The sequence below is a fragment of the Pleurodeles waltl genome, chromosome 4_1, assembly GCF_031143425.1.
Source record: "Pleurodeles waltl isolate 20211129_DDA chromosome 4_1, aPleWal1.hap1.20221129, whole genome shotgun sequence".
NCBI lineage: Eukaryota > Metazoa > Chordata > Amphibia > Caudata > Salamandridae > Pleurodeles > Pleurodeles waltl.
Window position 1 is genome coordinate 846,557,401 of NC_090442.1, and position 72,089 is coordinate 846,629,489.

Here is a 72,089-nt window from a genome sequence, read left to right on the forward strand (position 1 = left end):
ACTTCATTGTTCTTTAATATTTGGGGTGTTTTATCTCACCCCTTTGGTTCCTTTGTGCAGTAGGAACTTTGTTGGTAGTGCACACTATACTCTATTGTATTATGTGTCATCTATGTACATTGTGAACACTCAGAAACTACTAGGGATTGATGCGTTCCTCTTTTGGGCTTACTGCACTTGGTTTTGATTGAGATATTCTTAAGGCCCATACGCACTCCCTATTCAATTTCAACATGTCACGATTCAAGGATAACTGTGAGGAACTGGCAAGGGATCTTTTCACACATCCAACAGGCTCAAGCACAACCAACACAACTTCATGGCAGACTGACAGTCTAAAAGTTAAATTTCAAAAACTAGAAAAATTGAAAAAACAGGAACTGTCAAGATGGTGGGATGGGATAGTTACGCGACCCCCAGCTTACAATTTACGTTCTTTGAACCTTCGTTCGCGTTTTACACTTATTTCACAAACGACCCTTGACCCTATATTGGAACTTACTACTCACCCTGAAGAAGCCCAAGTGTATAGGGCGAAACGCGTTGGCTGCTGGGTTGGTTCTCTCCATAAATCTATTGTGACATCAAGTGTCTCTGACCACATACATTTTCTGGAAGAAATCTACGAAAATCTACGTTATTATATTTTCAACAAACTGGGACTCTTCTGAATTATTATTTATATTTTTATTGATGGTGGTGCACAACCGACTTCATTGTTCTTTAATATTTGGGGTGTTTTATCTCACCCCTTTGGTTCGTTTGTGCAGTAGGAACTTTGTTGGTAGTGCACACTATACTCTATTGTATTATGTGTCATCTATGTACATTGTGAACACTCAGAAACTACTAGGGATTGATGCGTTCCTCTTTTGGGCTTACTGCACTTGGTTTTGATTGAGATATTCTTAAGGCCCATACGCACTCCCTATTCAATTTCAACATGGCACGATTCAAGGATAACCGTGAGGAACTGGCAAGGGATCTTTTCACACATCCAACAGGCTCAAGCACAACCAACACAACTTCACGGCAGACTGACAGTCTAAAAGTTAAATTTCAAAAACTAGCAAAATTGAAAAAACAGGAACTGTCAAGATGGTGGGATGGGATAGTTACGCGACCCCCAGCTTACAATTTACGTTCTTTGAACCTTCGTTCGCGTTTTACACTTATTTCACAAACGACCCTTGACCCTATATTGGAACATACTACTCGCCCTGAAGAAGCCCAAGTGTATAGGGCGAAACGCGTTGGCTGCTGGGTTGGTTCTCTCCATAAATCTATTATGACATCAAGTATCTCTGACTAAATAAATTTTCTGGAAGAAATCTACGAAAATCTACGTTCTTATATTTTCAACAAACTGGGACTCTTCTGAATTTTTATTTATATTTTTATTGATGGTGGTGCACAACCGACTTCATTGTTCTTTAATATTTGGGGTGTTTTATCTCACCCCTTTGGTTCCTTTGTGCAGTAGGAACTTTGTTGGTAGTGCACACTATACTCTATTGTATTATGTGTCATCTATGTACATTGTGAACACTCAGAAACTACTAGGGATTGATGCGTTCCTCTTTTGGGCTTACTGCACTTGGTTTTGATTGAGATATTCTTAAGGCCCATACGCACTCCCTATTCAATTTCAACATGGCACGATTCAAGGATAACCGTGAGGAACTGGCAAGGGATCTTTTCACACATCCAACAGGCTCAAGCACAACCAAAACAACTTCACGGCAGACTGACAGTCTAAAAGTTAAATTTCAAAAACTAGAAAAATTGAAAAAACAGGAACTGTCAAGATGGTGGGATGGGATAGTTACGCGACCCCCAGCTTACAATTTACGTTCTTTGAACCTTCGTTCGCGTTTTACACTTATTTCACAAACGACCCTTGACCCTATATTGGAACTTACTACTCGCCCTGAAGAAGCCCAAGTGTATAGGGCGAAACGTGTTGGCTGCTGAGTTGGTTCTCTCCATAAATCTATTGTGACATCAAGTATCTCTGACCAAATAAATTTTCTGGAAGAAATCTACGAAAATCTACGTTATTATATTTTCAACAAACTGGGACTCTTCTGAATTATTATTTATATTTTTATTGATGGTGGTGCACAACCGACTTCATTGTTCTTTAATATTTGGGGTGTTTTATCTCACCCCTTTGGTTCGTTTGTGCAGTAGGAACTTTGTTGGTAGTGCACACTATACTCTATTGTATTATGTGTCATCTATGTACATTGTGAACACTCAGAAACTACTAGGGATTGATGCGTTCCTCTTTTGGGCTTACTGCACTTGGTTTTGATTGAGATATTCTTAAGGCCCATACGCACTCCCTATTCAATTTCAACATGGCACGATTCAAGGATAACCGTGAGGAACTGGCAAGGGATCTTTTCACACATCCAACAGGCTCAAGCACAACCAACACAACTTCACGGCAGACTGACAGTCTAAAAGTTAAATTTCAAAAACTAGCAAAATTGAAAAAACAGGAACTGTCAAGATGGTGGGATGGGATAGTTACGCGACCCCCAGCTTACAATTTACGTTCTTTGAACCTTCGTTCGCGTTTTACACTTATTTCACAAACGACCCTTGACCCTATATTGGAACATACTACTCGCCCTGAAGAAGCCCAAGTGTATAGGGCGAAACGCGTTGGCTGCTGGGTTGGTTCTCTCCATAAATCTATTATGACATCAAGTATCTCTGACCAAATAAATTTTCTGGAAGAAATCTACGAAAATCTACGTTCTTATATTTTCAACAAACTGGGACTCTTCTGAATTTTTATTTATATTTTTATTGATGGTGGTGCACAACCGACTTCATTGTTCTTTAATATTTGGGGTGTTTTATCTCACCCCTTTGGTTCCTTTGTGCAGTAGGAACTTTGTTGGTAGTGCACACTATACTCTATTGTATTATGTGTCATCTATGTACATTGTGAACACTCAGAAACTACTAGGGATTGATGCGTTCCTCTTTTGGGCTTACTGCACTTGGTTTTGATTGAGATATTCTTAAGGCCCATACGCACTCCCTATTCAATTTCAACATGTCACGATTCAAGGATAACCGTGAGGAACTGGCAAGGGATCTTTTCACACATCCAACAGGCTCAAGCACAACCAACACAACTTCACGGCAGACTGACAGTCTAAAAGTAAAATTTCAAAAACTAGAAAAATTGAAAAAACAGGAACTGTCAAGATGGTGGGATGGGATAGTTACGCGACCCCCAGCTTACAATTTACGTTCTTTGAACCTTCGTTCGCGTTTTACACTTATTTCACAAACGACCCTTGACCCTATATTGGAACTTACTACTCACCCTGAAGAAGCCCAAGTGTACAGGGCGAAACGCGTTGGCTGCTGGGTTGGTTCTCTCCATAAATCTATTGTGACATCAAGTATCTCTGACCACATAAATTTTCTGGAAGAAATCTACGAAAATCTACGTTATTATATTTTCAACAAACTGGGACTCTTCTGAATTATTATTTATATTTTTATTGATGGTGGTGCACAACCGACTTCATTGTTCTTTAATATTTGGGGTGTTTTATCTCACCCCTTTGGTTCCTTTGTGCAGTAGGAACTTTGTTGGTAATGCACACTATACTCTATTGTATTATGTGTCATCTATGTACATTGTGAACACTCAGAAACTACTAGGGATTGATGCGTTCCTCTTTTGGGCTTACTGCACTTGGTTTTGATTGAGATATTCTTAAGGCCCATACGCACTCCCTATTCAATTTCAACATGTCACGATTCAAGGATAACTGTGAGGAACTGGCAAGGGATCTTTTCACACATCCAACAGGCTCAAGCACAACCAACACAACTTCATGGCAGACTGACAGTCTAAAAGTTAAATTTCAAAAACTAGAAAAATTGAAAAAACAGGAACTGTCAAGATGGTGGGATGGGATAGTTACGCGACCACCAGCTTACAATTTACGTTCTTTGAACCTTCGTTCGCGTTTTACACTTATTTCACAAACGACCCTTGACCCTATATTGGAACTTACTACTCACCCTGAAGAAGCCCAAGTGTATAGGGCGAAACACGTTGGCTGCTGGGTTGGTTCTCTCCATAAATCTATTGTGACATCAAGTATCTCTGACCACATAAATTTTCTGGAAGAAATCTACGAAAATCTACGTTATTATATTTTCAACAAACTGGGACTCTTCTGAATTATTATTTATATTTTTATTGATGGTGGTGCACAACCGACTTCATTGTTCTTTAATATTTGGGGTGTTTTATCTCACCCCTTTGGTTCGTTTGTGCAGTAGGAACTTTGTTGGTAGTGCACACTATACTCTATTGTATTATGTGTCATCTATGTACATTGTGAACACTCAGAAACTACTAGGGATTGATGCGTTCCTCTTTTGGGCTTACTGCACTTGGTTTTGATTGAGATATTCTTAAGGCCCATACGCACTCCCTATTCAATTTCAACATGGCACGATTCAAGGATAACCGTGAGGAACTGGCAAGGGATCTTTTCACACATCCAACAGGCTCAAGCACAACCAACACAACTGCACGGCAGACTGACAGTCTAAAAGTTAAATTTCAAAAACTAGAAAAATGTAAAAAACAGGAACTGTCAAGATGGTGGGATGGGATAGTTACGCGACCCCCAGCTTACAATTTACGTTCTTTGAACCTTCGTTCGCGTTTTACACTTATTTCACAAACGACCCTTGACCCTATATTGGAACTTACTACTCGCCCTGAAGAAGCCCAAGTGTATAGGGCGAAACGCGTTGGCTGCTGAGTTGGTTCTCTCCATAAATCTATTGTGACATCAAGTATCTCTGACCAAATAAATTTTCTGGAAGAAATCTACGAAAATCTACGTTATTATATTTTCAACAAACTGGGACTCTTCTGAATTATCATTTATATTTTTATTGATGGTGGTGCACAACCGACTTCATTGTTCTTTAATATTTGGGGTGTTTTATCTCACCCCTTTGGTTCCCTTGTGCAGTAGGAACTTTGTTGGTAGTGCACACTATACTCTATTGTATTATGTGTCATCTATGTACATTGTGAACACTCAGAAACTACTAGGGATTGATGCGTTCCTCTTTTGGGCTTACTGCACTTGGTTTTGATTGAGATATTCTTAAGGCCCACACGCACTCCCTATTCAATTTCAACATGTCACGATTCAAGGATAACCGTGAGGAACTGGCAAGGGATCTTTTCACACATCCAACAGGCTCAAGCACAACCAACACAACTTCACGGCAGACTGACAGTCTAAAAGTTAAATTTCAAAAACTAGAAAAATTAAAAAACAGGAACTGTCAAGATGGTGGGATGGGATAGTTACGCGACCCCCAGCTTACAATTTACGTTCTTTGAACCTTCGTTCGCGTTTTACACTTATTTCACAAACGACCCTTGACCCTATATTGGAACTTACTACTCGCCCTGAAGAAGCCCAAGTGTATAGGGCGAAACGCGTTGGCTGCTGGGTTGGTTCTCTCCATAAATCTATTGTGACATCAAGTATCTCTGACCAAATACATTTTCTGGAAGAAATCTACGAAAATCTACGTTATTATATTTTCAACAAACTGGGACTCTTCTGAATTATTATTTATATTTTTATTGATGGTGGTGCACAACCGACTTCATTGTTCTTTAATATTTGGGGTGTTTTATCTCACCCCTTTGGTTCCTTTGTGCAGTAGGAACTTTGTTGGTAGTGCACACTATACTCTATTGTATTATGTGTCATCTATGTACATTGTGAACACTCAGAAACTACTAGGGATTGATGCGTTCCTCTTTTGGGCTTACTGCACTTGGTTTTGATTGAGATATTCTTAAGGCCCATACGCACTCCCTATTCAATTTCAACATGGCACGATTCAAGGATAACCGTGAGGAACTGGCAAGGGATCTTTTCACACATCCAACAGGCTCAAGCACAACCAACACAACTTCACGGCAGACTGACAGTCTAAAAGTTAAATTTCAAAAACTAGAAAAATTGAAAAAACAGGAACTGTCAAGATGGTGGGATGGGATAGTTACGCGACCCCCAGCTTACAATTTACGTTCTTTGAACCTTCGTTCGCGTTTTACACTTATTTCACAAACGACCCTTGACCCTATATTGGAACTTACTACTCGCCCTGAAGAAGCCCAAGTGTATAGGGCGAAACGCGTTGGCTGCTGGGTTGGTTCTCTCCATAAATCTATTGTGACATCAAGTATCTCTGACCAAATAAATTTTCTGGAAGAAATCTACGAAAATCTACGTTATTATATTTTCAACAAACTGGGACTCTTCTGAATTATTATTTATATTTTTATTGATGGTGGTGCACAACCGACTTCATTGTTCTTTAATATTTGGGGTGTTTTATCTCACCCCTTTGGTTCCGTTGTGCAGTAGGAACTTTGTTGGTAGTGCACACTATACTCTATTGTATTATGTGTCATCTATGTACATTGTGAACACTCAGAAACTACTAGGGATTGATGCGTTACTCTTTTGGGCTTACTGCACTTGGTTTTGATTGAGATATTCTTAAGGCCCATACGCACTCCCTATTCAATTTCAACATGTCACGATTCAAGGATAACCGTGAGGAACTGGCAAGGGATCTTTTCACACATCCAACAGGCTCAAGCACAACCAACACAACTTCACGGCAGACTGACAGTCTAAAAGTTAAATTTCAAAAACTAGAAAAATTGAAAAAACAGGAACTGTCAAGATGGTGGGATGGGATAGTTACGCGACCCCCAGCTTACAATTTACGTTCTTTGAACCTTCGTTCGCGTTTTACACTTATTTCACAAACGACCCTTGACCCTATATTGGAACTTACTACTCGCCCTGAAGAAGCCCAAGTGTATAGGGCGAAACTCGTTGGCTGCTGGGTTGGTTCTCTCCATAAATCTATTGTGACATCAAGTATCTCTGACCAAATACATTTTCTGGAAGAAATCTACGAAAATCTACGTTCTTATATTTTCAACAAACTGGGACTCTTCTGAATTATTATTTATATTTTTATTGATGGTTGTGCACAACCGACTTCATTGTTCTTTAATATTTGGGGTGTTTTATCTCACCCCTTTGGTTCCTTTGTGCAGTAGGAACTTTGTTGGTAGTGCACACTATACTTTATTGTATTATGTGTCATCTATGTACATTGTGAACACTCAGAAACTACTAGGGATTGATGCATTCCTCTTTTGGGCTTTCTGCACTTGATTTTGATTGAGATATTCTTAAGGCCCATACGCACTCCCTATTCAATTTCAACATGTCACGATTCAAGGATAACCGTGAGGAACTGGCAAGGGATCTTTTCACACATCCAACAGGCTCAAGCACAACCAACACAACTTCACGGCAGACTGACAGTCTAAAAGTTAAATTTCAAAAACTAGAAAAATGGAAAAAACAGGAACTGTCAAGATGGTGGGATGGGATAGTTACGCGACCCCCAGCTTACAATTTACGTTCTTTGAACCTTCGTTCGCGTTTTACACTTATTTCACAAACGACCCTTGACCCTTTATTGGAACTTACTACTCGCCCTGAAGAAGCCCAAGTGTATAGGGCGAAACGCGTTGGCTGCTGGGTTGGTTCTCTCCATAAATCTATTGTGACATCAAGTATCTCTGACCAAATAAATTTTCTGGAAGAAATCTACGAAAATCTACGTTATTATATTTTCAACAAACTGGGACTCTTCTGAATTATTATTTATATTTTTATTGATGGTGGTGCACAACCGACTTCATTGTTCGTTAATATTTGGGGTGTTTTATCTCACCCCTTTGGTTCCTTTGTGCAGTAGGAACTTTGTTGGTAGTGCACACTATACTGTATTGTATTATGTGTCATCTATGTACATTGTGAACACTCAGAAACTACTAGGGATTGATGCGTTCCTCTTTTGGGCTTACTGCACTTGGTTTTGATTGAGATATTCTTAAGGCCCATACGCACTCCCTATTCAATTTCAACATGTCACGATTCAAGGATAACCGTGAGGAACTCTCAAGGGATCTTTTCACACATCCAACAGGCTCAAGCACAACCAACACAACTTCACGGCAGTCTGACAGTCTAAAAGTTACATTTCAAAAACTAGAAAAATTGAAAAAACAGGAACTGTCAAGATGGTGGGATGGGATAGTTACGCGACCCCCAGCTTACAATTTACGTTCTTTGAACCTTCGTTCGCGTTTTACACTTATTTCACAAACGACCCTTGACCCTATATTGGAACTTACTACTCACCCTGAAGAAGCCCAAGTGTATAGGGCGAAACGCGTTGGCTGCTGGGTTGGTTCTCTCCATAAATCTATTGTGACATCAAGTATCTCTGACCACATACATTTTCTGGAAGAAATCTACGAAAATCTACGTTATTATATTTTCAACAAACTGGGACTCTTCTGAATTATTATTTATATTTTTATTGATGGTGGTGCACAACCGACTTCATTGTTCTTTAATATTTGGGGTGTTTTATCTCACCCCTTTGGTTCGTTTGTGCAGTAGGAACTTTGTTGGTAGTGCACACTATACTCTATTGTATTATGTGTCATCTATGTACATTGTGAACACTCAGAAACTACTAGGGATTGATGCGTTCCTCTTTTGGGCTTACTGCACTTGGTTTTGATTGAGATATTCTTAAGGCCCATACGCACTCCCTATTCAATTTCAACATGGCACGATTCAAGGATAACCGTGAGGAACTGGCAAGGGATCTTTTCACACATCCAACAGGCTCAAGCACAACCAACACAACTTCACGGCAGACTGACAGTCTAAAAGTTAAATTTCAAAAACTAGAAAAATTGAAAAAACAGGAACTGTCAAGATGGTGTGATGGGATAGTTACGCGACCCCCAGCTTACAATTTACGTTCTTTGAACCTTCGTTCGCGTTTTACACTTATTTCACAAACGACCCTTGACCCTATATTGGAACTTACTACTCGCCCTGAAGAAGCCCAAGTGTATAGGGCGAAACGCGTTGGCTGCTGGGTTGGTTCTCTCCATAAATCTATTGTGACATCAAGTATCTCTGACCAAATAAATTTTCTGGAAGAAATCTACGAAAATCTACGTTCTTATATTTTCAACAATCTGGGACTCTTCTGAATTATTATTTATATTTTTATTGATGGTGGTGCACAACCGACTTCATTGTTCTTTAATATTTGGGGTGTTTTATCTCACCCCTTTGGTTCCGTTGTGCAGTAGGAACTTTGTTGGTAGTGCACTATACTCTATTGTATTATGTGTCATCTATGTACATTGTGAACACTCAGAAACTACTAGGGATTGATGCGTTACTCTTTTGGGCTTACTGCACTTGGTTTTGATTGAGATATTCTTAAGGCCCATACGCACTCCCTATTCAATTTCAACATGTCACGATTCAAGGATAACCGTGAGGAACTGGCAAGGGATCTTTTCACACATCCAACAGGCTCAAGCACAACCAACACAACTTCACGGCAGACTGACAGTCTAAAAGTTAAATTTCAAAAACTAGAAAAATTGAAAAAACAGGAACTGTCAAGATGGTGGGATGGGATAGTTACGCGACCCCCAGCTTACAATTTACGTTCTTTGAACCTTCGTTCGCGTTTTACACTTATTTCACAAACGACCCTTGACCCTATATTGGAACTTACTACTCGCCCTGAAGAAGCCCAAGTGTATAGGGCGAAACTCGTTGGCTGCTGGGTTGGTTCTCTCCATAAATCTATTGTGACATCAAGTATCTCTGACCAAATACATTTTCTGGAAGAAATCTACGAAAATCTACGTTCTTATATTTTCAACAAACTGGGACTCTTCTGAATTATTATTTATATTTTTATTGATGGTTGTGCACAACCGACTTCATTGTTCTTTAATATTTGGGGTGTTTTATCTCACCCCTTTGGTTCCTTTGTGCAGTAGGAACTTTGTTGGTAGTGCACACTATACTCTATTGTATTATGTGTCATCTATGTACATTGTGAACACTCAGAAACTACTAGGGATTGATGCATTCCTCTTTTGGGCTTACTGCACTTGGTTTTGATTGAGATATTCTTAAGGCCCATACGCACTCCCTATTCAATTTCAACATGTCACGATTCAAGGATAACCGTGAGGAACTGGCAAGGGATCTTTTCACACATCCAACAGGCTCAAGCACAACCAACACAACTTCACGGCAGACTGACAATCTAAAAGTTAAATTTCAAAAACTAGAAAAATTGAAAAAACAGGAACTGTCAAGATGGTGGGATGGGATAGTTACGCGACCCCCAGCTTACAATTTACGTTCTTTGAACCTTCGTTCGCGTTTTACACTTATTTCACAAAGGACCCTTGACCCTTTGTTGGAACTTACTACTCGCCCTGAAGAAGCCCAAGTGTATAGGGCGAAACTCGTTGGCTGCTGGGTTGGTTCTCTCCATAAATCTATTGTGACATCAAGTATCTCTGACCAAATACATTTTCTGGAAGAAATCTACGAAAATCTACGTTATTATATTTTCAACAAACTGGGACTCTTCTGAATTATTATTTATATTTTTATTGATGGTGGTGCACAACCGACTTCATTGTTCTTTAATATTTGGGGTGTTTTATCTCACCCCTTTGGTTCCTTTGTGCAGTAGGAACTTTGTTGGTAGTGCACACTATACTCTATTGTATTATGTGTCATCTATGTACATTGTGAACACTCAGAAACTACTAGGGATTGATGCGTTCCTCTTTTGGGCTTACTGCACTTGGTTTTGATTGAGATATTCTTAAGGCCCATACGCACTCCCTATTCAATTTCAACATGTCACGATTCAAGGATAACCGTGAGGAACTGGCAAGGGATCTTTTCACACATCCAACAGGCTCAAGCACAACCAACACAACTTCACGGCAGACTGACAGTCTAAAAGTAAAATTTCAAAAACTAGAAAAATTGAAAAAACAGGAACTGTCAAGATGGTGGGATGGGATAGTTACGCGACCCCCAGCTTACAATTTACGTTCTTTGAACCTTCGTTCGCGTTTTACACTTATTTCACAAACGACCCTTGACCCTATATTGGAACTTACTACTCACCCTGAAGAAGCCCAAGTGCATAGGGCGAAACGCGTTGGCTGCTGGGTTGGTTCTCTCCATAAATCTATTGTGACATCAAGTATCTCTGACCACATAAATTTTCTGGAAGAAATCTACGAAAATCTACGTTATTATATTTTCAACAAACTGGGACTCTTCTGAATTATTATTTATATTTTTATTGATGGTGGTGCACAACCGACTTCATTGTTCTTTAATATTTGGGGTGTTTTATCTCACCCCTTTGGTTCCTTTGTGCAGTAGGAACTTTGTTGGTAGTGCACACTATACTCTATTGTATTATGTGTCATCTATGTACATTGTGAACACTCAGAAACTACTAGGGATTGATGCGTTCCTCTTTTGGGCTTACTGCACTTGGTTTTGATTGAGATATTCTTAAGGCCCATACGCACTCCCTATTCAATTTCAACATGTCACGATTCAAGGATAACTGTGAGGGACTGGCAAGGGATCTTTTCACACATCCAACAGGCTCAAGCACAACCAACACAACTTCATGGCAGACTGACAGTCTAAAAGTTAAATTTCAAAAACTAGAAAAATTGAAAAAACAGGAACTGTCAAGATGGTGGGATGGGATAGTTACGCGACCCCCAGCTTACAATTTACGTTCTTTGAACCTTCGTTCGCGTTTTACACTTATTTCACAAACGACCCTTGACCCTATATTGGAACTTACTACTCACCCTGAAGAAGCCCAAGTGTATAGGGCGAAACGCGTTGGCTGCTGGGTTGGTTCTCTCCATAAATCTATTGTGACATCAAGTGTCTCTGACCACATAAATTTTCTGGAAGAAATCTACGAAAATCTACGTTATTATATTTTCAACAAACTGGGACTCTTCTGAATTATTATTTATATTTTTATTGATGGTGGTGCACAACCGACTTCATTGTTCTTTAATATTTGGGGTGTTTTATCTCACCCCTTTGGTTCGTTTGTGCAGTAGGAACTTTGTTGGTAGTGCACACTATACTCTATTGTATTATGTGTCATCTATGTACATTGTGAACACTCAGGAACTACTAGGGATTGATGCGTTCCTCTTTTGGGCTTACTGCACTTGGTTTTGATTGAGATATTCTTAAGGCCCATACGCACTCCCTATTCAATTTCAACATGGCACGATTCAAGGATAACCGTGAGGAACTGGCAAGGGATCTTTTCACACATCCAACAGGCTCAAGCACAACCAACACAACTTCACGGCAGACTGACAGTCTAAAAGTTAAATTTCAAAAACTAGCAAAATTGAAAAAACAGGAACTGTCAAGATGGTGGGATGGGATAGTTACGCGACCCCCAGCTTACAATTTACGTTCTTTGAACCTTCGTTCGCGTTTTACACTTATTTCACAAACGACCCTTGACCCTATATTGGAACATACTACTCGCCCTGAAGAAGCCCAAGTGTATAGGGCGAAACGCGTTGGCTGCTGGGTTGGTTCTCTCCATAAATCTATTATGACATCAAGTATCTCTGACCAAATAAATTTTCTGGAAGAAATCTACGAAAATCTACGTTCTTATATTTTCAACAAACTGGGACTCTTCTGAATTATTATTTATATTTTTATTGATGGTGGTGCACAACCGACTTCATTGTTCTTTAATATTTGGGGTGTTTTATCTCACCCCTTTGGTTCCTTTGTGCAGTAGGAACTTTGTTGGTAGTGCACACTATACTCTATTGTATTATGTGTCATCTATGTACATTGTGAACACTCAGAAACTACTAGGGATTGATGCGTTCCTCTTTTGGGCTTACTGCACTTGGTTTTGATTGAGATATTCTTAAGGCCCATACGCACTCCCTATTCAATTTCAACATGTCACGATTCAAGGATAACTGTGAGGAACTGGCAAGGGATCTTTTCACACATCCAACAGGCTCAAGCACAACCAACACAACTTCATGGCAGACTGACAGTCTAAAAGTTAAATTTCAAAAACTAGAAAAATTGAAAAAACAGGAACTGTCAAGATGGTGGGATGGGATAGTTACGCGACCCCCAGCTTACAATTTACGTTCTTTGAACCTTCGTTCGCGTTTTACACTTATTTCACAAACGACCCTTGACCCTATATTGGAACTTACTACTCACCCTGAAGAAGCCCAAGTGTATAGGGCGAAACGCGTTGGCTGCTGGGTTGGTTCTCTCCATAAATCTATTGTGACATCAAGTATCTCTGACCACATAAATTTTCTGGAAGAAATCTACGAAAATCTACGTTATTATATTTTCAACAAACTGGGACTCTTCTGAATTATTATTTATATTTTTATTGATGGTGGTGCACAACCGACTTCATTGTTCTTTAATATTTGGGGTGTTTTATCTCACCCCTTTGGTTCGTTTGTGCAGTAGGAACTTTGTTGGTAGTGCACACTATACTCTATTGTATTATGTGTCATCTATGTACATTGTGAACACTCAGAAACTACTAGGGATTGATGCGTTCCTCTTTTGGGCTTACTGCACTTGGTTTTGATTGAGATATTCTTAAGGCCCATACGCACTCCCTATTCAATTTCAACATGGCACGATTCAAGGATAACCGTGAAGAACTGGCAAGGGATCTTTTCACACATCCAACAGGCTCAAGCACAACCAACACAACTGCACGGCAGACTGACAGTCTAAAAGTTAAATTTCAAAAACTAGAAAAATTGAAAAAACAGGAACTGTCAAGATGGTGGGATGGGATAGTTACGCGACCCCCAGCTTACAATTTACGTTCTTTGAACCTTCGTTCGCGTTTTACACTTATTTCACAAACGACCCTTGACCCTATATTGGAACTTACTACTCGCCCTGAAGAAGCCCAAGTGTATAGGGCGAAACGCGTTGGCTGCTGAGTTGGTTCTCTCCATAAATCTATTGTGACATCAAGTATCTCTGACCAAATAAATTTTCTGGAAGAAATCTACGAAAATCTACGTTATTATATTTTCAACAAACTGGGACTCTTCTGAATTATCATTTATATTTTTATTGATGGTGGTGCACAACCGACTTCATTGTTCTTTAATATTTGGGGTGTTTTATCTCACCCCTTTGGTTCCTTTGTGCAGTAGGAACTTTGTTGGTAGTGCACACTATACTCTATTGTATTATGTGTCATCTATGTACATTGTGAACACTCAGAAACTACTAGGGATTGATGCGTTCCTCTTTTGGGCTTACTGCACTTGGTTTTGATTGAGATATTCTTAAGGCCCACACGCACTCCCTATTCAATTTCAACATGTCACGATTCAAGGATAACCGTGAGGAACTGGCAAGGGATCTTTTCACACATCTAACAGGCTCAAGCACAACCAACACAACTTCACGGCAGACTGACAGTCTAAAAGTTAAATTTCAAAAACTAGAAAAATTAAAAAACAGGAACTGTCAAGATGGTGGGATGGGATAGTTACGCGACCCCCAGCTTACAATTTACGTTCTTTGAACCTTCGTTCGCGTTTTACACTTATTTCACAAACGACCCTTGACCCTATATTGGAACTTACTACTCGCCCTGAAGAAGCCCAAGTGTATAGGGCGAAACGGGTTGGCTGCTGGGTTGGTTCTCTCCATAAATCTATTGTGACATCAAGTATCTCTGACCAAATACATTTTCTGGAAGAAATCTACGAAAATCTACGTTATTATACTTTCAACAAACTGGGACTCTTCTGAATTATTATTTATATTTTTATTGATGGTGGTGCACAACCGACTTCATTGTTCTTTAATATTTGGGGTGTTTTATCTCACCCCTTTGGTTCCTTTGTGCAGTAGGAACTTTGTTGGTAGTGCACACTATACTCTATTGTATTATGTGTCATCTATGTACATTGTGAACACTCAGAAACTACTAGGGATTGATGCGTTCCTCTTTTGGGCTTACTGCACTTGGTTTTGATTGAGATATTCTTAAGGCCCATACGCACTCCCTATTCAATTTCAACATGGCACGATTCAAGGATAACCGTGAGGAACTGGCAAGGGATCTTTTCACACATCCAACAGGCTCAAGCACAACCAACACAACTTCACGGCAGACTGACAGTCTAAAAGTTAAATTTCAAAAACTAGAAAAATTGAAAAAACAGGAACTGTCAAGATGGTGGGATGGGATAGTTACGCGACCCCCAGCTTACAATTTACGTTCTTTGAACCTTCGTTCGCGTTTTACACTTATTTCACAAACGACCCTTGACCCTATATTGGAACTTACTACTCGCCCTGAAGAAGCCCAAGTGTATAGGGCGAAACTCGTTGGCTGCTGGGTTGGTTCTCTCCATAAATCTATTGTGACATCAAGTATCTCTGACCAAATACATTTTCTGGAAGAAATCTACGAAAATCTACGTTCTTATATTTTCAACAAACTGGGACTCTTCTGAATTATTATTTATATTTTTATTGATGGTTGTGCACAACCGACTTCATTGTTCTTTAATATTTGGGGTGTTTTATCTCACCCCTTTGGTTCCTTTGTGCAGTAGGAACTTTGTTGGTAGTGCACACTATACTTTATTGTATTATGTGTCATCTATGTACATTGTGAACACTCAGAAACTACTAGGGATTGATGCATTCCTCTTTTGGGCTTACTGCACTTGGTTTTGATTGAGATATTCTTAAGGCCCATACGCACTCCCTATTCAATTTCAACATGTCACGATTCAAGGATAACCGTGAGGAACTGGCAAGGGATCTTTTCACACATCCAACAGGCTCAAGCACAACCAACACAACTTCACGGCAGACTGACAGTCTAAAAGTTAAATTTCAAAAACTAGAAAAATGGAAAAAACAGGAACTGTCAAGATGGTGGGATGGGATAGTTACGCGACCCCCAGCTTACAATTTACGTTCTTTGAACCTTCGTTCGCGTTTTACACTTATTTCACAAACGACCCTTGACCCTATATTGGAACTTACTACTCGCCCTGAAGAAGCCCAAGTGTATAGGGCGAAACGCGTTGGCTGCTGGGTTGGTTCTCTCCATAAATCTATTGTGACATCAAGTATCTCTGACCAAATACATTTTCTGGAAGAAATCTACGAAAATCTACGTTATTATATTTTCAACAAACTGGGACTCTTCTGAATTATTATTTATATTTTTATTGATGGTGGTGCACAACCGACTTCATTGTTCTTTAATATTTGGGGTGTTTTATCTCACCCCTTTGGTTCCTTTGTGCAGTAGGAACTTTGTTGGTAGTGCACACTATACTCTATTGTATTATGTGTCATCTATGTACATTGTGAACACTCAGAAACTACTAGGGATTGATGCGTTCCTCTTTTGGGCTTACTGCACTTGGTTTTGATTGAGATATTCTTAAGGCCCATACGCACTCCCTATTCAATTTCAACATGGCACGATTCAAGGATAACCGTGAGGAACTGGCAAGGGATCTTTTCACACATCCAACAGGCTCAAGCACAACCAACACAACTTCACGGCAGACTGACAGTCTAAAAGTTAAATTTCAAAAACTAGAAAAATTGAAAAAACAGGAACTGTCAAGATGGTGGGATGGGATAGTTACGCGACCCCCAGCTTACAATTTACGTTCTTTGAACCTTCGTTCGCGTTTTACACTTATTTCACAAACGACCCTTGACCCTATATTGGAACTTACTACTCGCCCTGAAGAAGCCCAAGTGTATAGGGCGAAACGCGTTGGCTGCTGGGTTGGTTCTCTCCATAAATCTATTGTGACATCAAGTATCTCTGACCAAATAAATTTTCTGGAAGAAATCTACGAAAATCTACGTTATTATATTTTCAACAAACTGGGACTCTTCTGAATTATTATTTATATTTTTATTGATGGTGGTGCACAACCGACTTCATTGTTCTTTAATATTTGGGGTGTTTTATCTCACCCCTTTGGTTCCGTTGTGCAGTAGGAACTTTGTTGGTAGTGCACACTATACTCTATTGTATTATGTGTCATCTATGTACATTGTGAACACTCAGAAACTACTAGGGATTGATGCGTTACTCTTTTGGGCTTACTGCACTTGGTTTTGATTGAGATATTCTTAAGGCCCATACGCACTCCCTATTCAATTTCAACATGTCACGATTCAAGGATAACCGTGAGGAACTGGCAAGGGATCTTTTCACACATCCAACAGGCTCAAGCACAACCAACACAACTTCACGGCAGACTGACAGTCTAAAAGTTAAATTTCAAAAACTAGAAAAATTGAAAAAACAGGAACTGTCAAGATGGTGGGATGGGATAGTTACGCGACCCCCAGCTTACAATTTACGTTCTTTGAACCTTCGTTCGCGTTTTACACTTATTTCACAAACGACCCTTGACCCTATATTGGAACTTACTACTCGCCCTGAAGAAGCCCAAGTGTATAGGGCGAAACTCGTTGGCTGCTGGGTTGGTTCTCTCCATAAATCTATTGTGACATCAAGTATCTCTGACCAAATACATTTTCTGGAAGAAATCTACGAAAATCTACGTTCTTATATTTTCAACAAACTGGGACTCTTCTGAATTATTATTTATATTTTTATTGATGGTTGTGCACAACCGACTTCATTGTTCTTTAATATTTGGGGTGTTTTATCTCACCCCTTTGGTTCCTTTGTGCAGTAGGAACTTTGTTGGTAGTGCACACTATACTTTATTGTATTATGTGTCATCTATGTACATTGTGAACACTCAGAAACTACTAGGGATTGATGCATTCCTCTTTTGGGCTTTCTGCACTTGATTTTGATTGAGATATTCTTAAGGCCCATACGCACTCCCTATTCAATTTCAACATGTCACGATTCAAGGATAACCGTGAGGAACTGGCAAGGGATCTTTTCACACATCCAACAGGCTCAAGCACAACCAACACAACTTCACGGCAGACTGACAGTCTAAAAGTTAAATTTCAAAAACTAGAAAAATGGAAAAAACAGGAACTGTCAAGATGGTGGGATGGGATAGTTACGCGACCCCCAGCTTACAATTTACGTTCTTTGAACCTTCGTTCGCGTTTTACACTTATTTCACAAACGACCCTTGACCCTTTATTGGAACTTACTACTCGCCCTGAAGAAGCCCAAGTGTATAGGGCGAAACGCGTTGGCTGCTGGGTTGGTTCTCTCCATAAATCTATTGTGACATCAAGTATCTCTGACCAAATAAATTTTCTGGAAGAAATCTACGAAAATCTACGTTATTATATTTTCAACAAACTGGGACTCTTCTGAATTATTATTTATATTTTTATTGATGGTGGTGCACAACCGACTTCATTGTTCGTTAATATTTGGGGTGTTTTATCTCACCCCTTTGGTTCCTTTGTGCAGTAGGAACTTTGTTGGTAGTGCACACTATACTGTATTGTATTATGTGTCATCTATGTACATTGTGAACACTCAGAAACTACTAGGGATTGATGCGTTCCTCTTTTGGGCTTACTGCACTTGGTTTTGATTGAGATATTCTTAAGGCCCATACGCACTCCCTATTCAATTTCAACATGTCACGATTCAAGGATAACCGTGAGGAACTCTCAAGGGATCTTTTCACACATCCAACAGGCTCAAGCACAACCAACACAACTTCACGGCAGTCTGACAGTCTAAAAGTTACATTTCAAAAACTAGAAAAATTGAAAAAACAGGAACTGTCAAGATGGTGGGATGGGATAGTTACGCGACCCCCAGCTTACAATTTACGTTCTTTGAACCTTCGTTCGCGTTTTACACTTATTTCACAAACGACCCTTGACCCTATATTGGAACTTACTACTCACCCTGAAGAAGCCCAAGTGTATAGGGCGAAACGCGTTGGCTGCTGGGTTGGTTCTCTCCATAAATCTATTGTGACATCAAGTATCTCTGACCACATACATTTTCTGGAAGAAATCTACGAAAATCTACGTTATTATATTTTCAACAAACTGGGACTCTTCTGAATTATTATTTATATTTTTATTGATGGTGGTGCACAACCGACTTCATTGTTCTTTAATATTTGGGGTGTTTTATCTCACCCCTTTGGTTCGTTTGTGCAGTAGGAACTTTGTTGGTAGTGCACACTATACTCTATTGTATTATGTGTCATCTATGTACATTGTGAACACTCAGAAACTACTAGGGATTGATGCGTTCCTCTTTTGGGCTTACTGCACTTGGTTTTGATTGAGATATTCTTAAGGCCCATACGCACTCCCTATTCAATTTCAACATGGCACGATTCAAGGATAACCGTGAGGAACTGGCAAGGGATCTTTTCACACATCCAACAGGCTCAAGCACAACCAACACAACTTCACGGCAGACTGACAGTCTAAAAGTTAAATTTCAAAAACTAGAAAAATTGAAAAAACAGGAACTGTCAAGATGGTGTGATGGGATAGTTACGCGACCCCCAGCTTACAATTTACGTTCTTTGAACCTTCGTTCGCGTTTTACACTTATTTCACAAACGACCCTTGACCCTATATTGGAACTTACTACTCGCCCTGAAGAAGCCCAAGTGTATAGGGCGAAACGCGTTGGCTGCTGGGTTGGTTCTCTCCATAAATCTATTGTGACATCAAGTATCTCTGACCAAATAAATTTTCTGGAAGAAATCTACGAAAATCTACGTTCTTATATTTTCAACAATCTGGGACTCTTCTGAATTATTATTTATATTTTTATTGATGGTGGTGCACAACCGACTTCATTGTTCTTTAATATTTGGGGTGTTTTATCTCACCCCTTTGGTTCCGTTGTGCAGTAGGAACTTTGTTGGTAGTGCACACTATACTCTATTGTATTATGTGTCATCTATGTACATTGTGAACACTCAGAAACTACTAGGGATTGATGCGTTACTCTTTTGGGCTTACTGCACTTGGTTTTGATTGAGATATTCTTAAGGCCCATACGCACTCCCTATTCAATTTCAACATGTCACGATTCAAGGATAACCGTGAGGAACTGGCAAGGGATCTTTTCACACATCCAACAGGCTCAAGCACAACCAACACAACTTCACGGCAGACTGACAGTCTAAAAGTTAAATTTCAAAAACTAGAAAAATTGAAAAAACAGGAACTGTCAAGATGGTGGGATGGGATAGTTACGCGACCCCCAGCTTACAATTTACGTTCTTTGAACCTTCGTTCGCGTTTTACACTTATTTCACAAACGACCCTTGACCCTATATTGGAACTTACTACTCGCCCTGAAGAAGCCCAAGTGTATAGGGCGAAACTCGTTGGCTGCTGGGTTGGTTCTCTCCATAAATCTATTGTGACATCAAGTATCTCTGACCAAATACATTTTCTGGAAGAAATCTACGAAAATCTACGTTCTTATATTTTCAACAAACTGGGACTCTTCTGAATTATTATTTATATTTTTATTGATGGTTGTGCACAACCGACTTCATTGTTCTTTAATATTTGGGGTGTTTTATCTCACCCCTTTGGTTCCTTTGTGCAGTAGGAACTTTGTTGGTAGTGCACACTATACTCTATTGTATTATGTGTCATCTATGTACATTGTGAACACTCAGAAACTACTAGGGATTGATGCATTCCTCTTTTGGGCTTACTGCACTTGGTTTTGATTGAGATATTCTTAAGGCCCATACGCACTCCCTATTCAATTTCAACATGTCACGATTCAAGGATAACCGTGAGGAACTGGCAAGGGATCTTTTCACACATCCAACAGGCTCAAGCACAACCAACACAACTTCACGGCAGACTGACAGTCTAAAAGTTAAATTTCAAAAACTAGAAAAATTGAAAAAACAGGAACTGTCAAGATGGTGGGATGGGATAGTTACGCGACCCCCAGCTTACAATTTACGTTCTTTGAACCTTCGTTCGCGTTTTACACTTATTTCACAAAGGACCCTTGACCCTTTGTTGGAACTTACTACTCGCCCTGAAGAAGCCCAAGTGTATAGGGCGAAACTCGTTGGCTGCTGGGTTGGTTCTCTCCATAAATCTATTGTGACATCAAGTATCTCTGACCAAATACATTTTCTGGAAGAAATCTACGAAAATCTACGTTATTATATTTTCAACAAACTGGGACTCTTCTGAATTATTATTTATATTTTTATTGATGGTGGTGCACAACCGACTTCATTGTTCTTTAATATTTGGGGTGTTTTATCTCACCCCTTTGGTTCCTTTGTGCAGTAGGAACTTTGTTGGTAGTGCACACTATACTCTATTGTATTATGTGTCATCTATGTACATTGTGAACACTCAGAAACTACTAGGGATTGATGCGTTCCTCTTTTGGGCTTACTGCACTTGGTTTTGATTGAGATATTCTTAAGGCCCATACGCACTCCCTATTCAATTTCAACATGTCACGATTCAAGGATAACCGTGAGGAACTGGCAAGGGATCTTTTCACACATCCAACAGGCTCAAGCACAACCAACACAACTTCACGGCAGACTGACAGTCTAAAAGTAAAATTTCAAAAACTAGAAAAATTGAAAAAACAGGAACTGTCAAGATGGTGGGATGGGATAGTTACGCGACCCCCAGCTTACAATTTACGTTCTTTGAACCTTCGTTCGCGTTTTACACTTATTTCACAAACGACCCTTGACCCTATATTGGAACTTACTACTCACCCTGAAGAAGCCCAAGTGCATAGGGCGAAACGCGTTGGCTGCTGGGTTGGTTCTCTCCATAAATCTATTGTGACATCAAGTATCTCTGACCACATAAATTTTCTGGAAGAAATCTACGAAAATCTACGTTATTATATTTTCAACAAACTGGGACTCTTCTGAATTATTATTTATATTTTTATTGATGGTGGTGCACAACCGACTTCATTGTTCTTTAATATTTGGGGTGTTTTATCTCACCCCTTTGGTTCCTTTGTGCAGTAGGAACTTTGTTGGTAGTGCACACTATACTCTATTGTATTATGTGTCATCTATGTACATTGTGAACACTCAGAAACTACTAGGGATTGATGCGTTCCTCTTTTGGGCTTACTGCACTTGGTTTTGATTGAGATATTCTTAAGGCCCATACGCACTCCCTATTCAATTTCAACATGTCACGATTCAAGGATAACTGTGAGGGACTGGCAAGGGATCTTTTCACACATCCAACAGGCTCAAGCACAACCAACACAACTTCATGGCAGACTGACAGTCTAAAAGTTAAATTTCAAAAACTAGAAAAATTGAAAAAACAGGAACTGTCAAGATGGTGGGATGGGATAGTTACGCGACCCCCAGCTTACAATTTACGTTCTTTGAACCTTCGTTCGCGTTTTACACTTATTTCACAAACGACCCTTGACCCTATATTGGAACTTACTACTCACCCTGAAGAAGCCCAAGTGTATAGGGCGAAACGCGTTGGCTGCTGGGTTGGTTCTCTCCATAAATCTATTGTGACATCAAGTGTCTCTGACCACATAAATTTTCTGGAAGAAATCTACGAAAATCTACGTTATTATATTTTCAACAAACTGGGACTCTTCTGAATTATTATTTATATTTTTATTGATGGTGGTGCACAACCGACTTCATTGTTCTTTAATATTTGGGGTGTTTTATCTCACCCCTTTGGTTCGTTTGTGCAGTAGGAACTTTGTTGGTAGTGCACACTATACTCTATTGTATTATGTGTCATCTATGTACATTGTGAACACTCAGGAACTACTAGGGATTGATGCGTTCCTCTTTTGGGCTTACTGCACTTGGTTTTGATTGAGATATTCTTAAGGCCCATACGCACTCCCTATTCAATTTCAACATGGCACGATTCAAGGATAACCGTGAGGAACTGGCAAGGGATCTTTTCACACATCCAACAGGCTCAAGCACAACCAACACAACTTCACGGCAGACTGACAGTCTAAAAGTTAAATTTCAAAAACTAGCAAAATTGAAAAAACAGGAACTGTCAAGATGGTGGGATGGGATAGTTACGCGACCCCCAGCTTACAATTTACGTTCTTTGAACCTTCGTTCGCGTTTTACACTTATTTCACAAACGACCCTTGACCCTATATTGGAACATACTACTCGCCCTGAAGAAGCCCAAGTGTATAGGGCGAAACGCGTTGGCTGCTGGGTTGGTTCTCTCCATAAATCTATTATGACATCAAGTATCTCTGACCAAATAAATTTTCTGGAAGAAATCTACGAAAATCTACGTTCTTATATTTTCAACAAACTGGGACTCTTCTGAATTATTATTTATATTTTTATTGATGGTGGTGCACAACCGACTTCATTGTTCTTTAATATTTGGGGTGTTTTATCTCACCCCTTTGGTTCCTTTGTGCAGTAGGAACTTTGTTGGTAGTGCACACTATACTCTATTGTATTATGTGTCATCTATGTACATTGTGAACACTCAGAAACTACTAGGGATTGATGCGTTCCTCTTTTGGGCTTACTGCACTTGGTTTTGATTGAGATATTCTTAAGGCCCATACGCACTCCCTATTCAATTTCAACATGTCACGATTCAAGGATAACTGTGAGGAACTGGCAAGGGATCTTTTCACACATCCAACAGGCTCAAGCACAACCAACACAACTTCATGGCAGACTGACAGTCTAAAAGTTAAATTTCAAAAACTAGAAAAATTGAAAAAACAGGAACTGTCAAGATGGTGGGATGGGATAGTTACGCGACCCCCAGCTTACAATTTACGTTCTTTGAACCTTCGTTCGCGTTTTACACTTATTTCACAAACGACCCTTGACCCTATATTGGAACTTACTACTCACCCTGAAGAAGCCCAAGTGTATAGGGCGAAACGCGTTGGCTGCTGGGTTGGTTCTCTCCATAAATCTATTGTGACATCAAGTATCTCTGACCACATAAATTTTCTGGAAGAAATCTACGAAAATCTACGTTATTATATTTTCAACAAACTGGGACTCTTCTGAATTATTATTTATATTTTTATTGATGGTGGTGCACAACCGACTTCATTGTTCTTTAATATTTGGGGTGTTTTATCTCACCCCTTTGGTTCGTTTGTGCAGTAGGAACTTTGTTGGTAGTGCACACTATACTCTATTGTATTATGTGTCATCTATGTACATTGTGAACACTCAGAAACTACTAGGGATTGATGCGTTCCTCTTTTGGGCTTACTGCACTTGGTTTTGATTGAGATATTCTTAAGGCCCATACGCACTCCCTATTCAATTTCAACATGGCACGATTCAAGGATAACCGTGAAGAACTGGCAAGGGATCTTTTCACACATCCAACAGGCTCAAGCACAACCAACACAACTGCACGGCAGACTGACAGTCTAAAAGTTAAATTTCAAAAACTAGAAAAATTGAAAAAACAGGAACTGTCAAGATGGTGGGATGGGATAGTTACGCGACCCCCAGCTTACAATTTACGTTCTTTGAACCTTCGTTCGCGTTTTACACTTATTTCACAAACGACCCTTGACCCTATATTGGAACTTACTACTCGCCCTGAAGAAGCCCAAGTGTATAGGGCGAAACGCGTTGGCTGCTGAGTTGGTTCTCTCCATAAATCTATTGTGACATCAAGTATCTCTGACCAAATAAATTTTCTGGAAGAAATCTACGAAAATCTACGTTATTATATTTTCAACAAACTGGGACTCTTCTGAATTATCATTTATATTTTTATTGATGGTGGTGCACAACCGACTTCATTGTTCTTTAATATTTGGGGTGTTTTATCTCACCCCTTTGGTTCCTTTGTGCAGTAGGAACTTTGTTGGTAGTGCACACTATACTCTATTGTATTATGTGTCATCTATGTACATTGTGAACACTCAGAAACTACTAGGGATTGATGCGTTCCTCTTTTGGGCTTACTGCACTTGGTTTTGATTGAGATATTCTTAAGGCCCACACGCACTCCCTATTCAATTTCAACATGTCACGATTCAAGGATAACCGTGAGGAACTGGCAAGGGATCTTTTCACACATCTAACAGGCTCAAGCACAACCAACACAACTTCACGGCAGACTGACAGTCTAAAAGTTAAATTTCAAAAACTAGAAAAATTAAAAAACAGGAACTGTCAAGATGGTGGGATGGGATAGTTACGCGACCCCCAGCTTACAATTTACGTTCTTTGAACCTTCGTTCGCGTTTTACACTTATTTCACAAACGACCCTTGACCCTATATTGGAACTTACTACTCGCCCTGAAGAAGCCCAAGTGTATAGGGCGAAACGGGTTGGCTGCTGGGTTGGTTCTCTCCATAAATCTATTGTGACATCAAGTATCTCTGACCAAATACATTTTCTGGAAGAAATCTACGAAAATCTACGTTATTATACTTTCAACAAACTGGGACTCTTCTGAATTATTATTTATATTTTTATTGATGGTGGTGCACAACCGACTTCATTGTTCTTTAATATTTGGGGTGTTTTATCTCACCCCTTTGGTTCCTTTGTGCAGTAGGAACTTTGTTGGTAGTGCACACTATACTCTATTGTATTATGTGTCATCTATGTACATTGTGAACACTCAGAAACTACTAGGGATTGATGCGTTCCTCTTTTGGGCTTACTGCACTTGGTTTTGATTGAGATATTCTTAAGGCCCATACGCACTCCCTATTCAATTTCAACATGGCACGATTCAAGGATAACCGTGAGGAACTGGCAAGGGATCTTTTCACACATCCAACAGGCTCAAGCACAACCAACACAACTTCACGGCAGACTGACAGTCTAAAAGTTAAATTTCAAAAACTAGAAAAATTGAAAAAACAGGAACTGTCAAGATGGTGGGATGGGATAGTTACGCGACCCCCAGCTTACAATTTACGTTCTTTGAACCTTCGTTCGCGTTTTACACTTATTTCACAAACGACCCTTGACCCTATATTGGAACTTACTACTCGCCCTGAAGAAGCCCAAGTGTATAGGGCGAAACTCGTTGGCTGCTGGGTTGGTTCTCTCCATAAATCTATTGTGACATCAAGTATCTCTGACCAAATACATTTTCTGGAAGAAATCTACGAAAATCTACGTTCTTATATTTTCAACAAACTGGGACTCTTCTGAATTATTATTTATATTTTTATTGATGGTTGTGCACAACCGACTTCATTGTTCTTTAATATTTGGGGTGTTTTATCTCACCCCTTTGGTTCCTTTGTGCAGTAGGAACTTTGTTGGTAGTGCACACTATACTTTATTGTATTATGTGTCATCTATGTACATTGTGAACACTCAGAAACTACTAGGGATTGATGCATTCCTCTTTTGGGCTTACTGCACTTGGTTTTGATTGAGATATTCTTAAGGCCCATACGCACTCCCTATTCAATTTCAACATGTCACGATTCAAGGATAACCGTGAGGAACTGGCAAGGGATCTTTTCACACATCCAACAGGCTCAAGCACAACCAACACAACTTCACGGCAGACTGACAGTCTAAAAGTTAAATTTCAAAAACTAGAAAAATGGAAAAAACAGGAACTGTCAAGATGGTGGGATGGGATAGTTACGCGACCCCCAGCTTACAATTTACGTTCTTTGAACCTTCGTTCGCGTTTTACACTTATTTCACAAACGACCCTTGACCCTTTATTGGAACTTACTACTCGCCCTGAAGAAGCCCAAGTGTATAGGGCGAAACGCGTTGGCTGCTGGGTTGGTTCTCTCCATAAATCTATTGTGACATCAAGTATCTCTGACCAAATAAATTTTCTGGAAGAAATCTACGAAAATCTACGTTATTATATTTTCAACAAACTGGGACTCTTCTGAATTATTATTTATATTTTTATTGATGGTGGTGCACAACCGACTTCATTGTTCGTTAATATTTGGGGTGTTTTATCTCACCCCTTTGGTTCCTTTGTGCAGTAGGAACTTTGTTGGTAGTGCACACTATACTCTATTGTATTATGTGTCATCTATGTACATTGTGAACACTCAGAAACTACTAGGGATTGATGCGTTCCTCTTTTGGGCTTACTGCACTTGGTTTTGATTGAGATATTCTTAAGGCCCATATGCACTCCCTATTCAATTTCAACATGTCACGATTCAAGGATAACCGTGAGGAACTCTCAAGGGATCTTTTCACACATCCAACAGGCTCAAGCACAACCAACACAACTTCACGGCAGACTGACAGTCTAAAAGTTACATTTCAAAAACTAGAAAAATTGAAAAAACAGGAACTGTCAAGATGGTGGGATGGGATAGTTACGCGACCCACAGCTTACAATTTACGTTCTTTGAACCTTCGTTCGCGTTTTACACTTATTTCACAAACGACCCTTGACCCTATATTGGAACTTACTACTCACCCTGAAGAAGCCCAAGTGTATAGGGCGAAACGCGTTGGCTGCTGGGTTGGTTCTCTCCATAAATCTATTGTGACATCAAGTATCTCTGACCACATACATTTTCTGGAAGAAATCTACGAAAATCTACGTTATTATATTTTCAACAAACTGGGACTCTTCTGAATTATTATTTATATTTTTATTGATGGTGGTGCACAACCGACTTCATTGTTCTTTAATATTTGGGGTGTTTTATCTCACCCCTTTGGTTCGTTTGTGCAGTAGGAACTTTGTTGGTAGTGCACACTATACTCTATTGTATTATGTGTCATCTATGTACATTGTGAACACTCAGAAACTACTAGGGATTGATGCGTTCCTCTTTTGGGCTTACTGCACTTGGTTTTGATTGAGATATTCTTAAGGCCCATACGCACTCCCTATTCAATTTCAACATGGCACGATTCAAGGATAACCGTGAGGAACTGGCAAGGGATCTTTTCACACATCCAACAGGCTCAAGCACAACCAACACAACTTCACGGCAGACTGACAGTCTAAAAGTTTAATTTCAAAAACTAGAAAAATTGAAAAAACAGGAACTGTCAAGATGGTGTGATGGGATAGTTACGCGACCCCCAGCTTACAATTTACGTTCTTTGAACCTTCGTTCGCGTTTTACACTTATTTCACAAACGACCCTTGACCCTATATTGGAACTTACTACTCGCCCTGAAGAAGCCCAAGTGTATAGGGCGAAACGCGTTGGCTGCTGAGTTGGTTCTCTCCATAAATCTATTGTGACATCAAGTATCTCTGACCAAATAAATTTTCTGGAAGAAATCTACGAAAATCTACGTTATTATATTTTCAACAAACTGGGACTCTTCTGAATTATCATTTATATTTTTATTGATGGTGGTGCACAACCGACTTCATTGTTCTTTAATATTTGGGGTGTTTTATCTCACCCCTTTGGTTCCTTTGTGCAGTAGGAACTTTGTTGGTAGTGCACACTATACTCTATTGTATTATGTGTCATCTATGTACATTGTGAACACTCAGAAACTACTAGGGATTGATGCGTTCCTCTTTTGGGCTTACTGCACTTGGTTTTGATTGAGATATTCTTAAGGCCCATACGCACTCCCTATTCAATTTCAACATGTCACGATTCAAGGATAACCGTGAGGAACTGGCAAGGGATCTTTTCACACATCCAACAGGCTCAAGCACAACCAACACAACTTCACGGCAGACTGACAGTCTAAAAGTTAAATTTCAAAAACTAGAAAAATTAAAAAACAGGAACTGTCAAGATGGTGGGATGGGATAGTTACGCGACCCCCAGCTTACAATTTACGTTCTTTGAACCTTCGTTCGCGTTTTACACTTATTTCACAAACGACCCTTGACCCTATATTGGAACTTACTACTCGCCCTGAAGAAGCCCAAGTGTATAGGGCGAAACGCGTTGGCTGCTGGGTTGGTTCTCTCCATAAATCTATTGTGACATCAAGTATCTCTGACCAAATACATTTTCTGGAAGAAATCTACGAAAATCTACGTTATTATATTTTCAACAAACTGGGACTCTTCTGAATTATTATTTATATTTTTATTGATGGTGGTGCACAACCGACTTCATTGTTCTTTAATATTTGGGGTGTTTTATCTCACCCCTTTGGTTCCTTTGTGCAGTAGGAACTTTGTTGGTAGTGCACACTATACTCTATTGTATTATGTGTCATCTATGTACATTGTGAACACTCAGAAACTACTAGGGATTGATGCGTTCCTCTTTTGGGCTTACTGCACTTGGTTTTGATTGAGATATTCTTAAGGCCCATACGCACTCCCTATTCAATTTCAACATGGCACGATTCAAGGATAACCGTGAGGAACTGGCAAGGGATCTTTTCACACATCCAACAGGCTCAAGCACAACCAACACAACTTCACGGCAGACTGACAGTCTAAAAGTTAAATTTCAAAAACTAGAAAAATTGAAAAAACAGGAACTGTCAAGATGGTGGGATGGGATAGTTACGCGACCCCGAGCTTACAATTTACGTTCTTTGAACCTTCGTTCGCGTTTTACACTTATTTCACAAACGACCCTTGACCCTATATTGGAACTTACTACTCGCCCTGAAGAAGCCCAAGTGTATAGGGCGAAACGCGTTGGCTGCTGGGTTGTTTCTCTCCATAAATCTATTGTGACATCAAGTATCTCTGACCAAATAAATTTTCTGGAAGAAATCTACGAAAATCTACGTTCTTATATTTTCAACAAACTGGGACTCTTCTGAATTATTATTTATATTTTTATTGATGGTGGTGCACAACCGACTTCATTGTTCTTTAATATTTGGGGTGTTTTATCTCACCCCTTTGGTTCCGTTGTGCAGTAGGAACTTTGTTGGTAGTGCACACTATACTCTATTGTATTATGTGTCATCTATGTACATTGTGAACACTCAGAAACTACTAGGGATTGATGCGTTACTCTTTTGGGCTTACTGCACTTGGTTTTGATTGAGATATTCTTAAGGCCCATACGCACTCCCTATTCAATTTCAACATGTCACGATTCAAGGATAACCGTGAGGAACTGGCAAGGGATCTTTTCACACATCCAACAGGCTCAAGCACAACCAACACAACTTCACGGCAGACTGACAGTCTAAAAGTTAAATTTCAAAAACTAGAAAAATTGAAAAAACAGGAACTGTCAAGATGGTGGGATGGGATAGTTACACGACCCCCAGCTTACAATTTACGTTCTTTGAACCTTCGTTCGCGTTTTACACTTATTTCACAAACGACCCTTGACCCTATATTGGAACTTACTACTCGCCCTGAAGAAGCCCAAGTGTATAGGGCGAAACTCGTTGGCTGCTGGGTTGGTTCTCTCCATAAATCTATTGTGACATCAAGTATCTCTGACCAAATACATTTTCTGGAAGAAATCTACGAAAATCTACGTTCTTATATTTTCAACAAACTGGGACTCTTCTGAATTATTATTTATATTTTTATTGATGGTTGTGCACAACCGACTTCATTGTTCTTTAATATTTGGGGTGTTTTATCTCACCCCTTTGGTTCCTTTGTGCAGTAGGAACTTTGTTGGTAGTGCACACTATACTCTATTGTATTATGTGTCATCTATGTACATTGTGAACACTCAGAAACTACTAGGGATTGATGCATTCCTCTTTTGGGCTTACTGCACTTGATTTTGATTGAGATATTCTTAAGGCCCATACGCACTCCCTATTCAATTTCAACATGTCACGATTCAAGGATAACCGTGAGGAACTGGCAAGGGATCTTTTCACACATCCAACAGGCTCAAGCACAACCAACACAACTTCACGGCAGACTGACAGTCTAAAAGTTAAATTTCAAAAACTAGAAAAATTAAAAAACAGGAACTGTCAAGATGGTGGGATGGGATAGTTACGCGACCCCCAGCTTACAATTTACGTTCTTTGAACCTTCGTTCGCGTTTTACACTTATTTCACAAACGACCCTTGACCCTATATTGGAACTTACTACTCGCCCTGAAGAAGCCCAAGTGTATAGGGCGAAACGCGTTGGCTGCTGGGTTGGTTCTCTCCATAAATCTATTGTGACATCAAGTATCTCTGACCAAATACATTTTCTGGAAGAAATCTACGAAAATCTACGTTATTATATTTTCAACAAACTGGGACTCTTCTGAATTATTATTTATATTTTTATTGATGGTGGTGCACAACCGACTTCATTGTTCTTTAATATTTGGGGTGTTTTATCTCACCCCTTTGGTTCCTTTGTGCAGTAGGAACTTTGTTGGTAGTGCACACTATACTCTATTGTATTATGTGTCATCTATGTACATTGTGAACACTCAGAAACTACTAGGGATTGATGCGTTCCTCTTTTGGGCTTACTGCACTTGGTTTTGATTGAGATATTCTTAAGGCCCATACGCACTCCCTATTCAATTTCAACATGGCACGATTCAAGGATAACCGTGAGGAACTGGCAAGGGATCTTTTCACACATCCAACAGGCTCAAGCACAACCAACACAACTTCACGGCAGACTGACAGTCTAAAAGTTAAATTTCAAAAACTAGAAAAATTGAAAAAACAGGAACTGTCAAGATGGTGGGATGGGATAGTTACGCGACCCCGAGCTTACAATTTACGTTCTTTGAACCTTCGTTCGCGTTTTACACTTATTTCACAAACGTCCCTTGACCCTATATTGGAACTTACTACTCGCCCTGAAGAAGCCCAAGTGTATAGGGCGAAACGCGTTGGCTGCTGGGTTGTTTCTCTCCATAAATCTATTGTGACATCAAGTATCTCTGACCAAATAAATTTTCTGGAAGAAATCTACGAAAATCTACGTTCTTATATTTTCAACAAACTGGGACTCTTCTGAATTATTATTTATATTTTTATTGATGGTGGTGCACAACCGACTTCATTGTTCTTTAATATTTGGGGTGTTTTATCTCACCCCTTTGGTTCCGTTGTGCAGTAGGAACTTTGTTGGTAGTGCACACTATACTCTATTGTATTATGTGTCATCTATGTACATTGTGAACACTCAGAAACTACTAGGGATTGATGCGTTACTCTTTTGGGCTTACTGCACTTGGTTTTGATTGAGATATTCTTAAGGCCCATACGCACTCCCTATTCAATTTCAACATGTCACGATTCAAGGATAACCGTGAGGAACTGGCAAGGGATCTTTTCACACATCCAACAGGCTCAAGCACAACCAACACAACTTCACGGCAGACTGACAGTCTAAAAGTTAAATTTCAAAAACTAGAAAAATTGAAAAAACAGGAACTGTCAAGATGGTGGGATGGGATAGTTACGCGACCCCCAGATTACAATTTACGTTCTTTGAACCTTCGTTCGCGTTTTACACTTATTTCACAAACGACCCTTGACCCTATATTGGAACTTACTACTCGCCCTGAAGAAGCCCAAGTGTATAGGGCGAAACTCGTTGGCTGCTGGGTTGGTTCTCTCCATAAATCTATTGTGACATCAAGTATCTCTGACCAAATACATTTTCTGGAAGAAATCTACGAAAATCTACGTTCTTATATTTTCAACAAACTGGGACTCTTCTGAATTATTATTTATATTTTTATTGATGGTTGTGCACAACCGACTTCATTGTTCTTTAATATTTGGGGTGTTTTATCTCACCCCTTTGGTTCCTTTGTGCAGTAGGAACTTTGTTGGTAGTGCACACTATACTCTATTGTATTATGTGTCATCTATGTACATTGTGAACACTCAGAAACTACTAGGGATTGATGCATTCCTCTTTTGGGCTTACTGCACTTGATTTTGATTGAGATATTCTTAAGGCCCATACGCACTCCCTATTCAATTTCAACATGTCACGATTCAAGGATAACCGTGAGGAACTGGCAAGGGATCTTTTCACACATCCAACAGGCTCAAGCACAACCAACACAACTTCACGGCAGACTGACAGTCTAAAAGTTAAATTTCAAAAACTAGAAAAATTGAAAAAACAGGAACTGTCAAGATGGTGGGATGGGATAGTTACGCGACCCCCAGCTTACAATTTACGTTCTTTGAACCTTCGTTCGCGTTTTACACTTATTTCACAAACGACCCTTGACCCTTTATTGGAACTTACTACTCGCCCTGAAGAAGCCCAAGTGTATAGGGCGAAACGCGTTGGCTGCTGGGTTGGTTCTCTCCATAAATCTATTGTGACATCAAGTATCTCTGACCAAATAAATTTTCTGGAAGAAATCTACGAAAATCTACGTTCTTATATTTTCAACAAACTGGGACTCTTCTGAATTATTATTTATATTTTTATTGATGGTGGTGCACAACCGACTTCATTGTTCTTTAATATTTGGGGTGTTTTATCTCACCCCTTTGGTTCCTTTGTGCAGTAGGAACTTTGTTGGTAGTGCACACTATACTCTATTGTATTATGTGTCATCTATGTACATTGTGAACACTCAGAAACTACTAGTGATTGATGCGTTCCTCTTTTGGGCTTACTGCACTTGGTTTTGATTGAGATATTCTTAAGGCCCATACGCACTCCCTATTCAATTTCAACATGGCACGATTCAAGGATAACCGTGAGGAACTGGCAAGGGATCTTTTCACACATCCAACAGGCTCAAGCACAACCAACACAACTTCACGGCAGACTGACAGTCTAAAAGTTAAATTTCAAAAACTAGAAAAATTGAAAAAACAGGAACTGTCAAGATGGTGGGATGGGATAGTTACGCGACCCCGAGCTTACAATTTACGTTCTTTGAACCTTCGTTCGCGTTTTACACTTATTTCACAAACGACCCTTGACCCTATATTGGAACTTACTACTCGCCCTGAAGAAGCCCAAGTGTATAGGGCGAAACGCGTTGGCTGCTGGGTTGTTTCTCTCCATAAATCTATTGTGACATCAAGTATCTCTGACCAAATAAATTTTCTGGAAGAAATCTACGAAAATCTACGTTCTTATATTTTCAACAAACTGGGACTCTTCTGAATTATTATTTATATTTTTATTGATGGTGGTGCACAACCGACTTCATTGTTCTTTAATATTTGGGGTGTTTTATCTCACCCCTTTGGTTCCGTTGTGCAGTAGGAACTTTGTTGGTAGTGCACACTATACTCTATTGTATTATGTGTCATCTATGTACATTGTGAACACTCAGAAACTACTAGGGATTGATGCGTTACTCTTTTGGGCTTACTGCACTCGGTTTTGATTGAGATATTCTTAAGGCCCATACGCACTCCCTATTCAATTTCAACATGTCACGATTCAAGGATAACCGTGAGGAACTGGCAAGGGATCTTTTCACACATCCAACAGGCTCAAGCACAACCAACACAACTTCACGGCAGACTGACAGTCTAAAAGTTAAATTTCAAAAACTAGAAAAATTGAAAAAACAGGAACTGTCAAGATGGTGGGATGGGATAGTTACGCGACCCCCAGCTTACAATTTACGTTCTTTGAACCTTCGTTCGCGTTTTACACTTATTTCACAAACGACCCTTGACCCTATATTGGAACTTACTACTCGCCCTGAAGAAGCCCAAGTGTATAGGGCGAAACGCGTTGGCTGCTGGGTTGGTTCTCTCCATAAATCTATTGTGACATCAAGTATCTCTGACCAAATACATTTTCTGGAAGAAATCTACGAAAATCTACGTTCTTATATTTTCAACAAACTGGGACTCTTCTGAATTATTATTTATATTTTTATTGATGGTGGTGCACAACCGACTTCATTGTTCTTTAATATTTGGGGTGTTTTATCTCACCCCTTTGGTTCCTTTGTGCAGTAGGAACTTTGTTGGTAGTGCACACTATACTCTATTGTATTATGTGTCATCTATGTACATTGTGAACACTCAGAAACTACTAGGGATTGATGCGTTCCTCTTTTGGGCTTACTGCACTTGGTTTTGATTGAGATATTCTTAAGGCCCATACGCACTCCCTATTCAATTTCAACATGTCACGATTCAAGGATAACTGTGAGGAACTGGCAAGGGATCTTTTCACACATCCAACAGGCTCAAGCACAACCAACACAACTTCACGGCAGACTGACAGTCTAAAAGTTAAATTTCAAAAACTAGAAAAATTGAAAAAACAGGAACTGTCAAGATGGTGGGATGGGATAGTTACGCGACCCCCAGCTTACAATTTACGTTCTTTGAACCTTCGTTCGCGTTTTACACTTATTTCACAAACGACCCTTGACCCTATATTGGAACTTACTACTCGCCCTGAAGAAGCCCAAGTGTATAGGGCGAAACGCGTTGGCTGCTGGGTTGGTTCTCTCCATAAATCTATTGTGACATCAAGTATCTCTGACCAAATAAATTTTCTGGAAGAAATCTACGAAAATCTACGTTATTATATTTTCAACAAACTGGGACTCTTCTGAATTATTATTTATATTTTTATTGATGGTGGTGCACAACCGACTTCATTGTTCTTTAATATTTGGGGTGTTTTATCTCACCCCTTTGGTTCCTTTGTGCAGTAGGAACTTAGTTGGTAGTGCACACTATACTCTATTGTATTATGTGTCATCTATGTACATTGTGAACACTCAGAAACTACTAGGGATTGATGCGTTCCTCTTTTGGGCTTACTGCACTTGGTTTTGATTGAGATATTCTTAAGGCCCATACGCACTCCCTATTCAATTTCAACATGTCACGATTCAAGGATAACCGTGAGGAACTGGCAAGGGATCTTTTCACACATCCAACAGGCTCAAGCACAACCAACACAACTTCACGGCAGACTGACAGTCTAAAAGTTAAATTTCAAAAACTAGAAAAATTGAAAAAACAGGAACTGTCAAGATGGTGGAATGGGATAGTTACGCGACCCCCAGCTTACAATTTACGTTCTTTGAACCTTCGTTCGCGTTTTACACTCATTTCACGAACGACCCTTGACCCTATATTGGAACTTACTACTCGCCCTGAAGAAGCCCAAGTGTATAGGGCGAAACGCGTTGGCTGCTGGGTTGGTTCTCTCCATAAATCTATTGTGACATCAAGTATCTCTGACCAAATAAATTTTCTGGAAGAAATCTACGAAAATCTACGTTCTTATATTTTCAACAAACTGGGACTCTTCTGAATTATTATTTATATTTTTATTGATGGTGGTGCACAACCGACTTCATTGTTCTTTAATATTTGGGGTGTTTTATCTCACCCCTTTGGTTCCTTTGTGCAGTAGGAACTTTGTTGGTAGTGCACACTATACTCTATTGTATTATGTGTCATCTATGTACATTGTGAACACTCAGAAACTACTAGGGATTGATGCGTTCCTCTTTTGGGCTTACTGCACTTGGTTTTGATTGAGATATTCTTAAGGCCCATACGCACTCCCTATTCAATTTCAACATGTCACGATTCAAGGATAACCGTGAGGAACTGGCAAGGGATCTTTTCACACATCCAACAGGCTCAAGCACAACCAACACAACTTCACGGCAGACTGACAGTCTAAAAGTTAAATTTCAAAAACTAGCAAAATTGAAAAAACAGGAACTGTCAAGATGGTGGGATGGGATAGTTACGCGACCCCCAGCTTACAATTTATGTTCTTTGAACCTTCGTTCGCGTTTTACACTTATTTCACAAACGACCCTTGACCCTATATTGGAACATACTACTCGCCCTGAAGAAGCCCAAGTGTATAGGGCGAAACGCGTTGGCTGCTGGGTTGGTTCTCTCCATAAATCTATTGTGACATCAAGTATCTCTGACCAAATAAATTTTCTGGAAGAAATCTACGAAAATCTACGTTCTTATATTTTCAACAAACTGGGACTCTTCTGAATTATTATTTATATTTTTATTGATGGTGGTGCACAACCGACTTCATTGTTCTTTAATATTTGGGGTGTTTTATCTCACCCCTTTGGTTCCTTTGTGAAGTAGGAACTTTGTTGGTAGTGCACACTATACTCTATTGTATTATGTGTCATCTATGTACATTGTGAACACTCAGAAACTACTAGGGATTGATGCGTTCCTCTTTTGGGCTTACTGCACTTGGTTTTGATTGAGATATTCTTAAGGCCCATACGCACTCCCTATTCAATTTCAACATGTCACGATTCAAGGATAACCGTGAGGAACTGGCAAGGGATCTTTTCACACATCCAACAGGCTCAAGCACAACCAACACAACTTCACGGCAGACTGACAGTCTAAAAGTAAAATTTCAAAAACTAGAAAAATTGAAAAAACAGGAACTGTCAAGATGGTGGAATGGGATAGTTACGCGACCCCCAGCTTACAATTTACGTTCTTTGAACCTTCGTTCGCGTTTTACACTCATTTCACGAACGACCCTTGACCCTTTATTGGAACTTACTACTCGCCCTGAAGAAGCCCAAGTGTATAGGGCGAAACGCGTTGGCTGCTGGGTTGGTTCTCTCCATAAATCTATTGTGACATCAAGTATCTCTGACCAAATAAATTTTCTGGAAGAAATCTACGAAAATCTACGTTCTTATATTTTCAACAAACTGGGACTCTTCTGAATTATTATTTATATTTTTATTGATGGTGGTGCACAACCGACTTCATTGTTCTTTAATATTTGGGGTGTTTTATCTCACCCCTTTGGTTCCTTTGTGCAGTAGGAACTTTGTTGGTAGTGCACACTATACTCTATTGTATTATGTGTCATCTATGTACATTGTGAACACTCAGAAACTACTAGGGATTGATGCGTTCCTCTTTTGGGCTTACTGCACTTGGTTTTGATTGAGATATTCTTAAGGCCCATACGCACTCCCTATTCAATTTCAACATGTCACGATTCAAGGATAACCGTGAGGAACTGGCAAGGGATCTTTTCACACATCCAACAGGCTCAAGCACAACCAACATAACTTCACGGCAGACTGACAGTCTAAAAGTTAAATTTCAAAAACTAGCAAAATTGAAAAAACAGGAACTGTCAAGATGGTGGGATGGGATAGTTACGCGACCCCCAGCTTACAATTTACGTTCTTTGAACCTTCGTTCGCGTTTTACACTTATTTCACAAACGACCCTTGACCCTATATTGGAACATACTACTCGCCCTGAAGAAGCCCAAGTGTATAGGGCGAAACGCGTTGGCTGCTGGGTTGGTTCTCTCCATAAATCTATTGTGACATCAAGTATCTCTGACCAAATAAATTTTCTGGAAGAAATCTACGAAAATCTACGTTCTTATATTTTCAACAAACTGGGACTCTTCTGAATTATTATTTATATTTTTATTGATGGTGGTGCACAACCGACTTCATTGTTCTTTAATATTTGGGGTGTTTTATCTCACCCCTTTGGTTCCTTTGTGAAGTAGGAACTTTGTTGGTAGTGCACACTATACTCTATTGTATTATGTGTCATCTATGTACATTGTGAACACTCAGAAACTACTAGGGATTGATGCGTTCCTCTTTTGGGCTTACTGCACTTGGTTTTGATTGAGATATTCTTAAGGCCCATACGCACTCCCTATTCAATTTCAACATGTCACGATTCAAGGATAACCGTGAGGAACTGGCAAGGGATCTTTTCACACATCCAACAGGCTCAAGCACAACCAACACAACTTCACGGCAGACTGACAGTCTAAAAGTAAAATTTCAAAAACTAGAAAAATTGAAAAAACAGGAACTGTCAAGATGGTGGGATGGGATAGTTACGCGACCCCCAGCTTACAATTTACGTTCTCTGAACCTTCGTTCGCGTTTTACACTTATTTCACAAACGACCCTTGACCCTATATTGGAACTTACTACTCACCCTGAAGAAGCCCAAGTGTATAGGGCGAAACGCGTTGGCTGCTGGGTTGGTTCTCTCCATAAATCTATTGTGACATCAAGTATCTCTGACCACATAAATTTTCTGGAAGAAATCTACGAAAATCTACGTTATTATATTTTCAACAAACTGGGACTCTTCTGAATTATTATTTATATTTTTATTGATGGTGGTGCACAACCGACTTCATTGTTCTTTAATATTTGGGGTGTTTTATCTCACCCCTTTGGTTCCGTTGTGCAGTAGGAACTTTGTTGGTAGTGCACACTATACTCTATTGTATTATGTGTCATCTATGTACATTGTGAACACTCAGAAACTACTAGGGATTGATGCGTTACTCTTTTGGGCTTACTGCACTTGGTTTTGATTGAGATATTCTTAAGGCCCATACGCACTCCCTATTCAATTTCAACATGTCACGATTCAAGGATAACCGTGAGGAACTGGCAAGGGATCTTTTCACACATCCAACAGGCTCAAGCACAACCAACACAACTTCACGGCAGACTGACAGTCTAAAAGTTAAATTTCAAAAACTAGAAAAATTGAAAAAACAGGAACTGTCAAGATGGTGGGATGGGATAGTTACGCGACCCCCAGCTTACAATTTACGTTCTTTGAACCTTCGTTCGCGTTTTACACTTATTTCACAAACGACCCTTGACCCTATATTGGAACTTACTACTCGCCCTGAAGAAGCCCAAGTGTATAGGGCGAAACTCGTTGGCTGCTGGGTTGGTTCTCTCCATAAATCTATTGTGACATCAAGTATCTCTGACCAAATACATTTTCTGGAAGAAATCTACGAAAATCTACGTTCTCATATTTTCAACAAACTGGGACTCTTCTGAATTATTATTTATATTTTTATTGATGGTTGTGCACAACCGACTTCATTGTTCTTTAATATTTGGGGTGTTTTATCTCACCCCTTTGGTTCCTTTGTGCAGTAGGAACTTTGTTGGTAGTGCACACTATACTCTATTGTATTATGTGTCATCTATGTACATTGTGAACACTCAGAAACTACTAGGGATTGATGCATTCCTCTTTTGGGCTTACTGCACTTGATTTTGATTGAGATATTCTTAAGGCCCATACGCACTCCCTATTCAATTTCAACATGTCACGATTCAAGGATAACCGTGAGGAACTGGCAAGGGATCTTTTCACACATCCAACAGGCTCAAGAACAACCAACACAACTTCACGGCAGACTGACAGTCTAAAAGTAAAATTTCAAAAACTAGAAAAATTGAAAAAACAGGAACTGTCAAGATGGTGGGATGGGATAGTTACGCGACCCCCAGCTTACAATTTACGTTCTTTGAACCTTCGTTCGCGTTTTACACTTATTTCACAAACGACCCTTGACCCTTTATTGGAACTTACTACTCGCCCTGAAGAAGCCCAAGTGTATAGGGCGAAACGCGTTGGCTGCTGGGTTGGTTCTCTCCATAAATCTATTGTGACATCAAGTATCTCTGACCAAATAAATTTTCTGGAAGAAATCTACGAAAATCTACGTTCTTATATTTTCAACAAACTGGGACTCTTCTGAATTATTATTTATATTTTTATTGATGGTGGTGCACAACCGACTTCATTGTTCGTTAATATTTGGGGTGTTTTATCTCACCCCTTTGGTTCCTTTGTGCAGTAGGAACTTTGTTGGTAGTGCACACTATACTCTATTGTATTATGTGTCATCTATGTACATTGTGAACACTCAGAAACTACTAGGGATTGATGCGTTCCTCTTTTGGGCTTACTGCACTTGGTTTTGATTGAGATATTCTTAAGGCCCATATGCACTCCCTATTCAATTTCAACATGTCACGATTCAAGGATAACCGTGAGGAACTCTCAAGGGATCTTTTCACACATCCAACAGGCTCAAGCACAACCAACACAACTTCACGGCAGACTGACAGTCTAAAAGTTACATTTCAAAAACTAGAAAAATTGAAAAAACAGGAACTGTCAAGATGGTGGGATGGGATAGTTACGCGACCCACAGCTTACAATTTACGTTCTTTGAACCTTCGTTCGCGTTTTACACTTATTTCACAAACGACCCTTGACCCTATATTGGAACTTACTACTCACCCTGAAGAAGCCCAAGTGTATAGGGCGAAACGCGTTGGCTGCTGGGTTGGTTCTCTCCATAAATCTATTGTGACATCAAGTATCTCTGACCACATACATTTTCTGGAAGAAATCTACGAAAATCTACGTTATTATATTTTCAACAAACTGGGACTCTTCTGAATTATTATTTATATTTTTATTGATGGTGGTGCACAACCGACTTCATTGTTCTTTAATATTTGGGGTGTTTTATCTCACCCCTTTGGTTCGTTTGTGCAGTAGGAACTTTGTTGGTAGTGCACACTATACTCTATTGTATTATGTGTCATCTATGTACATTGTGAACACTCAGAAACTACTAGGGATTGATGCGTTCCTCTTTTGGGCTTACTGCACTTGGTTTTGATTGAGATATTCTTAAGGCCCATACGCACTCCCTATTCAATTTCAACATGGCACGATTCAAGGATAACCGTGAGGAACTGGCAAGGGATCTTTTCACACATCCAACAGGCTCAAGCACAACCAACACAACTTCACGGCAGACTGACAGTCTAAAAGTTTAATTTCAAAAACTAGAAAAATTGAAAAAACAGGAACTGTCAAGATGGTGTGATGGGATAGTTACGCGACCCCCAGCTTACAATTTACGTTCTTTGAACCTTCGTTCGCGTTTTACACTTATTTCACAAACGACCCTTGACCCTATATTGGAACTTACTACTCGCCCTGAAGAAGCCCAAGTGTATAGGGCGAAACGCGTTGGCTGCTGAGTTGGTTCTCTCCATAAATCTATTGTGACATCAAGTATCTCTGACCAAATAAATTTTCTGGAAGAAATCTACGAAAATCTACGTTATTATATTTTCAACAAACTGGGACTCTTCTGAATTATCATTTATATTTTTATTGATGGTGGTGCACAACCGACTTCATTGTTCTTTAATATTTGGGGTGTTTTATCTCACCCCTTTGGTTCCTTTGTGCAGTAGGAACTTTGTTGGTAGTGCACACTATACTCTATTGTATTATGTGTCATCTATGTACATTGTGAACACTCAGAAACTACTAGGGATTGATGCGTTCCTCTTTTGGGCTTACTGCACTTGGTTTTGATTGAGATATTCTTAAGGCCCATACGCACTCCCTATTCAATTTCAACATGTCACGATTCAAGGATAACCGTGAGGAACTGGCAAGGGATCTTTTCACACATCCAACAGGCTCAAGCACAACCAACACAACTTCACGGCAGACTGACAGTCTAAAAGTTAAATTTCAAAAACTAGAAAAATTAAAAAACAGGAACTGTCAAGATGGTGGGATGGGATAGTTACGCGACCCCCAGCTTACAATTTACGTTCTTTGAACCTTCGTTCGCGTTTTACACTTATTTCACAAACGACCCTTGACCCTATATTGGAACTTACTACTCGCCCTGAAGAAGCCCAAGTGTATAGGGCGAAACGCGTTGGCTGCTGGGTTGGTTCTCTCCATAAATCTATTGTGACATCAAGTATCTCTGACCAAATACATTTTCTGGAAGAAATCTACGAAAATCTACGTTATTATATTTTCAACAAACTGGGACTCTTCTGAATTATTATTTATATTTTTATTGATGGTGGTGCACAACCGACTTCATTGTTCTTTAATATTTGGGGTGTTTTATCTCACCCCTTTGGTTCCTTTGTGCAGTAGGAACTTTGTTGGTAGTGCACACTATACTCTATTGTATTATGTGTCATCTATGTACATTGTGAACACTCAGAAACTACTAGGGATTGATGCGTTCCTCTTTTGGGCTTACTGCACTTGGTTTTGATTGAGATATTCTTAAGGCCCATACGCACTCCCTATTCAATTTCAACATGGCACGATTCAAGGATAACCGTGAGGAACTGGCAAGGGATCTTTTCACACATCCAACAGGCTCAAGCACAACCAACACAACTTCACGGCAGACTGACAGTCTAAAAGTTAAATTTCAAAAACTAGAAAAATTGAAAAAACAGGAACTGTCAAGATTGTGGGATGGGATAGTTACGCGACCCCGAGCTTACAATTTACGTTCTTTGAACCTTCGTTCGCGTTTTACACTTATTTCACAAACGACCCTTGACCCTATATTGGAACTTACTACTCGCCCTGAAGAAGCCCAAGTGTATAGGGCGAAACGCGTTGGCTGCTGGGTTGTTTCTCTCCATAAATCTATTGTGACATCAAGTATCTCTGACCAAATAAATTTTCTGGAAGAAATCTACGAAAATCTACGTTCTTATATTTTCAACAAACTGGGACTCTTCTGAATTATTATTTATATTTTTATTGATGGTGGTGCACAACCGACTTCATTGTTCTTTAATATTTGGGGTGTTTTATCTCACCCCTTTGGTTCCGTTGTGCAGTAGGAACTTTGTTGGTAGTGCACACTATACTCTATTGTATTATGTGTCATCTATGTACATTGTGAACACTCAGAAACTACTAGGGATTGATGCGTTACTCTTTTGGGCTTACTGCACTTGGTTTTGATTGAGATATTCTTAAGGCCCATACGCACTCCCTATTCAATTTCAACATGTCACGATTCAAGGATAACCGTGAGGAACTGGCAAGGGATCTTTTCACACATCCAACAGGCTCAAGCACAACCAACACAACTTCACGGCAGACTGACAGTCTAAAAGTTAAATTTCAAAAACTAGAAAAATTGAAAAAACAGGAACTGTCAAGATGGTGGGATGGGATAGTTACGCGACCCCCAGCTTACAATTTACGTTCTTTGAACCTTCGTTCGCGTTTTACACTTATTTCACAAACGACCCTTGACCCTATATTGGAACTTACTACTCGCCCTGAAGAAGCCCAAGTGTATAGGGCGAAACTCGTTGGCTGCTGGGTTGGTTCTCTCCATAAATCTATTGTGACATCAAGTATCTCTGACCAAATACATTTTCTGGAAGAAATCTACGAAAATCTACGTTCTTATATTTTCAACAAACTGGGACTCTTCTGAATTATTATTTATATTTTTATTGATGGTTGTGCACAACCGACTTCATTGTTCTTTAATATTTGGGGTGTTTTATCTCACCCCTTTGGTTCCTTTGTGCAGTAGGAACTTTGTTGGTAGTGCACACTATACTCTATTGTATTATGTGTCATCTATGTACATTGTGAACACTCAGAAACTACTAGGGATTGATGCATTCCTCTTTTGGGCTTACTGCACTTGATTTTGATTGAGATATTCTTAAGGCCCATACGCACTCCCTATTCAATTTCAACATGTCACGATTCAAGGATAACCGTGAGGAACTGGCAAGGGATCTTTTCACACATCCAACAGGCTCAAGCACAACCAACACAACTTCACGGCAGACTGACAGTCTAAAAGTTAAATTTCAAAAACTAGAAAAATTGAAAAAACAGGAACTGTCAAGATGGTGGGATGGGATAGTTACGCGACCCCCAGCTTACAATTTACGTTCTTTGAACCTTCGTTCGCGTTTTACACTTATTTCACAAACGACCCTTGACCCTTTATTGGAACTTACTACTCGCCCTGAAGAAGCCCAAGTGTATAGGGCGAAACGCGTTGGCTGCTGGGTTGGTTCTCTCCATAAATCTATTGTGACATCAAGTATCTCTGACCAAATAAATTTTCTGGAAGAAATCTACGAAAATCTACGTTCTTATATTTTCAACAAACTGGGACTCTTCTGAATTATTATTTATATTTTTATTGATGGTGGTGCACAACCGACTTCATTGTTCTTTAATATTTGGGGTGTTTTATCTCACCCCTTTGGTTCCTTTGTGCAGTAGGAACTTTGTTGGTAGTGCACACTATACTCTATTGTATTATGTGTCATCTATGTACATTGTGAACACTCAGAAACTACTAGGGATTGATGCGTTCCTCTTTTGGGCTTACTGCACTTGGTTTTGATTGAGATATTCTTAAGGCCCATACGCACTCCCTATTCAATTTCAACATGTCACGATTCAAGGATAACTGTGAGGAACTGGCAAGGGATCTTTTCACACATCCAACAGGCTCAAGCACAACCAACACAACTTCACGGCAGACTGACAGTCTAAAAGTTAAATTTCAAAAACTAGAAAAATTGAAAAAACAGGAACTGTCAAGATGGTGGGATGGGATAGTTACGCGACCCCCAGCTTACAATTTACGTTCTTTGAACCTTCGTTCGCGTTTTACACTTATTTCACAAACGATCCTTGACCCTATATTGGAACTTACTACTCGCCCTGAAGAAGCCCAAGTGTATAGGGCGAAACGCGTTGGCTGCTGGGTTGGTTCTCTCCATAAATCTATTGTGACATCAAGTATCTCTGACCAAATAAATTTTCTGGAAGAAATCTACGAAAATCTACGTTATTATATTTTCAACAAACTGGGACTCTTCTGAATTATTATTTATATTTTTATTGATGGTGGTGCACAACCGACTTCATTGTTCTTTAATATTTGGGGTGTTTTATCTCACCCCTTTGGTTCCTTTGTGCAGTAGGAACTTAGTTGGTAGTGCACACTATACTCTATTGTATTATGTGTCATCTATGTACATTGTGAACACTCAGAAACTACTAGGGATTGATGCGTTCCTCTTTTGGGCTTACTGCACTTGGTTTTGATTGAGATATTCTTAAGGCCCATACGCACTCCCTATTCAATTTCAACATGTCACGATTCAAGGATAACCGTGAGGAACTGGCAAGGGATCTTTTCACACATCCAACAGGCTCAAGCACAACCAACACAACTTCACGGCAGACTGACAGTCTAAAAGTTAAATTTCAAAAACTAGAAAAATTGAAAAAACAGGAACTGTCAAGATGGTGGAATGGGATAGTTACGCGACCCCCAGCTTACAATTTACGTTCTTTGAACCTTCGTTCGCGTTTTACACTCATTTCACGAACGACCCTTGACCCTATATTGGAACTTACTACTCGCCCTGAAGAAGCCCAAGTGTATAGGGCGAAACGCGTTGGCTGCTGGGTTGGTTCTCTCCATAAATCTATTGTGACATCAAGTATCTCTGACCAAATAAATTTTCTGGAAGAAATCTACGAAAATCTACGTTCTTATATTTTCAACAAACTGGGACTCTTCTGAATTATTATTTATATTTTTATTGATGGTGGTGCACAACCGACTTCATTGTTCTTTAATATTTGGGGTGTTTTATCTCACCCCTTTGGTTCCTTTGTGCAGTAGGAATTTTGTTGGTAGTGCACACTATACTCTATTGTATTATGTGTCATCTATGTACATTGTGAACACTCAGAAACTACTAGGGATTGATGCGTTCCTCTTTTGGGCTTACTGCACTTGGTTTTGATTGAGATATTCTTAAGGCCCATACGCACTCCCTATTCAATTTCAACATGTCACGATTCAAGGATAACCGTGAGGAACTGGCAAGGGATCTTTTCACACATCCAACAGGCTCAAGCACAACCAACACAACTTCACGGCAGACTGACAGTCTAAAAGTTAAATTTCAAAAACTAGCAAAATTGAAAAAACAGGAACTGTCAAGATGGTGGGATGGGATAGTTACGCGACCCCCAGCTTACAATTTACGTTCTTTGAACCTTCGTTCGCGTTTTACACTTATTTCACAAACGACCCTTGACCCTATATTGGAACATACTACTCGCCCTGAAGAAGCCCAAGTGTATAGGGCGAAACGCGTTGGCTGCTGGGTTGGTTCTCTCCATAAATCTATTGTGACATCAAGTATCTCTGACCAAATAAATTTTCTGGAAGAAATCTACGAAAATCTACGTTCTTATATTTTCAACAAACTGGGACTCTTCTGAATTATTATTTATATTTTTATTGATGGTGGTGCACAACCGACTTCATTGTTCTTTAATATTTGGGGTGTTTTATCTCACCCCTTTGGTTCCTTTGTGAAGTAGGAACTTTGTTGGTAGTGCACACTATACTCTATTGTATTATGTGTCATCTATGTACATTGTGAACACTCAGAAACTACTAGGGATTGATGCGTTCCTCTTTTGGGCTTACTGCACTTGGTTTTGATTGAGATATTCTTAAGGCCCATACGCACTCCCTATTCAATTTCAACATGTCACGATTCAAGGATAACCGTGAGGAACTGGCAAGGGATCTTTTCACACATCCAACAGGCTCAAGCACAACCAACACAACTTCACGGCAGACTGACAGTCTAAAAGTTAAATTTCAAAAACTAGAAAAATTGAAAAAACAGGAACTGTCAAGATGGTGGGATGGGATAGTTACGCGACCCCCAGCTTACAATTTACGTTCTTTGAACCTTCGTTCGCGTTTTACACTTATTTCACAAACGACCCTTGACCCTATATTGGAACATACTACTCGCCCTGAAGAAGCCCAAGTGTATAGGGCGAAACGCGTTGGCTGCTGGGTTGGTTCTCTCCATAAATCTATTGTGACATCAAGTATCTCTGACCAAATAAATTTTCTGGAAGAAATCTACGAAAATCTACGTTCTTATATTTTCAACAAACTGGGACTCTTCTGAATTATTATTTATATTTTTATTGATGGTGGTGCACAACCGACTTCATTGTTCTTTAATATTTGGGGTGTTTTATCTCACCCCTTTGGTTCCTTTGTGAAGTAGGAACTTTGTTGGTAGTGCACACTATACTCTATTGTATTATGTGTCATCTATGTACATTGTGAACACTCAGAAACTACTAGGGATTGATGCGTTCCTCTTTTGGGCTTACTGCACTTGGTTTTGATTGAGATATTCTTAAGGCCCATACGCACTCCCTATTCAATTTCAACATGTCACGATTCAAGGATAACCGTGAGGAACTGGCAAGGGATCTTTTCACACATCCAACAGGCTCAAGCACAACCAACACAACTTCACGGCAGACTGACAGTCTAAAAGTTAAATTTCAAAAACTAGCAAAATTGAAAAAACAGGAACTGTCAAGATGGTGGGATGGGATAGTTACGCGACCCCCAGCTTACAATTTACGTTCTTTGAACCTTCGTTCGCGTTTTACACTTATTTCACAAACGACCCTTGACCCTATATTGGAACATACTACTCGCCCTGAAGAAGCCCAAGTGTATAGGGCGAAACGCGTTGGCTGCTGGGTTGGTTCTCTCCATAAATCTATTGTGACATCAAGTATCTCTGACCAAATAAATTTTCTGGAAGAAATCTACGAAAATCTACGTTCTTATATTTTCAACAAACTGGGACTCTTCTGAATTATTATTTATATTTTTATTGATGGTGGTGCACAACCGACTTCATTGTTCTTTAATATTTGGGGTGTTTTATCTCACCCCTTTGGTTCCTTTGTGAAGTAGGAACTTTGTTGGTAGTGCACACTATACTCTATTGTATTATGTGTCATCTATGTACATTGTGAACACTCAGAAACTACTAGGGATTGATGCGTTCCTCTTTTGGGCTTACTGCACTTGGTTTTGATTGAGATATTCTTAAGGCCCATACGCACTCCCTATTCAATTTCAACATGTCACGATTCAAGGATAACCGTGAGGAACTGGCAAGGGATCTTTTCACACATCCAACAGGCTCAAGCACAACCAACACAACTTCACGGCAGACTGACAGTCTAAAAGTAAAATTTCAAAAACTAGAAAAATTGAAAAAACAGGAACTGTCAAGATGGTGGAATGGGATAGTTACGCGACCCCCAGCTTACAATTTACGTTCTTTGAACCTTCGTTCGCGTTTTACACTCATTTCACGAACGACCCTTGACCCTATATTGGAACTTACTACTCGCCCTGAAGAAGCCCAAGTGTATAGGGCGAAACGCGTTGGCTGCTGGGTTGGTTCTCTCCATAAATCTATTGTGACATCAAGTATCTCTGACCAAATAAATTTTCTGGAAGAAATCTACGAAAATCTACGTTCTTATATTTTCAACAAACTGGGACTCTTCTGAATTATTATTTATATTTTTATTGATGGTGGTGCACAACCGACTTCATTGTTCTTTAATATTTGGGGTGTTTTATCTCACCCCTTTGGTTCCTTTGTGCAGTAGGAACTTTGTTGGTAGTGCACACTATACTCTATTGTATTATGTGTCATCTATGTACATTGTGAACACTCAGAAACTACTAGGGATTGATGCGTTCCTCTTTTGGGCTTACTGCACTTGGTTTTGATTGAGATATTCTTAAGGCCCATACGCACTCCCTATTCAATTTCAACATGTCACGATTCAAGGATAACCGTGAGGAACTGGCAAGGGATCTTTTCACACATCCAACAGGCTCAAGCACAACCAACATAACTTCACGGCAGACTGACAGTCTAAAAGTTAAATTTCAAAAACTAGCAAAATTGAAAAAACAGGAACTGTCAAGATGGTGGGATGGGATAGTTACGCGACCCCCAGCTTACAATTTACGTTCTTTGAACCTTCGTTCGCGTTTTACACTTATTTCACAAACGACCCTTGACCCTATATTGGAACATACTACTCGCCCTGAAGAAGCCCAAGTGTATAGGGCGAAACGCGTTGGCTGCTGGGTTGGTTCTCTCCATAAATCTATTGTGACATCAAGTATCTCTGACCAAATAAATTTTCTGGAAGAAATCTACGAAAATCTACGTTCTTATATTTTCAACAAACTGGGACTCTTCTGAATTATTATTTATATTTTTATTGATGGTGGTGCACAACCGACTTCATTGTTCTTTAATATTTGGGGTGTTTTATCTCACCCCTTTGGTTCCTTTGTGAAGTAGGAACTTTGTTGGTAGTGCACACTATACTCTATTGTATTATGTGTCATCTATGTACATTGTGAACACTCAGAAACTACTAGGGATTGATGCGTTCCTCTTTTGGGCTTACTGCACTTGGTTTTGATTGAGATATTCTTAAGGCCCATACGCACTCCCTATTCAATTTCAACATGTCACGATTCAAGGATAACCGTGAGGAACTGGCAAGGGATCTTTTCACACATCCAACAGGCTCAAGCACAACCAACACAACTTCACGGCAGACTGACAGTCTAAAAGTAAAATTTCAAAAACTAGAAAAATTGAAAAAACAGGAACTGTCAAGATGGTGGGATGGGATAGTTACGCGACCCCCAGCTTACAATTTACGTTCTCTGAACCTTCGTTCGCGTTTTACACTTATTTCACAAACGACCCTTGACCCTATATTGGAACTTACTACTCACCCTGAAGAAGCCCAAGTGTATAGGGCGAAACGCGTTGGCTGCTGGGTTGGTTCTCTCCATAAATCTATTGTGACATCAAGTATCTCTGACCACATAAATTTTCTGGAAGAAATCTACGAAAATCTACGTTATTATATTTTCAACAAACTGGGACTCTTCTGAATTATTATTTATATTTTTATTGATGGTGGTGCACAACCGACTTCATTGTTCTTTAATATTTGGGGTGTTTTATCTCACCCCTTTGGTTCCGTTGTGCAGTAGGAACTTTGTTGGTAGTGCACACTATACTCTATTGTATTATGTGTCATCTATGTACATTGTGAACACTCAGAAACTACTAGGGATTGATGCGTTACTCTTTTGGGCTTACTGCACTTGGTTTTGATTGAGATATTCTTAAGGCCCATAAGCACTCCCTATTCAATTTCAGCATGTCACGATTCAAGGATAACCGTGAGGAACTGGCAAGGGATCTTTTCACACATCCAACAGGCTCAAGCACAACCAACACAACTTCACGGCAGACTGACAGTCTAAAAGTTAAATTTCAAAAACTAGAAAAATTGAAAAAACAGGAACTGTCAAGATGGTGGGATGGGATAGTTACGCGACCCCCAGCTTACAATTTACGTTCTTTGAACCTTCGTTCGCGTTTTACACTTATTTCACAAACGACCCTTGACCCTATATTGGAACTTACTACTCGCCCTGAAGAAGCCCAAGTGTATAGGGCGAAACTCGTTGGCTGCTGGGTTGGTTCTCTCCATAAATCTATTGTGACATCAAGTATCTCAGACCAAATACATTTTCTGGAAGAAATCTACGAAAATCTACGTTCTCATATTTTCAACAAACTGGGACTCTTCTGAATTATTATTTATATTTTTATTGATGGTTGTGCACAACCGACTTCATTGTTCTTTAATATTTGGGGTGTTTTATCTCACCCCTTTGGTTCCTTTGTGCAGTAGGAACTTTGTTGGTAGTGCACACTATACTCTATTGTATTATGTGTCATCTATGTACATTGTGAACACTCAGAAACTACTAGGGATTGATGCATTCCTCTTTTGGGCTTACTGCACTTGATTTTGATTGAGATATTCTTAAGGCCCATACGCACTCCCTATTCAATTTCAACATGTCACGATTCAAGGATAACCGTGAGGAACTGGCAAGGGATCTTTTCACACATCCAACAGGCTCAAGAACAACCAACACAACTTCACGGCAGACTGACAGTCTAAAAGTAAAATTTCAAAAACTAGAAAAATTGAAAAAACAGGAACTGTCAAGATGGTGGGATGGGATAGTTACGCGACCCCCAGCTTACAATTTACGTTCTTTGAACCTTCGTTCGCGTTTTACACTTATTTCACAAACGACCCTTGACCCTTTATTGGAACTTACTACTCGCCCTGAAGAAGCCCAAGTGTATAGGGCGAAACGCGTTGCCTGCTGGGTTGGTTCTCTCCATAAATCTATTGTGACATCAAGTATCTCTGACCAAATAAATTTTCTGGAAGAAATCTACGAAAATCTACGTTCTTATATTTTCAACAAACTGGGACTCTTCTGAATTATTATTTATATTTTTATTGATGGTGGTGCACAACCGACTTCATTGTTCTTTAATATTTGGGGTGTTTTATCTCACCCCTTTGGTTCCTTTGTGCAGTAGGAACTTTGTTGGTAGTGCACACTATACTCTATTGTATTATGTGTCATCTATGTACATTGTGAACACTCAGAAACTACTAGGGATTGATGCGTTCCTCTTTTGGGCTTACTGCACTTGGTTTTGATTGAGATATTCTTAAGGCCCATACGCACTCCCTATTCAATTTCAACATGTCACGATTCAAGGATAACTGTGAGGAACTGGCAAGGGATCTTTTCACACATCCAACAGGCTCAAGCACAACCAACACAACTTCACGGCAGACTGACAGTCTAAAAGTTAAATTTCAAAAACTAGAAAAATTGAAAAAACAGGAACTGTCAAGATGGTGGGATGGGATAGTTACGCGACCCCCAGCTTACAATTTACGTTCTTTGAACCTTCGTTCGCGTTTTACACTTATTTCACAAACGACCCTTGACCCTATATTGGAACTTACTACTCGCCCTGAAGAAGCCCAAGTGTATAGGACGAAACGCGTTGGCTGCTGGGTTGGTTCTCTCCATAAATCTATTGTGACATCAAGTATCTCTGACCAAATAAATTTTCTGGAAGAAATCTACGAAAATCTACGTTATTATATTTTCAACAAACTGGGACTCTTCTGAATTATTATTTATATTTTTATTGATGGTGGTGCACAACCGACTTCATTGTTCTTTAATATTTGGGGTGTTTTATCTCACCCCTTTGGTTCCTTTGTGCAGTAGGAACTTTGTTGGTAGTGCACACTATACTCTATTGTATTATGTGTCATCTATGTACATTGTGAACACTCAGAAACTACTAGGGATTGATGCGTTCCTCTTTTGGGCTTACTGCACTTGGTTTTGATTGAGATATTCTTAAGGCCCATACGCACTCCCTATTCAATTTCAACATGTCACGATTCAAGGATAACCGTGAGGAACTGGCAAGGGATCTTTTCACACATCCAACAGGCTCAAGCACAACCAACACAACTTCACGGCAGACTGACAGTCTAAAAGTTAAATTTCAAAAACTAGAAAAATTGAAAAAACAGGAACTGTCAAGATGGTGGAATGGGATAGTTACGCGACCCCCAGCTTACAATTTACGTTCTTTGAACCTTCGTTCGCGTTTTACACTCATTTCACGAACGACCCTTGACCCTATATTGGAACTTACTACTCGCCCTGAAGAAGCCCAAGTGTATAGGGCGAAACGCGTTGGCTGCTGGGTTGGTTGTCTCCATAAATCTATAGTGACATCAAGTATCTCTGACCAAATAAATTTTCTGGAAGAAATCTACGAAAATCTACGTTCTTATATTTTCAACAAACTGGGACTCTTCTGAATTATTATTTATATTTTTATTGATGGTGGTGCACAACCGACTTCATTGTTCTTTAATATTTGGGGTGTTTTATCTCACCCCTTTGGTTCCTTTGTGCAGTAGGAACTTTGTTGGTAGTGCACACTATACTCTATTGTATTATGTGTCATCTATGTACATTGTGAACACTCAGAAACTACTAGGGATTGATGCGTTCCTCTTTTGGGCTTACTGCACTTGGTTTTGATTGAGATATTCTTAAGGCCCATACGCACTCCCTATTCAATTTCAACATGTCACGATTCAAGGATAACCGTGAGGAACTGGCAAGGGATCTTTTCACACATCCAACAGGCTCAAGCACAACCAACACAACTTCACGGCAGACTGACAGTCTAAAAGTTAAATTTCAAAAACTAGCAAAATTGAAAAAACAGGAACTGTCAAGATGGTGGGATGGGATAGTTACGCGACCCCCAGCTTACAATTTACGTTCTTTGAACCTTCGTTCGCGTTTTACACTTATTTCACAAACGACCCTTGACCCTATATTGGAACATACTACTCGCCCTGAAGAAGCCCAAGTGTATAGGGCGAAATGCGTTGGCTGCTGGGTTGGTTCTCTCCATAAATCTATTGTGACATCAAGTATCTCTGACCAAATAAATTTTCTGGAAGAAATCTACGAAAATCTACGTTCTTATATTTTCAACAAACTGGGACTCTTCTGAATTATTATTTATATTTTTATTGATGGTGGTGCACAACCGACTTCATTGTTCTTTAATATTTGGGGTGTTTTATCTCACCCCTTTGGTTCCTTTGTGAAGTAGGAACTTTGTTGGTAGTGCACACTATACTCTATTGTATTATGTGTCATCTATGTACATTGTGAACACTCAGAAACTACTAGGGATTGATGCGTTCCTCTTTTGGGCTTACTGCACTTGGTTTTGATTGAGATATTCTTAAGGCCCATACGCACTCCCTATTCAATTTCAACATGTCACGATTCAAGGATAACCGTGAGGAACTGGCAAGGGATCTTTTCACACATCCAACAGGCTCAAGCACAACCAACACAACTTCACAGCAGACTGACAGTCTAAAAGTAAAATTTCAAAAACTAGAAAAATTGAAAAAACAGGAACTGTCAAGATGGTGGGATGGGATAGTTACGCGACCCCCAGCTTACAATTTACGTTCTTTGAACCTTCGTTCGCGTTTTACACTTATTTCACAAACGACCCTTGACCCTATATTGGAACTTACTACTCACCCTGAAGAAGCCCAAGTGTATAGGGCGAAACGCGTTGGCTGCTGGGTTGGTTCTCTCCATAAATCTATTGTGACATCAAGTATCTCTGACCACATAAATTTTCTGGAAGAAATCTACGAAAATCTACGTTATTATATTTTCAACAAACTGGGACTCTTCTGAATTATTATTTATATTTTTATTGATGGTGGTGCACAACCGACTTCATTGTTCTTTAATATTTGGGGTGTTTTATCTCACCCCTTTGGTTCCTTTGTGCAGTAGGAACTTTGTTGGTAGTGCACACTATACTCTATTGTATTATGTGTCATCTATGTACATTGTGAACACTCAGAAACTACTAGGGATTGATGCGTTCCTCTTTTGGGCTTACTGCACTTGGTTTTGATTGAGATATTCTTAAGGCCCATACGCACTCCCTATTCAATTTCAACATGTCACGATTCAAGGATAACTGTGAGGAACTGGCAAGGGATCTTTTCACACATCCAACAGGCTCAAGCACAACCAACACAACTTCATGGCAGACTGACAGTCTAAAAGTTAAATTTCAAAAACTAGAAAAATTGAAAAAACAGGAACTGTCAAGATGGTGGGATGAGATAGTTACGCGACCCCCAGCTTACAATTTACGTTCTTTGAACCTTCGTTCGCGTTTTACACTTATTTCACAAACGACCCTTGACCCTATATTGGAACTTACTACTCGCCCTGAAGAAGCCCAAGTGTATAGGGCGAAACGAGTTGGCTGCTGGGTTGGTTCTCTCCATAGATCTATTGTGACATCAAGTATCTCTGACCAAATAAATTCTCTGGAAGAAATCTACGAAAATCTACGTTATTATATTTTCAACAAACTGGGACTCTTCTGAATTATTATTTATATTTTTATTGATGGTGGTGCACAACCGACTTCATTGTTCTTTAATATTTGGGGTGTTTTATCTCACCCCTTTGGTTCCTTTGTGCAGTAGGAACTTTGTTGGTAGTGCACACTATACTCTATTGTATTATGTGTCATCTATGTACATTGTGAACACTCAGAAACTACTAGGGATTGATGCGTTCCTCTTTTGGGCTTACTGCACTTGGTTTTTATTGAGATATTCTTAAGGCCCATACGCACTCCCTATTCAATTTCAACATGTCACGATTCAAGGATAACCGTGAGGAACTGGCAAGGGATCTTTTCACACATCCAACAGGCTCAAGCACAACCAACACAACTTCACGGCAGACTGACAGTCTAAAAGTTAAATTTCAAAAACTAGAAAAATTGAAAAAACAGGAACTGTCAAGATGGTGGGATGGGATAGTTACGCGACCCCCAGCTTACAATTTACGTTCTTTGAACCTTCGTTCGCGTTTTACACTTATTTCACAAACGACCCTTGACCCTATATTGGAACTTACTACTCGCCCTGAAGAAGCCCAAGTGTATAGGGCGAAACGCGTTGGCTGCTGGGTTGGTTTTCTCCATAAATCTATTGTGACATCAAGTATCTCTGATCAAATAAATTTTCTGGAAGAAATCTACGAAAATCTACGTTATTATATTTTCAACAAACTGGGACTCTTCTGAATTATTATTTATATTTTTATTGATGGTGGTGCACAACCGACTTCATTGTTCTTTAATATTTGGGGTGTTTTATCTCACCCCTTTGGTTCCTTTGTGCAGTAGGAACTTTGTTGGTAGTGCACACTATACTCTATTGTATTATGTGTCATCTATGTACATTGTGAACACTCAGAAACTACTAGGGATTGATGCGTTCCTCTTTTGGGCTTACTGCACTTGGTTTTGATTGAGATATTCTTAAGGCCCATACGCACTCCCTATTCAATTTCAACATGTCACGATTCAAGGATAACCGTGAGGAACTGGCAAGGGATCTTTTCACACATCCAACAGGCTCAAGCACAACCAACACAACTTCACGGCAGACTGACAGTCTAAAAGTTAAATTTCAAAAACTAGAAAAATTGAAAAAACAGGAACTGTCAAGATGGTGGAATGGGATAGTTACGCGACCCCCAGCTTACAATTTACGTTCTTTGAACCTTCGTTCGCGTTTTACACTCATTTCACGAACGACCCTTGACCCTATATTGGAACTTACTACTCGCCCTGAAGAAGCCCAAGTGTATAGGGCGAAACGCGTTGGCTGCTGGGTTGGTTCTCTCCATAAATCTATTGTGACATCAAGTATCTCTGACCAAATAAATTTTCTGGAAGAAATCTACGAAAATCTACGTTCTTATATTTTCAACAAACTGGGACTCTTCTGAATTATTATTTATATTTTTATTGATGGTGGTGCACAACCGACTTCATTGTTCTTTAATATTTGGGGTGTTTTATCTCACCCCTTTGGTTCCTTTGTGCAGTAGGAACTTTGTTGGTAGTGCACACTATACTCTATTGTATTATGTGTCATCTATGTACATTGTGAACACTCAGAAACTACTAGGGATTGATGCGTTCCTCTTTTGGGCTTACTGCACTTGGTTTTGATTGAGATATTCTTAAGGCCCATACGCACTCCCTATTCAATTTCATCATGTCACGATTCAAGGATAACCGTGAGGAACTGGCAAGGGATCTTTTCACACATCCAACAGGCTCAAGCACAACCAACACAACTTCACGGCAGACTGACAGTCTAAAAGTTAAATTTCAAAAACTAGCAAAATTGAAAAAACAGGAACTGTCAAGATGGTGGGATGGGATAGTTACGCGACCCCCAGCTTACAATTTACGTTCTTTGAACCTTCGTTCTCGTTTTACACTTATTTCACAAACGACCCTTGACCCTATATTGGAACATACTACTCGCCCTGAAGAAGCCCAAGTGTATAGGGCGAAACGCGTTGGCTGCTGGGTTGGTTCTCTCCATAAATCTATTGTGACATCAAGTATCTCTGACCAAATAAATTTTCTGGAGGAAATCTACGAAAATCTACGTTCTTATATTTTCAGCAAACTGGGACTCTTCTGAATTATTATTTATATTTTTATTGATGGTGGTGCACAACCGACTTCATTGTTCTTTAATATTTGGGGTGTTTTATCTCACCCCTTTGGTTCCTTTGTGAAGTAGGAACTTTGTTGGTAGTGCACACTATACTCTATTGTATTATGTGTCATCTATGTACATTGTGAACACTCAGAAACTACTAGGGATTGATGCGTTCCTCTTTTGGGCTTACTGCACTTGGTTTTGATTGAGATATTCTTAAGGCCCATACGCACTCCCTATTCAATTTCAACATGTCACGATTCAAGGATAACCGTGAGGAACTGGCAAGGGATCTTTTCACACATCCAACAGGCTCAAGCACAACCAACACAACTTCACGGCAGACTGACAGTCTAAAAGTAAAATTTCAAAAACTAGAAAAATTGAAAAAACAGGAACTGTCAAGATGGTGGGATGGGATAGTTACGCGACCCCCAGCTTACAATTTACGTTCTTTGAACCTTCGTTCGCGTTTTACACTTATTTCCCAAACGACCCTTGACCCTATATTGGAACTTACTACTCACGCTGAAGAAGCCCAAGTGTATAGGGCGAAACGCGTTGGCTGCTGGGTTGGTTCTCTCCATAAATCTATTGTGACATCAAGTATCTCTGACCACATAAATTTTCTGGAAGAAATCTACGAAAATCTACGTTATTATATTTTCAACAAACTGGGACTTTTCTGAATTATTATTTATATTTTTATTGATGGTGGTGCACAACCGACTTCATTGTTCTTTAATATTTGGGGTGTTTTATCTCACCCCTTTGGTTCCGTTGTGCAGTAGGAACTTTGTTGGTAGTGCACACTATACTCTATTGTATTATGTGTCATCTATGTACATTGTGAACACTCAGAAACTACTAGGGATTGATGCGTTACTCTTTTGGGCTTACTGCACTTGGTTTTGATTGAGATATTCTTAAGGCCCATACGCACTCCCTATTCAATTTCAACATGTCACGATTCAAGGATAACCGTGAGGAACTGGCAAGGGATCTTTTCACACATCCAACAGGCTCAAGCACAACCAACACAACTTCACGGCAGACTGACAGTCTAAAAGTTAAATTTCAAAAACTAGAAAAATTGAAAAAACAGGAACTGTCAAGATGGTGGGATGGGATAGTTACGCGACCCCCAGCTTACAATTTACGTTCTTTGAACCTTCGTTCGCGTTTTACACTTATTTCACAAACGACCCTTGACCCTATATTGGAACTTACTACTCGCCCTGAAGAAGCCCAAGTGTATAGGGCGAAACTCGTTGGCTGCTGGGTTGGTTCTCTCCATAAATCTATTGTGACATCAAGTATCTCTGACCAAATACATTTTCTGGAAGAAATCTACGAAAATCTACGTTCTTATATTTTCAACAAACTGGGACTCTTCTGAATTATTATTTATATTTTTATTGATGGTTGTGCACAACCGACTTCATTGTTCTTTAATATTTGGGGTGTTTTATCTCACCCCTTTGGTTCCTTTGTGCAGTAGGAACTTTGTTGGTAGTGCACACTATACTCTATTGTATTATGTGTCATCTATGTACATTGTGAACACTCAGAAACTACTAGGGATTGATGCATTCCTCTTTTGGGCTTACTGCACTTGATTTTGATTGAGATATTCTTAAGGCCCATACGCACTCCCTATTCAATTTCAACATGTCACGATTCAAGGATAACCGTGAGGAACTGGCAAGGGATCTTTTCACACATCCAACAGGCTCAAGCACAACCAACACAACTTCACGGCAGACTGACAGTCTAAAAGTAAAATTTCAAAAACTAGAAAAATTGAAAAAACAGGAACTGTCAAGATGGTGGGATGGGATAGTTACGCGACCCCCAGCTTACAATTTACGTTCTTTGAACCTTCGTTCGCGTTTTACACTTATTTCACAAACGACCCTTGACCCTTTATTGGAACTTACTACTCGCCCTGAAGAAGCCCAAGTGTATAGGGCGAAACGCGTTGGCTGCTGGGTTGGTTCTCTCCATAAATCTATTGTGACATCAAGTATCTCTGACCAAATAAATTTTCTGGAAGAAATCTACGAAAATCTACGTTCTTATATTTTCAACAAACTGGGACTCTTCTGAATTATTATTTATATTTTTATTGATGGTGGTGCACAACCGACTTCATTGTTCTTTAATATTTGGGGTGTTTTATCTCACCCCTTTGGTTCCTTTGTGCAGTAGGAACTTTGTTGGTAGTGCACACTATACTCTATTGTATTATGTGTCATCTATGTACATTGTGAACACTCAGAAACTACTAGGGATTGATGCGTTCCTCTTTTGGGCTTACTGCACTTGGTTTTGATTGAGATATTCTTAAGGCCCATACGCACTCCCTATTCAATTTCAACATGTCACGATTCAAGGATAACTGTGAGGAACTGGCAAGGGATCTTTTCACACATCCAACAGGCTCAAGCACAACCAACACAACTTCACGGCAGACTGACAGTCTAAAAGTTAAATTTCAAAAACTAGAAAAATTGAAAAAACAGGAACTGTCAAGATGGTGGGATGGGATAGTTACGCGACCCCCAGCTTACAATTTACGTTCTTTGAACCTTCGTTCGCGTTTTACACTTATTTCACAAACGACCCTTGACCCTATATTGGAACTTACTACTCGCCCTGAAGAAGCCCAAGTGTATAGGGCGAAACGCGTTGGCTGCTGGTTTGGTTCTCTCCATAAATCTATTGTGACATCAAGTATCTCTGACCAAATAAATTTTCTGGAAGAAATCTACGAAAATCTACGTTATTATATTTTCAACAAACTGGGACTCTTCTGAATTATTATTTATATTTTTATTGATGGTGGTGCACAACCGACTTCATTGTTCTTTAATATTTGGGGTGTTTTATCTCACCCCTTTGGTTCCTTTGTGCAGTAGGAACTTTGTTGGTAGTGCACACTATACTCTATTGTATTATGTGTCATCTATGTACATTGTGAACACTCAGAAACTACTAGGGATTGATGCGTTCCTCTTTTGGGCTTACTGCACTTGGTTTTGATTGAGATATTCTTAAGGCCCATACGCACTCCCTATTCAATTTCAACATGTCACGATTCAAGGATAACCGTGAGGAACTGGCAAGGGATCTTTTCACACATCCAACAGGCTCAAGCACAACCAACACAACTTCACGGCAGACTGACAGTCTAAAAGTTAAATTTCAAAAACTAGAAAAATTGAAAAAACAGGAACTGTCAAGATTGTGGAATGGGATAGTTACGCGACCCCCAGCTTACAATTTACGTTCTTTGAACCTTCGTTCGCGTTTTACACTCATTTCACGAACGACCCTTGACCCTATATTGGAACTTACTACTCGCCCTGAAGAAGCCCAAGTGTATAGGGCGAAACGCGTTGGCTGCTGGGTTGGTTCTCTCCATAAATCTATTGTGACATCAAGTATCTCTGACCAAATAAATTTTCTGGAAGAAATCTACGAAAATCTACGTTCTTATATTTTCAACAAACTGGGACTCTTCTGAATTATTATTTATATTTTTATTGATGGTGGTGTACAACCGACTTCATTGTTCTTTAATATTTGGGGTGTTTTATCTCACCCCTTTGGTTCCTTTGTGCAGTAGGAACTTTGTTGGTAGTGCACACTATACTCTATTGTATTATGTGTCATCTATGTACATTGTGAACACTCAGAAACTACTAGGGATTGATGCGTTCCTCTTTTGGGCTTACTGCACTTGGTTTTGATTGAGATATTCTTAAGGCCCATACGCACTCCCTATTCAATTTCAACATGTCACGATTCAAGGATAACCGTGAGGAACTGGCAAGGGATCTTTTCACACATCCAACAGGCTCAAGCACAACCAACACAACTTCACGGCAGACTGACAGTCTAAAAGTTAAATTTCAAAAACTAGCAAAATTGAAAAAACAGGAACTGTCAAGATGGTGGGATGGGATAGTTACGCGACCCCCAGCTTACAATTTACGTTCTTTGAACCTTCGTTCGCGTTTTACACTTATTTCACAAACGACCCTTGACCCTATATTGGAACATACTACTCGCCCTGAAGAAGCCCAAGTGTATAGGGCGAAACGCGTTGGCTGCTGGGTTGGTTCTCTCCATAAATCTATTGTGACATCAAGTATCTCTGACCAAATAAATTTTCTGGAAGAAATCTACGAAAATCTACGTTATTATATTTTCAACAAACTGGGACTCTTCTGAATTATTATTTATATTTTTATTGATGGTGGTGCACAACCGACTTCATTGTTCTTTAATATTTGGGGTGTTTTATCTCACCCCTTTGGTTCCTTTGTGCAGTAGGAACTTTGTTGGTAGTGCACACTATACTCTATTGTATTATGTGTCATCTATGTACATTGTGAACACTCAGAAACTACTAGGGATTGATGCGTTCCTCTTTTGGGCTTACTGCACTTGGTTTTGATTGAGATATTCTTAAGGCCCATACGCACTCCCTATTCAATTTCAACATGTCACGATTCAAGGATAACTGTGAGGAACTGGCAAGGGATCTTTTCACACATCCAACAGGCTCAAGCACAACCAACACAACTTCATGGCAGACTGACAGTCTAAAAGTTAAATTTCAAAAACTAGAAAAATTGAAAAAACAGGAACTGTCAAGATGGTGGGATGAGATAGTTACGCGACCCCCAGCTTACAATTTACGTTCTTTGAACCTTCGTTCGCGTTTTACACTTATTTCACAAACGACCCTTGACCCTATATTGGAACTTACTACTCGCCCTGAAGAAGCCCAAGTGTATAGGGCGAAACGAGTTGGCTGCTGAGTTGGTTCTCTCCATAGATCTATTGTGACATCAAGTATCTCTGACCAAATAAATTTTCTGGAAGAAATCTACGAAAATCTACGTTATTATATTTTCAACAAACTGGGACTCTTCTGAATTATTATTTATATTTTTATTGATGGTGGTGCACAACCGACTTCATTGTTCTTTAATAACTGGGGTGTTTTATCTCACCCCTTTGGTTCCTTTGTGCAGTAGGAACTTTGTTGGTAGTGCACACTATACTCTATTGTATTATGTGTCATCTATGTACATTGTGAACACTCAGAAACTACTAGGGATTGATGCGTTCCTCTTTTGGGCTTACTGCACTTGGTTTTTATTGAGATATTCTTAAGGCCCATACGCACTCCCTATTCAATTTCAACATGTCACGATTCAAGGATAACCGTGAGGAACTGGCAAGGGATCTTTTCACACATCCAACAGGCTCAAGCACAACCAACACAACTTCACGGCAGACTGACAGTCTAAAAGTTAAATTTCAAAAACTAGAAAAATTGAAAAAACAGGAACTGTCAAGATGGTGGGATGGGATAGTTACGTGACCCCCAGCTTACAATTTACGTTCTTTGAACCTTCGTTCGCGTTTTACACTTATTTCACAAACGACCCTTGACCCTATATTGGAACTTACTACTCGCCCTGAAGAAGCCCAAGTGTATAGGGCGAAACGCGTTGGCTGCTGGGTTGGTTTTCTCCATAAATCTATTGTGACATCAAGTATCTCTGATCAAATAAATTTTCTGGAAGAAATCTACGAAAATCTACGTTATTATATTTTCAACAAACTGGGACTCTTCTGAATTATTATTTATATTTTTATTGATGGTGGTGCACAACCGACTTCATTGTTCTTTAATATTTGGGGTGTTTTATCTCACCCCTTTGGTTCCTTTGTGCAGTAGGAACTTTGTTGGTAGTGCACACTATACTCTATTGTATTATGTGTCATCTATGTACATTGTGAACACTCAGAAACTACTAGGGATTGATGCGTTCCTCTTTTGGGCTTACTGCACTTGGTTTTGATTGAGATATTCTTAAGGCCCATACGCACTCCCTATTCAATTTCAACATGTCACGATTCAAGGATAACCGTGAGGAACTGGCAAGGGATCTTTTCACACATCCAACAGGCTCAAGCACAACCAACACAACTTCACGGCAGACTGACAGTCTAAAAGTTAAATTTCAAAAACTAGAAAAATTGAAAAAACAGGAACTGTCAAGGTGGTGGGATGGGATAGTTACGCGACCCCCAGCTTACAATTTACGTTCTTTGAACCTTCGTTCGCGTTTTACACTTATTTCACAAACGACCCTTGACCCTATATTGGAACTTACTACTCGCCCTGAAGAAGCCCAAGTGTATAGGGCGAAACGCGTTGGCTGCTGGGTTGGTTCTCTCCATAAATCTATTGTGACATCAAGTATCTCTGACCAAATAAATTTTCTGGAAGAAATCTACGAAAATCTACGTTCTTATATTTTCAACAAACTGGGACTCTTCTGAATTATTATTTATATTTTTATTGATGGTGGTGCACAACCGACTTCATTGTTCTTTAATATTTGGGGTGTTTTATCTCACCCCTTTGGTTCCTTTGTGCAGTAGGAACTTTGTTGGTAGTGCACACTATACTCTATTGTATTATGTGTCATCTATGTACATTGTGAACACTCAGAAACTACTAGGGATTGATGCGTTCCTCTTTTGGGCTTACTGCACTTGGTTTTGATTGAGATATTCTTAAGGCCCATACGCACTCCCTATTCAATTTCAACATGTCACGATTCAAGGATAACCGTGAGGAACTGGCAAGGGATCTTTTCACACATCCAACAGGCTCAAGCACAACCAACACAACTTCACGGCAGACTGACAGTCTAAAAGTTACATTTCAAAAACTAGAAAAATTGAAAAAACAGGAACTGTCAAGATGGTGGGATGGGATAGTTACGCGACCCCCAGCTTACAATTTACGTTCTTTGAACCTTCGTTCGCGTTTTACACTTATTTCACAAACGACCCTTGACCCTATATTGGAACTTACTACTCACCCTGAAGAAGCCCAAGTGTATAGGGCGAAACGCGTTGGCTGCTGGGTTGGTTCTCTCCATAAATCTATTGTGACATCAAGTATCTCTGACCACATAAATTTTCTGGAAGAAATCTACGAAAATCTACGTTATTATATTTTCAACAAACTGGGACTCTTCTGAATTATTATTTATATTTTTATTGATGGTGGTGCACAACCGACTTCATTGTTCTTTAATATTTGGGGTGTTTTATCTCACCCCTTTGGTTCGTTTGTGCAGTAGGAACTTTGTTGGTAGTGCACACTATACTCTATTGTATTATGTGTCATCTATGTACATTGTGAACACTCAGAAACTACTAGGGATTGATGCGTTCCTCTTTTGGGCTTACTGCACTTGGTTTTGATTGAGATATTCTTAAGGCCCATACGCACTCCCTATTCAATTTCAACATGGCACGATTCAAGGATAACCGTGAGGAACTGGCAAGGGATCTTTTCACACATCCAACAGGCTCAAGCACAACCAACACAACTTCACGGCAGACTGACAGTCTAAAAGTAAAATTTCAAAAACTAGAAAAATTGAAAAAACAGGAACTGTCAAGATGGTGGGATGGGATAGTTACGCGACCCCCAGCTTACAATTTACGTTCTTTGAACCTTCGTTCGCGTTTTACACTTATTTCACAAACGACCCTTGACCCTTTATTGGAACTTACTACTCGCCCTGAAGAAGCCCAAGTGTATAGGGCGAAACGCGTTGGCTGCTGGGTTGGTTCTCTCCATAAATCTATTGTGACATCAAGTATCTCTGACCAAATAAATTTTCTGGAAGAAATCTACGAAAATCTACGTTCTTATATTTTCAACAAACTGGGACTCTTCTGAATTATTATTTATATTTTTATTGATGGTGGTGCACAACCGACTTCATTGTTCTTTAATATTTGGGGTGTTTTATCTCACCCCTTTGGTTCCTTTGTGCAGTAGGAACTTTGTTGGTAGTGCACACTATACTCTATTGTATTATGTGTCATCTATGTACATTGTGAACAGTCAGAAACTACTAGGGATTGATGAGTTCCTCTTTCGGGCTTACTGCACTTGGTTTTGATTGAGATATTCTTAAGGCCCATACGCACTCCCTATTCAATTTCAACATGTCACGATTCAAGGATAACTGTGAGGAACTGGCAAGGGATCTTTTCACACATCCAACAGGCTCAAGCACAACCAACACAACTTCACGGCAGACTGACAGTCTAAAAGTTAAATTTCAAAAACTAGAAAAATTGAAAAAACAGGAACTGTCAAGATGGTGGGATGGGATAGTTACGCGACCCCCAGCTTACAATTTACGTTCTTTGAACCTTCGTTCGCGTTTTACACTTATTTCACAAACGACCCTTGACCCTATATTGGAACTTACTACTCGCCCTGAAGAAGCCCAAGTGTATAGGGCGAAACGCGTTGGCTGCTGGTTTGGTTCTCTCCATAAATCTATTGTGACATCAAGTATCTCTGACCAAATAAATTTTCTGGAAGAAATCTACGAAAATCTACGTTATTATATTTTCAACAAACTGGGACTCTTCTGAATTATTATTTATATTTTTATTGATGGTGGTGCACAACCGACTTCATTGTTCTTTAATATTTGGGGTGTTTTATCTCACCCCTTTGGTTCCTTTGTGCAGTAGGAACTTTGTTGGTAGTGCACACTATACTCTATTGTATTATGTGTCATCTATGTACATTGTGAACACTCAGAAACTACTAGGGATTGATGCGTTCCTCTTTTGGGCTTACTGCACTTGGTTTTGATTGAGATATTCTTAAGGCCCATACGCACTCCCTATTCAATTTCAACATGTCACGATTCAAGGATAACCGTGAGGAACTGGCAAGGGATCTTTTCACACATCCAACAGGCTCAAGCACAACCAACACAACTTCACGGCAGACTGACAGTCTAAAAGTTAAATTTCAAAAACTAGAAAAATTGAAAAAACAGGAACTGTCAAGATGGTGGAATGGGATAGTTACGCGACCCCCAGCTTACAATTTACGTTCTTTGAACCTTCGTTCGCGTTTTACACTCATTTCACGAACGACCCTTGACCCTATATTGGAACTTACTACTCGCCCTGAAGAAGCCCAAGTGTATAGGGCGAAACGCGTTGGCTGCTGGGTTGGTTCTCTCCATAAATCTATTGTGACATCAAGTATCTCTGACCAAATAAATTTTCTGGAAGAAATCTACGAAAATCTACGTTCTTATATTTTCAACAAACTGGGACTCTTCTGAATTATTATTTATATTTTTATTGATGGTGGTGTACAACCGACTTCATTGTTCTTTAATATTTGGGGTGTTTTATCTCACCCCTTTGGTTCCTTTGTGCAGTAGGAACTTTGTTGGTAGTGCACACTATACTCTATTGTATTATGTGTCATCTATGTACATTGTGAACACTCAGAAACTACTAGGGATTGATGCGTTCCTCTTTTGGGCTTACTGCACTTGGTTTTGATTGAGATATTCTTAAGGCCCATACGCACTCCCTATTCAATTTCAACATGTCACGATTCAAGGATAACCGTGAGGAACTGGCAAGGGATCTTTTCACACATCCAACAGGCTCAAGCACAACCAACACAACTTCACGGCAGACTGACAGTCTAAAAGTTAAATTTCAAAAACTAGCAAAATTGAAAAAACAGGAACTGTCAAGATGGTGGGATGGGATAGTTACGCGACCCCCAGCTTACAATTTACGTTCTTTGAACCTTCGTTCGCGTTTTACACTTATTTCACAAACGACCCTTGACCCTATATTGGAACATACTACTCGCCCTGAAGAAGCCCAAGTGTATAGGGCGAAACGCGTTGGCTGCTGGGTTGGTTCTCTCCATAAATCTATTGTGACATCAAGTATCTCTGACCAAATAAATTTTCTGGAAGAAATCTACGAAAATCTACGTTCTTATATTTTCAACAAACTGGGACTCTTCTGAATTATTATTTATATTTTTATTGATGGTGGTGCACAACCGACTTCATTGTTCTTTAATATTTGGGGTGTTTTATCTCACCCCTTTGGTTCCTTTGTGAAGTAGGAACTTTGTTGGTAGTGCACACTATACTCTATTGTATTATGTGTCATCTATGTACATTGTGAACACTCAGAAACTACTAGGGATTGATGCGTTCCTCTTTTGGGCTTACTGCACTTGGTTTTGATTGAGATATTCTTAAGGCCCATACGCACTCCCTATTCAATTTCAACATGTCACGATTCAAGGATAACCGTGAGGAACTGGCAAGGGATCTTTTCACACATCCAACAGGCTCAAGCACAACCAACACAACTTCACGGCAGACTGACAGTCTAAAAGTAAAATTTCAAAAACTAGAAAAATTGAAAAAACAGGAACTGTCAAGATGGTGGGATGGGATAGTTACGCGACCCCCAGCTTACAATTTACGTTCTTTGAACCTTCGTTCGCGTTTTACACTTATTTCACAAACGACCCTTGACCCTATATTGGAACTTACTACTCACCCTGAAGAAGCCCAAGTGTATAGGGCGAAACGCGTTGGCTGCTGGGTTGGTTCTCTCCATAAATCTATTGTGACATCAAGTATCTCTGACCACATAAATTTTCTGGAAGAAATCTACGAAAATCTACGTTATTATATTTTCAACAAACTGGGACTCTTCTGAATTATTATTTATATTTTTATTGATGGTGGTGCACAACCGACTTCATTGTTCTTTAATATTTGGGGTGTTTTATCTCACCCCTTTGGTTCCTTTGTGCAGTAGGAACTTTGTTGGTAGTGCACACTATACTCTATTGTATTATGTGTCATCTATGTACATTGTGAACACTCAGAAACTACTAGGGATTGATGCGTTCCTCTTTTGGGCTTACTGCACTTGGTTTTGATTGAGATATTCTTAAGGCCCATACGCACTCCCTATTCAATTTCAACATGTCACGATTCAAGGATAACTGTGAGGAACTGGCAAGGGATCTTTTCACACATCCAACAGGCTCAAGCACAACCAACACAACTTCATGGCAGACTGACAGTCTAAAAGTTAAATTTCAAAAACTAGAAAAATTGAAAAAACAGGAACTGTCAAGATGGTGGGATGAGATAGTTACGCGACCCCCAGCTTACAATTTACGTTCTTTGAACCTTCGTTCGCGTTTTACACTTATTTCACAAACGACCCTTGACCCTATATTGGAACTTACTACTCGCCCTGAAGAAGCCCAAGTGTATAGGGCGAAACGAGTTGGCTGCTGGGTTGGTTCTCTCCATAGATCTATTGTGACATCAAGTATCTCTGACCAAATAAATTTTCTGGAAGAAATCTACGAAAATCTACGTTCTTATATTTTCAACAAACTGGGACTCTTCTGAATTATTATTTATATTTTTATTGATGGTGGTGCACAACCGACTTCATTGTTCTTTAATATTTGGGGTGTTTTATCTCACCCCTTTGGTTCCTTTGTGCAGTAGGAACTTTGTTGGTAGTGCACACTATACTCTATTGTATTATGTGTCATCTATGTACATTGTGAACACTCAGAAACTACTAGGGATTGATGCGTTCCTCTTTTGGGCTTACTGCACTTGGTTTTTATTGAGATATTCTTAAGGCCCATACGCACTCCCTATTCAATTTCAACATGTCACGATTCAAGGATAACCGTGAGGAACTGGCAAGGGATCTTTTCACACATCCAACAGGCTCAAGCACAACCAACACAACTTCACGGCAGACTGACAGTCTAAAAGTTAAATTTCAAAAACTAGAAAAATTGAAAAAACAGGAACTGTCAAGATGGTGGGATGGGATAGTTACGTGACCCCCAGCTTACAATTTACGTTCTTTGAACCTTCGTTCGCGTTTTACACTTATTTCACAAACGACCCTTGACCCTATATTGGAACTTACTACTCGCCCTGAAGAAGCCCAAGTGTATAGGGCGAAACGCGTTGGCTGCTGGGTTGGTTTTCTCCATAAATCTATTGTGACATCAAGTATCTCTGATCAAATAAATTTTCTGGAAGAAATCTACGAAAATCTACGTTATTATATTTTCAACAAACTGGGACTCTTCTGAATTATTATTTATATTTTTATTGATGGTGGTGCACAACCGACTTCATTGTTCTTTAATATTTGGGGTGTTTTATCTCACCCCTTTGGTTCCTTTGTGCAGTAGGAACTTTGTTGGTAGTGCACACTATACTCTATTGTATTATGTGTCATCTATGTACATTGTGAACACTCAGAAACTACTAGGGATTGATGCGTTCCTCTTTTGGGCTTACTGCACTTGGTTTTGATTGAGATATTCTTAAGGCCCATACGCACTCCCTATTCAATTTCAACATGTCACGATTCAAGGATAACCGTGAGGAACTGGCAAGGGATCTTTTCACACATCCAACAGGCTCAAGCACAACCAACACAACTTCACGGCAGACTGACAGTCTAAAAGTTAAATTTCAAAAACTAGAAAAATTGAAAAAACAGGAACTGTCAAGGTGGTGGGATGGGATAGTTACGCGACCCCCAGCTTACAATTTACGTTCTTTGAACCTTCGTTCGCGTTTTACACTTATTTCACAAACGGCCCTTGACCCTATATTGGAACTTACTACTCGCCCTGAAGAAGCCCAAGTGTATAGGGCGAAACGCGTTGGCTGCTGGGTTGGTTCTCTCCATAAATCTATTGTGACATCAAGTATCTCTGACCAAATAAATTTTCTGGAAGAAATCTACGAAAATCTACGTTCTTATATTTTCAACAAACTGGGACTCTTCTGAATTATTATTTATATTTTTATTGATGGTGGTGCACAACCGACTTCATTGTTCTTTAATATTTGGGGTGTTTTATCTCACCCCTTTGGTTCCTTTGTGCAGTAGGAACTTTGTTGGTTGTGCACACTATACTCTATTGTATTATGTGTCATCTATGTACATTGTGAACACTCAGAAACTACTAGGGATTGATGCGTTCCTCTTTTGGGCTTACTGCACTTGGTTTTGATTGAGATATTCTTAAGGCCCATACGCACTCCCTATTCAATTTCAACATGTCACGATTCAAGGATAACCGTGAGGAACTGGCAAGGGATCTTTTCACACATCCAACAGGCTCAAGCACAACCAACACAACTTCACGGCAGACTGACAGTCTAAAAGTTAAATTTCAAAAACTAGAAAAATTGAAAAAAGAGGAACTGTCAAGATGGTGGGATGGGATAGTTACGCGACCCCCAGCTTACAATTTACATTCTTTGAACCTTCGTTCGCGTTTTACACTTATTTCACAAACGACCCTTGACCCTATATTGGAACATACTACTCGCCCTGAAGAAGCCCAAGTGTATAGGGCGAAACGCGTTGGCTGCTGGGTTGGTTCTCTCCATAAATCTATTGTGACATCAAGTATCTCTGACCAAATAAATTTTCTGGAAGAAATCTACGAAAATCTACGTTCTTATATTTTCAACAAACTGGGACTCTTCTGAATTATTATTTATATTTTTATTGATGGTGGTGCACAACCGACTTCATTGTTCTTTAATATTTGGGGTGTTTTATCTCACCCCTTTGGTTCCTTTGTGCAGTAGGAACTTTGTTGGTAGTGCACACTATACTCTATTGTATTATGTGTCATCTATGTACATTGTGAACACTCAGAAACTACTAGGGATTGATGCGTTCCTCTTTTGGGCTTACTGCACTTGGTTTTGATTGAGATATTCTTAAGGCCTATACGCACTCCCTATTCAATTTCAACATGTCACGATTCAAGGATAACCGTGAGGAACTGGCAAGGGATCTTTTCACACATCCAACAGGCTCAAGCACAGCCAACACAACTTCACGGCAGACTGACAGTCTAAAAGTTAAATTTCAAAAACTAGAAAAATTGAAAAAACAGGAACTGTCAAGATGGTGGGATGGGATAGTTACGCGACCCCCAGCTTACAATTTACGTTCTTTGAACCTTCGTTCGCGTTTTACACTTATTTCACAAACGACCCTTGACCCTATATTGGAACTTACTACTCACCCTGAAGAAGCCCAAGTGTATAGGGCGAAACGCGTTGGCTGCTGGGTTGGTTCCCTCCATAAATCTATTGTGACATCAAGTATCTCTGACCACATAAATTTTCTGGAAGAAATCTACGAAAATCTACGTTATTATATTTTCAACCTACTGGGACTCTTCTGAATTATTATTTATATTTTTATTGATGGTGGTGCACAACCGACTTCATTGTTCTTTAATATTTGGGGTGTTTTATCTCACCCCTTTGGTTCCTTTGTGCAGTAGGAACTTTGTTGGTAGTGCACACTATACTCTATTGTATTATGTGTCATCTATGTACATTGTGAACTCTCAGAAACTACTAGGGATTGATGCGTTCCTCTTTTGGGCTTACTGCACTTGGTTTTGATTGAGATATTCTTAAGGCCCATACGCACTCCCTATTCAATTTCAACATGTCACGATTCAAGGATAACCGTGAGGAACTGGCAAGGGATCTTTTCACACATCCAACAGGCTCAAGCACAGCCAACACAACTTCACGGCAGACTGACAGTCTAAAAGTTAAATTTCAAAAACTAGAAAAATTGAAAAAACAGGAACTGTCAA